The sequence below is a fragment of the Eubalaena glacialis genome, chromosome 7 (genome assembly GCF_028564815.1).
Source record: "Eubalaena glacialis isolate mEubGla1 chromosome 7, mEubGla1.1.hap2.+ XY, whole genome shotgun sequence".
Taxonomy (NCBI): domain Eukaryota; kingdom Metazoa; phylum Chordata; class Mammalia; order Artiodactyla; family Balaenidae; genus Eubalaena; species Eubalaena glacialis.
In genome coordinates, this window is record NC_083722.1 from 27,664,483 (window position 1) to 27,736,571 (window position 72,089).

At 36.7% G+C, this 72,089-nt stretch overlaps 2 protein-coding genes across 2 annotated transcripts; both read left to right on the forward strand.

Annotated features, from left to right (window-relative positions):
* Positions 1–14,661: 14,661 nt before the first annotated feature.
* Positions 14,662–28,215, forward strand: CRISP1 (cysteine rich secretory protein 1). Its single transcript, XM_061194986.1, has 7 exons — positions 14,662–14,727; positions 17,226–17,354; positions 21,605–21,695; positions 22,875–23,023; positions 24,568–24,659; positions 26,793–26,881; positions 28,085–28,215. The coding sequence occupies exons 1-7, from the start codon at positions 14,662–14,664 to the stop codon at positions 28,213–28,215; spliced, it is 747 nt and encodes a 248-aa protein (XP_061050969.1).
* Positions 28,216–66,110: 37,895 nt separating this feature from the next.
* Positions 66,111–67,364, forward strand: PGK2 (phosphoglycerate kinase 2). Its single transcript, XM_061194987.1, has one exon. It carries the CDS (start codon positions 66,111–66,113, stop codon positions 67,362–67,364), a length of 1,254 nt encoding a protein of 417 aa, XP_061050970.1.
* Positions 67,365–72,089: the final 4,725 nt, after the last annotated feature.

Here is a 72,089-nt window from a genome sequence, read left to right on the forward strand (position 1 = left end):
AACAAATCCAGAAATCCCCAAGCCTTTTGTGTTCCAAGAAAAGGCTAGCCATAAAGGACCTTCCAACTCTCACATATTTAGAAATAAGACACTTCTCCCTCCTTCCTCATGACTCTCATATATTTGTGTATGATTCTTTTGTTCAGTTGCCTCTATAAAACCCCAGACTCCTCCTTTTCTTTGAGACGTTCTTCATCTCTTTTTCCCTATCACAGTAGGCTGAACACAGTTATCTCCTTAATGGTCCTGTGCGTTTGTCTTGCACATAGCACAACTTTCTACAGCCATGTACACCCCTTCTATAATAATTTACTAATAATTTCTGGAGGTAGGACAACATTTCATACACAATGAAGGTCAAGGCTTTTCTTAATTATAGACACACCGACTCCCAGACATAAAACAAACACATGAGAGCTTATAGTTTCAGCTCTACAATCTCAGCCACAGGTCACAAGTAAAAATACACAAGAACTCGCACAGTCCTTCCCAGCAGGCACGAATTTATTTATTTATTTGAGGTGGCAAACAGACAAATCCATGAAAATAACAAACTGGATTCTCCACCATCTCTTACCTAGTGGAGAACAGGTTAATACCATTGATCAACCAAGAACACCAAACGGTCAGACGATAAAACCAAATTATCAATTATTGCTGCCACCCACCAATGGGGAATCATTTAGTGGTTGTACATGAACCAGAGACAAAAAGGAAAACACAGAATCAGAAGAGAGGAGGAAAAAAAGCAAGAGGAAAAGAGAGTCACAAGCTGTAAAATTCCATTATCATTTGGAATTCACTTTGGGAGCAAAGAAAAGCCATGCCTGGGGTTAGGCATCCCAGTCAGCACTCTCTCCGTCAGTACAGTTTACTAAACTCTGGCAGGTAAATCCACGAGTATCTCGGGGTTATCTCTAAAATGAAAGCCACATTGTTCTTTGATTCCTCTATGGTCAAGTTTACCAGTTGCTAATTCTGCCCTCACAGATTGAGCTTCCTTGTCAGCGTCTGTAGTGTTTCCTTCTCAAATATAAGCTGACAGCCATAGATCAGCAAATATTTTGAGCATAAGAATAAAAGATATCAAAGCCAACAAACAAGGAAAGTCATTATAAAGTAAAAAGAGCCCATTCAGTTTACAGGTTTTTAAAATGGGAGAAAAAATGATTTTGCATATTATACAAATATGCTCATTGTGTTATCTTATCCACCCCTACCAGAAGCAGCTATCAAATGATTTACTCAACAAACAAAAACGCAGAGATTTCCAAATGAAGTTTAAGTGGTTAAGAAGGCAAAGGAGAACAAAGAGGTAGGCAGGATCACTTTTTGAGGGAAGTGATTTGTTAATTAATACTATGAAATATATCATAAAAGCTATAAAGAACCACTGGGGAATTCTGTGTAGGATATGATAGTGTACACAGTACTTTCACAAATATTGACATTTTTCGAAACATAACACATTATAAATTCACTTCAGGATTTTCTCATGTCCATCCTAATAGAGAAACCAAATGCTTAAAATAAGTCACAAACAATTTACTTCTAGGTGACTCTTTTCTAGAAGTTAGAGCCCATATTTTCATTCCTATTCTAGATTTAAGATATAGAAGTACTGATACTATGCTATATAGCCCATATAGGATAGTCTCTCCATTTCCCAGGGTTACTGGAGATTGATAAAAGAGAGGCAACTGGGGAAGTACAAGGAGTATGTCTTACACTGCCTCCAGTTAGGTGAGTTATCTTCTCTGACTACACATCCAAAGAGAAAGATTAATCTTCCTACTGACTCTTCAGAAGCTGAGGAGCCCACTTCTGCATCCAGATGTGTTGTGCACCAAAAATGTACAAAACTCATGGGTTACTTAGTGAAGGCTTAAGGAATTTTGTTTCTTTTTTGCATTTTTTTAATTGTTTAGCATTTTCTAATTTCTCTCTCTCTCTCTTTTCCTGATTCTCTAAGTGACCTGTATCTTTCTTCTACTGTCTTGTCTTTAAGTATTTCTTATCCACTATTTCTTGAAAATAGTTATATCCCTTTGTTCTTCTTGTTCCTTTCTTACTCTGCCATTTTAAGCCTCCCCCAAATGCTGAATATAAAGGATATCGTTCTCCACCTACAGTGCTGTTGGGTCTGAAGTTGGGAGGGATAAACTCTGCTCCCATTGGAGGATGGTGACATTTGCAATTTTAATCTAACCCCGCCTGTGCTAGATGTGGAGAGGTGCATTCTTGAGTTCACCTTAATTCATTACTCTGACCGCTCCTCAAAATGAATGCTTCACAACATCTGACCTGGAGTATAAAAGATGAAGAAGAACTGATGAAGAACAATAAGGTAGTGGAAAAGAAAAATTTCACCTAACACTTGCTAAAAATAGCAAGGAAAACTGTATTCAAGACTATTGCAGGGACTTCCCTGGTGGCGCAGTGGTTAAGAATCCTTCTGCCAATGCAGGGGACACGGGTTTGAGCCCTAGTCCGGGAAGATCCCACATGCCGTGGAGCAACTAAGCCCGTGCGCCACAACTACTGAGCCTGCGAGCCACAACTACTGAAGCCCGCGTGCCTAGAGCCCGTGCTCTGCAACAAGAGAAGCCACCGCAATGAGAAGCCCGCGCACCGCAACGAAGAGTAGCCCCCGCTCGCTGCAACTAGAGAAAGCCCGTGCGCAGCAACAAAGACCCAATGCAGCCAAAAATTAACTAATTAATTAATTTGTTTAAAAAAAGACTTTTGTAATAAAGCTCAAGACTATATTGCAAGAGGGAAGAAAGATTGAACTCAACTCTGTTGAAAAAAAAAGAGGATTTTAAATGCTGGAGTGAGCTAATGGAAAATTACTACAGGGCATTAAGGGGTAGTTCGGTCCATTTGATTAGGCCTCTGTGTTTACTAATTGTTGCTTATTGAAATTAGGCTCCTAGCCTCCCACAGAGACTGGGAAGCAGTGGCTCTGCTTTTCTTGATGGTTACATTTCAAAGGATGGTTGCAAGGTCCTTGAGAAAGACATTCCTGGGTTGTAGAAGTTTCACATTTCGAAGAAGAGAAAAAGATCTTACAATTGCAATTTTCTAAAGTAAATGCTCTAATAAAAGGGAGTTCAAGGGCCCACAGTCAGGAAGAGGCCTAACATTTTGTCAAGCTGTTAAGGCTGTCTTGGTCAGCAGCATAGAGGGTATTCTAGGAAATACATGTATTTAAATTTAATTTATCAAAAATCTGGAATATGTATGTGTAACATAATCAAATTAAATTAAAATCCTGTGCCTATTTGTCTTACAATAGTGAAAGAAGTGATATCAGTTTTTCCCTTACTTTTCATTTTGTTGTTCCTTTCTTTGACAAATAATTACTGAACAAGTCTTCTTTGTTAAGTTCTTTGTTTGAGAAACACAAAGCACACACACACATAAGAGAGAGGCAGACTTTTCAACAGCAGTGGGAATTAAGTCCTTGAAGTTAAGGCTTTTACTCAGAATCATCAAATTCCAGGAGAAGTTTTTACTAACAATGTTTAATCGAAAAATTGAGCCAGGATGATGGATCCATGGGCTGGAATTCAGGTAGGATAGAAACTAGAAATGGACTAATTGCTCCTACAGCATTGTATTCGTTTCACCAAAAAATCATAGGGAAGTTAAAGAAGATGGGTCAGGTGCTAATTCTTATGCACAGGAGCTTCTTTCCAGGCTGACAGAGTCATTACCTGCCCCCGCCCAACCCCCCGTTAATACTCATTCCTTACACTGATTCTAGAAGCTCTACTACATTTTAACTGGGAGTCCCTACATCATGACTTCATCACTAGAAGAACCAAAAAAATAATAATAATAATCCAAGCTCTAGCAGCTATTAGTTTTGTCTTTTTAAAAATTTAGTTATTGAAAATTAATGAATCAGCCTATTGAATATTCTTAAATATTTGGTCAGGAACAGTAGAGTCTTCTCAGATGATCAATATTTTATTTAATAAAAACATATCAAACACATATGATTATTAGAATAACAATTTTGGGGTTTTTTCTTAATTGAAGTATAGTTGATTTACAGTATTGTGTTAGTTTCAGGTGTGCAGCAAAGTGATTGCGTTATATGTATATTTTTTTCAGATTCTTTTCCATTATAAGTTATTACAAGATATTGAATATTTGTTTGTGCAAGTTCGTGTGCCCAACACACAGTGAGGCCAAACAAACCGAAACATCAGAGTTTGGAGAAAGGTTTATTGCAGGGCCATGCAAAGAGACAGGTGGCTCATGCCCCCCAAAACCCGGAACTCCCCAAAAGTTTTCAGTAAAGCGTTTTTAAAAGCCCAGTGAGGGAGGGGTGTCGCAGGGTATGTGATCAGCTCATGCACAATTCTCTGATTGGTTAATGGTGAGGTAACAGGGTGGTGGCACAGGGGTTACCATTATCAGTCCTTAGGCTCCAGGAGGCCTGGGGCTATGTGCTCATGGTCATCAAGTTATTAATGTCTTCCAGTTGATGGGCGTGGTTCACTTCTGTAAAACAGCTCAGGAAATGTGCACCAGAAACTGTTATCTAGGTACTTCAGAGAGGAGCTAAAGCAGAGGATATCTATAGTCATTTTAGAAAGATCCATGTGATTATGGCACTTGGCGTTGCTACGGAACTCTTTTGTGTATGGGTGCATTTTATTTATCTGTCCTTCCTTTTCTTTTTAAGTTTTAGGCATGATGTTTCAGCACTCTTATTTCTGAGAAAGAAGGAACATACCATTTTTATACTTCCTGCTTCCTACAGATGTCTTCCTGAAAATTGGATAGAAATTATAAGCCTGTCTTTAAGTTGAAAATAGGAAAAACTGGACATAGAGTTAAAAAGGGGACGGGGCTAGGGAGTTTATGATTGTAACTGCCAAGATGACTCCAATAATTCTTGCCTCCTGTTATTTATGCCCTTGTGTGATATCCTTCTTAACTGAATTAGGGCTACTCTGCGTGACCAATGGAATACTGCAGTGTGTGACTTCCCAATCTACGTGGTAAAACTATCACAGCTTCTCTTTGTGCCCTTGGATCACTTACTGGGGGTCAATAAACTGCCCTACTGTGAGGACGTTTAAGCATCCCTGTGGAAAGGCCAATCAGGAGAGCTACTAAAGGTCCCACCAACAAACAGAACCAGTTTTCAAGAGGTGTGAATGAGTGAACTTGGAAACAGTTAAGCCGTCAGGAGGGATAGATGCCTGAGCCTGCAGAGGATTGCATCTGATTGCAATCAATGAGAAACTCCAAGACAAAACTGCTCAGTCAAGTCGGTCCCAAATTCCTGATCCCCAGAAACTGAGAGGTCATATTGATTGTTTGAAGCCACTAAGCTTTGAAATGAGCTGTATTACAAGAAGGGGAGCAGAATATGTCACCCTAAATGTGCCACTTTGGCACGTCGATTGTTTTGAGCTGAAGGCAAATAGGACCCAGCAGACTCAGGAAGAGCTTTTTGCCTCTCCTTTAACTGCTTAAACTAATTTAGACTAGGAAAAGAGCTATTACCAGAGATAACTTTTTATATCAGAAAGACTTATCTGTATGGCAGGGCAAACATCTGTTTACCAAACTCTTCTCATCCTCCTGGGAATTGTCTCACTCCGCTTTGAAGCCCCAGACCCCTACCCACTTCTCAGTAGCTCAGGATGGTGTATAAGCCTCAATTGTCTGACTGCCTACGAGTCTATTATATTTTTATGGGGACACCCATACGTACAAATTTTTTTTTCTCCTTTGAATCTATCTTACATCAATTTAATTATTAGGCCAGCCAAAGAACCTAAAAAAGAAAAAGGGAAAAGTTTTCCACCCCTACAGAAGCTATAAATCATAGGACAAGAGGGGGAAAAAAGTTTAAAGGGCTGTGATATCCGGGAGGTTTCTTAGAATTTATGTTCCAAAAATTCCTTTGACTTTATTCTGTGTGTGACAGATGTTTGAATTTCATAGGATCTAGAGAATTTCAGGTGCGGGGCCCAAGTTTCTGGGCAAGTCTAGAGTTGTTGAGGCATTGCGACACAGAGGACTTTGAAGCAAAAGTTTTACTGACTGATGTGAAGAAGCAATCAGCTTCAGAGGGAACTTTAGTAGGTAAGAGTTCAGCCATGGAGGAAGAGAAGGGAGAGGAGTCTGGGATGAATGGAAAGTGGGAATGAAGCCATTGAATTGGAAAAGGAAAAAAAAAAAAAAAAGAATATATATATATATATATATATATATATATATATATATATATATACATCTCAGCAGGAAGTTCTCACAGGAGATGTTATTAGGTTAACTCTTACCCTAAGGATATTATAGCTATAATGTATGTAACTTTTCTTGTACAAATATCATTTTGAAATAGCGTTTAACGCACAGATACTGGTTTCTTCTTTCTCTGTATTTATGTTTGTGTTTTCTGAAATTTTTGGTAGCCAACCTTTAAGTAAATGATTGATTTTTTTAAGTTTTTTTAATTCATATATTTTAACAAACATGATGTGCTTATAAACATATTAGTCTTCCTCTATCTCCAAAAGATTTTTGGGGATAATTCCAATTCTATTCTATTCTATCATGTTATCGTATCATATGTTAGACCAATGTGTCTTGATTTTCTGTTTTAGAAAAAAATGTCATGGCAGATCATTTCTTACTATACTAAGAAGCTTAAACAGAAAAAGAACAATGTATGAAAATAAGAGAGATGTGAACGAAGCAGCCAACTGGCATCCATGCTTCGGACTCATATGCAAATCAAGTTATTCTGTGCTTTCCAACACTTCCCAAATTCTCTTAAAACCATATTTGAAGCTGGATAGCAACTCTCTATGAAGACATCAGTGATAAAAATGCAGACAGCATTGTGTTGAGTAGAGCAATGCCAGGAGTTGACAGGACCAACAGATAAAACCAAAGCAATTAAGTTTCCATAAACACTTGACTTGGTGTTGAATCAACACTCTTCTTTCTAAACAGCAGTGTAGCAAGGCATAAATGACAAATCATACATTTCCAATCTATAAACCATGCTGGTTTGATGAAGTAACAGAATTCTTTTCCAGCTTTTCTTTTTACCATGTGGAAGAAAAAAAAAGTTACTCAGTAATTTGTGAGTTTTACTTGAGACGTGAATTTCTCTGTCCGCAAAATATTAAAAGATTTATAGATGAGATTTGGCATGCTTCCAGCTTACTATCATCCCTCTCCAGCAACAACAACAAGTTCTTATGGTTAGAGGTGAGCAATTTTTGAATGGCATTTAGTCATCCTTTCTCACAAACTGTTTTCCAGGCATTTATTACCAGCTCTTTGGCAAAGCTAGAAAATGCTGTCTCAAGAGCCTTCAATCTTTCGGTTATTTTTTATTTCCTATCCCCCATCTCAACACATAACACAAAATAACTGATGATTACACACTCTTTGCCTTATTTCATTCCCTTGTAGATAGGTATTCAATTGACCTTTCTCAGGAAAGATCCAAGGAACACATTTTTATTAAATAATAGTGTCTTCTTTCTTCCAAAGAACAAAGGCATAATCCACGATGAAAAAAAAAAAAAGAAAAAGAAAAAGATACCAGAACCTATGTAGAGACTTCAATATAAATGGTCATGCACTCATGTAAACAAGCATTTCCCAAATTTTCAGAATAATAAAATAAATCAAAAACATCTGATTTTACCTGTGATTTTCTACACTCATATATGATTTCTGTCTGTGCAGCAATGTCCTTCTTTGCTTTAAAAGTCTTATTTATTTGCCCTCATCCTGCTCAAATGGCATCTAGAGTATTTTAGTATTTAATACAATATGATTTAAAATTTCCAGATTTTTCAAGGCAGTCCGTTGCTTCCACAAGACTTTGGACAAATTTTTATTAGAATGCTCTCATATCGCAGGTAGTTTTCCTGTTAAACAAGAAGTTCCTTAGGAAAATGGACTATTTATCTTTTCATTCCCAGAATCTCAGTGTCTGGCATTTATAGTGCAGTTGCCATAAATACATTGTATGTACTATATACCAGGTGCTAGATTGCAAACTTCATGAGATTGAGCAGTTTATATATTTGATTATTTCAGGTTTCTTTAGTGTCTAGGGCAGAGCATGGTACATATTAATATCTCAATAAGTATTTATTGAATGCATCCATTCTTGCATGCAAAGAAAGCTGATAAGCTGCTTTTCTTTTCTGGGCCATGGGGTCACTTTCCATTTCACTGTCTTGCTATCTGACTGTGGCTCCAGTGAATCATGCAACTAATCTTTGCCGCTTGTTCCAAATGTGGAAGTTTAAGACTGGTGAGGTTCATAGATGACGTAGTCTGGATTACAAACTAGAAATGCATCCACAATCATGACTTGTAGGCTTCACAGGCTCTAGATTTGTTGTGATTATTATGTGTTCATGCCCCTTGTCTGCTGTAAATTCCTGAATCTCTTGTAAGCATTTTCATTGAGCTGACTTCCTCATAGAGCAAATCTTCCCTGTGGAGTATTGTGTAAAGGCAAGAGCACACTATACAGCCAAATATCTGGTTCTCATCAGAAGACTGAATATTACAAACTGTGTGAACTGGGGTAAGTTATCTATGATTTTAAGTGTCAGTTTAGTTATTTGAAAAATGAGATTAATGATAAATGACTACTTAATAGCATTGTCATAATGTTAAATAAGAGATAATGTGCAGCCTTATCTTAACACCATCCATTATAATGTAAAAGTAAATGTTAGTTAGAGAACAGACTTGTGGCTGCCAAGGGGGAGAGGGATAGGGGAGGGATAGAGTGGGAGTTTGGGGTTAGCAGATGCAAATTAGTATATAGAGAATGGAAATGACAAGGTCCTACTGTATAGCACAGGGAACTATATTCAATATCCTATGATAAACCATAATGGAAAAGAATATAAAAAAGAATGTATGTATACGTATAACTGAATCACTGCTGTACAGCAGAAATTAACACAACATTGTAAATCAGCTATACTTCAATAAAAAAGTAAATAAAACAACATAACCACTTCGGGGGAAAAAAAATGTTAGCTATTCCCATGCTTTTAATAAAGGGATTAATAAACTTAGACATACTATGCAAGTGTAATATTACTTATTCAGATCATTCTCGAGAACTTCTTGTAGCAAGGCTGAGAAGAAACTGATTTTCATGTAGGGCCAATTACCATGTAGTTATATACATCTTAAAGTGCCAAGGTAGGCATCTTTTATTTCATGAACTATGTGACACTGTTTCCAAAACAACCAGCCAGTCATAAGGCAGGGGTCCTCTGTCTCTTTTATAACTGAAGGCAGGCTAGTTTCAAATTTTACCTTGAGAGTCAACAGGCATTTCATGGATTGTCATAAACCGTGTAAGTATCTATGTGATTCTGTTTACATATTCCATTATATTACACTGGTCCATTTATCTACAGTGGTGCCACTAGTACTCTTTCTTAATTACTGTAGAATCATAGTAAATCTTGATATCTGATAGTATAAGTCCTCCAGCTTTGTTCGACTTCAGTATTTTATCAATGTTCAAATCAAGCTTAGAATAACTTCATGACCCATGACTTAAATAGGATGGACAGACACACATACACACACACAAACACAAGCACTAACCATAAAGAAAGAAAGATAAATGGAACATATTTAAATAAAGAATTTTTTAAAACAAAAGATACAATTAAAAGAGTTCAGGAAGTAAGACAGGCGAAGAAGTAAGATTTGCAATACGTACATTTGACAAATACTTTATATCAAGAACATACAGAGAATTAATACAAACCAATAAGAAAAAGGCAGTCAACCTAATTACAACAGCGAGCAAACAATTTGACAAAGACTTCACAAAAGATGGTATCAAAGTGGCTGACAAACATATAAAAATGTGTTCAATATCATTAGTAATTAGACGAATACAAATGAAAAACTCTGATGAAATTCCATTACATAAACATAATGGATAAAATTAAAACAAAAAAAAAAAGAATACCAAGTATGGGTGAGGATATGAAGCTGGTAGAAGTAAAAAGGTATATATTTCTACAACTCCATTGGAAAAATATTTGACAGTACCTACTGAAGGAAAACATATGTATACCATATAACCTAATAATCCCACTTCCGGGTATATGTTCAAAAAAAGTAAATAATAATATGTATCAAAAGGCATATGGAAAAAGTGTCCATAGAAATTTTATTTGTAATAGCTCTAAACTGAAAACAAACCAAATGTTCATTAATAATAGATTGGGTAAATAAATTATATTATCTGCATACTACCCAGCTATTAGCAAAAGTAGACTTCTTTAAAAGCAACATGGATGAATCTCACAGGCATAATATTAAGTGAAAAAGTTTAGATACTAAAATATATATATTCTGCTTATGTAAAGTTTCAAAGCTGATTAAACTAAGCCGTAATTATGGAAATCAGAATGATTTTTACTCTTCGGAGTTACTGACTGAAAGGGGAACCAGAGACCTTCTTGGGTGGTGGAACTATTATATATATATATTGCTTTGGTGGTTACACAGGTATATACATATTTACAAATTTATCAATCTGTACACTTAAAATTTACATACTTTACTAAATATAACTTATACCTTAGTAATTATTTTTAAATTTACAAATTCACTGAGGCAAAGAAGATAAAAAGGATTGATGATCTAATCCTTGTAGAGTTTATTCTTTTGAATTCTTTAATTAAGGGAAGGAAGGAACTGTTCTTCCTGTAAGTGCTTTCTGAGAAGGACATGGTCTAACAATTTAATCCATATATGAGAATGCATTCCCAAGGGCATGCCAGAGGGCAGGACTCAGTTCTCCTTAGTCTTTTCCCTCATTTTTGATCTCTCCTCCTACCAAATATTAAGTGGCAAATATCCAAGTTCTGTTTATACGTTAATAAGGCATACAATCTGAAACAGAAATGTAGGGAAAATTAATTTTAATAGTCAGTGTGTCAAGTTTCTGGTATTACTATTGGAAAATAGTTTGAGTTTGGGCTTAAAATTGCCTATTGCTTATTAGATAACTATGTTAAGTAGGGATTGATGCTCAAGTTAATGAGCATCAGTGAGCTGATATCTCAGCTGCTCTGTAATACTTCTGTTCAGAAGAGCTGCCTTTACCTGAGTACTGTGCAAGTAACTGGAACTCCTTAGTTAAAATGGCCTACTTAGTATCCAGGTTTTGAGTCCTCCAGGCAGTGGAGAATCATTCAGATCATTCTGGAGGTTTGGCCCTGGTCCTGTTCCTGAAGCTACCCCTGTCCTAATTCTCCAGTAAACAAGCCTCAGTGTGTCCCCAGAGTCTCTAACCCTGGGGCCACTTATTTTTCCACCCCCATAACCTCTACTCAACCTCGGAGTCATGCTCTCCAGTTTTCATCTCCATTTCTGCACCTTGGTCACTTCTGCTGGAGTCACTGTTTGCCAAAAGCTCTGCCTATTGCCTGTTGCTTTCTAGTCCTTTAACCTGACCCTCTGACTCTATCTCTGAAGATGATCCCAGAGCCCAGTCTGTACTTTCATAATAATTATGGGCCAACAAGGATGCCTTTATAACTACCTGGATCCAATCTCATTCTAAAATGCTTAATATACTACTGATGCCCAGGTATTAACCTTTACCTCTCTGTTTTGGCTCAGTTGCTCCAAGTGGATATTTGAACCTTAAGTAAATGTATCCTCCTATTTTCCTCGTAGCCTCTGATTTCTGAAGAGTTTTAGGTCGAATGCACACATTCTACCTATTCGTAGACCCCAAGCCAAAACTTAGGCTCAAAAATCTGAGGTCCCCTGTGGCTTAGTTGCCCTTAACTTCAACCAATCAAAGTTCTTTGGAGGAGCCAAATTTGCTAAGGTAACTGTAATCCCAGTTGACACTGATTGTCCCATGAACACTCTCAAGAGGTCATGATAAGTTTTCTTATGGTTGCTTTCAATTCTTGCACAGGATATAAATTCTGGCATTAAATCATCAATACACAGTATTTTATCTAATTCCTTATGTATCTTATATCATAAAATGATGATTTTTCACCCATTTATGACAGAAGAAAGATATTATATCTGTATGTAAAATATCCAGGTTGTTTTTATCTATTTCCAGTAATATGGGGGATACCGTGTGCTTTCAAAGGCCATCTATCAGAATTATAATCCATTTATAAAATATCATATGCTTTCAAATTTGGATTAGGAAGCCCATTGAGCAGATTGCAACATTCTAAAAAGAACAATAGTAGCCAATTCTAAAGAGTTGGTTGTGTCTTGTAGTCCTATAAATTTGAATGCCATCTTGTTGGATTTCATTCTAAGCAAAAACAAGTTGATTTTCAGAGAACTTGTGGATTTATCAGTGTCATAGATAATAGGAAAACCTAGGATAAAACATTAGTATTTTAACTCTAGGATCAGTATGATCTTTATTATACCAATATATATGTATTGGTTAGCAGAGTGTGTGTCTGAAATTATTATTCAATTATTATTTAAATTATTTAATTATTAAATTATTATTTCAATTATTTCAACTGTACAAAATTTAATTTATTTAATAAATATTTATTAAGCACTTATTATGTATCAGGTATACTTAGAAGTAAAATTAGTTTTGTATCATGTCAAAAGAAAAAAGTGCAAAGATTTCAATCAATTTCCAATTCTGAAGCACAAATCCTATGGTAATTTATGAAAAGTATCCTAAAAATGGCTGGGTGTTTGTGTTAAAATATTCATGATAACATTACTTATAGAGAAAAATATTAAAGCTTAAAATCAAACTTAGCCAAAATCTTAAGTTAGTTACAACTTATTCACATTATCAAAATGATGCTCTTAATGAACATATAATAACAATAGAAATTCTATTGAATACAATTTTGGGGTATATTATGTATTTATGTATAAATCTAAGTGCAGAATTTACACATTAGAAAAAAAGACTGGAAAGATAAAATCTAAATTGTCAATGCCAGTTGTTTGGTGTGAAACAGGTAATATTTTTGGAATTTCTTAAACATTTTATAACAGCTTTTTTGAGGTACATGCTAGTGTATATCCAGAAAACATCATAACAATTAAGATAATGAGCGTACACACCACCCCCCAAAATTTTCCCTTAGAAAATGCAACAGAAGTTATAGACAGCTTCATTAAGGGGACTAACTTGAATAATAACAGTTCACTGAATAGAGACAGAGATACAGAAAGAGATATAGAGATATAGTGTGAGGGGTATAAATATTAATATGTGTGTATATATCAACCTACTATAGTTCAGAAACTTTTTCATTCTATTTTTTCTTCAATAACTTAGGGAAAAAATTATTTGCTTTATTGGATTCTTGAGGACTAAGTAAGAGAATAGGTTGCATATTTCATCATCTGTGTTACTATATTACTGTCTATCTTAGGGTTTGAGGGTTTGTAACATTTTGGAGGAAGAAAGAGAGGAAGGGAAAGAAAAAGATGAAAAAAAAGTGCAATAAGGGACAGATTGTATGTGTATGTTCTCTGAAAAAATTGATTTACAGAATTCTTTTCATACAAACATGTTTGGCAGTGTGTGGGAGGAGCTTGAAAGCAATGGCAAATTGCATTGTGTGTATTATTCGGCACAAACCATTTAACCTGCTTTTTGAAAGTTTTCTCTAAAATACGAACCAAACTGTTAGCCTCTTCTGCTTCTCAATCAGCAGGATTGATTCAGAAATAAATTTGTCAGATCGTAAAAAGAATGTACCAAACAAATTTAATAACCTATGCTTATTAATATCCTAGCATCAGCAACCTATATCAAACGGAAATAAAAGAGAGGGTATATTAGCTCTGATTTGCTCCACTCACAATGACAATCATTTTTAGCAGAGTGATCAGACTTTACAGAATATCTCTAAATCATGTAACGTAAATCACTTGTACCAACATCACACCTCCTTGCTATAGGCAATAGAGAATTCAAATCTAATCTTGTTGTTTTATGTTAGTTTCCTGTTGCTACCGTAACAAATTCCTATAAACTCAGAATCTTCAAACAACACAAATTTACTATTTTATAGTCTGGAGGTCAGAAGTCCAAATGGGTCTCACTGAGCTAAAATCAAGATTCAGCAGGAAGACTCCAGGGGACAATCCTCTTCCTTGCCTTTGTCTACTTCCAGAGGTTGCCCATATTCTCTAGCTCATGGTCCCTTCCTCTATCTCCAAAGTTAGTCGTGGCTAGTTGAGTCTTCCTCATAATCCATCATTGACGCTGGCCCTCTCTTCCACATCTAAGTACCCTTGTGATGACATTGAGTTCACATAGATAATCCAGGACAATATCCCTACTTTAAAGTCAGCTGACTAGCAATTTGAATTTTACCTGCTACCTTAATTCTCTTTTGTCGCACAACGTAACACATTCAAAGGTTACAGGGATTAAGACATTAAGTCTATTATTCTTCCAACCACAGTTCTCTCTTCTTCTCTTGGTCCTAATGACTAACATATTAAACCTTGTTCTGATCCTGCAGGTCTCTTTTTGCAGAAACTGCAGGTATATGTAAAAGGGTTTCCAAAAAAGGCTTTATTACAAAACATTATCCCACAAGTTTGCAATAGTCTAAATTTATGTTACTTTTCTTTCCAGGGATGACAATGAAACACTTCTTGTTTTTGGCTGCTGCTGCTGTCTTCCTGCACGTTTTGATTACAAGAGTATGTGAGGATTGTATGTTTTATGATTACTTTTGAGAAGAGGATAAGAGCTAACCCTCTGCTAGAACTCAGTTTGTTACAGGCACTGTTGTGAGGACGCTATGCCCATCACTCACCTAGTTCTCACCATAGCCCTATTAGGCAAGTACTATTCATAATCCCGGATTACAGAGAAAGAAACCAAAACATAAGGAGGTTAAGTCATATGTCCAAGGTCAGATAACTGGGAAGTGACAGAGCCTGAAGGTAAATTCAAGCAGTTTGGCTCCATGCACCTGTGCCTATGTCATGATAGCCTCTCTGGATAATTCAAGAAAGCTAAAAATGTAGGGCGGGAATTACTTTCTTTACAACCGATCCATGCATTTTCCAAGACAAAATGGGAAAAAGGTATTCTTTTTTAGTCTTTACCCAGAAAAGGTAAGTATTTCATCAATATCCCAATTGAGCTCTCTGACTGATGACTATAACAAGAATTTAACACATCCAAATCAAATATAAAATGAAAGGTGCAACAGCACGGAGAGAAGTGTGTGGATCTGTTAGCAATGGGGTTAATATAGGAGGCCTGAAACTCACCGCTTATTAAAAACAAGAGTTTCAACATTCACACAGCAGAAACCAAACATTCAATGGTATCTAATAAGATATAAATTTCTAATATTTTATGATGATCAACTAACATGTACCTCCAAATAACCTCAATGATATAAAGAAAATATTACATTTTTTAATGTACCCAAAATATTTTTACGATGAGCTGAAGTTAATAGTTTTGGTAAAGAACATGAGTGGCTTTTTTATTTTCATATGCTAAATAGCAGAAGTCAAAAGTCAAAGGCGCTTAATTCAATAAATGAAAGAAAATCCATACGTATTAGATTACTGGGGTGCTGGTTTGGATCTTTTCACTCACACTATTTTCCCCAAAGAGAAACCAGGTGGAGCTCTTGCCCGATACGCAACAATCCTCCGGTAAGCTGGAGGTGTGGCATTTTGGAGTCATCATCAGGTATAGGCTGTGACCATCACGGTGGGGAACTAAAAAGCCTTGGAGGAGAGGTTTAAGAGAGGAAGAGTTCAAGTTCTGAGATATCAGATGGTTGAGTCATCCCTGTGGATGCTGAAGTCCCTCCTTTTGACTGCAGAATTTGAGGTGGACAAGATGAATTGTTTTAGGAGACCCAGTTTCTATAAATGAGAGAAATTGACAGGAAAACCATTGTAGGAGAGTAAATGTTCAGGAATGATGTAGGTAGAGCTAATTGCCATGAGTTTCACTGGAGCAGGGTTTGTTTAGAGGAGCAAGGAGAATCATAATCTGGAACTTGTAAGGGGATTCTTATGGGTTCCCAACCTTCCCACAGATCTAGCCCAGGCTACCTGCAGTATGACAGGAAAATAACACCTCGTGAGTGTGCTTTTGAGGAAATGATGTCCACAGGGGACAGTCTCTAGAGGAGTCTACTGATTTTATAGTTTTCTCCCGATATCCTTAAACTGTTGATATAAAATAAATGACAATAACTACTTCTATATTTGAGCAAGGTATGGCTGAATCCCATCCATTCAGAAACTGTATTGATAGTCTTGTGGTAGCTAAGGAATAGATAGATACCACTCAAATTATACTACATAAGCTTTGTCACTTTAAAAAAATAGTATGAAATGCATGTGATATATCACACACACACACACAAAAGAAGATGTTCTTTATAAAAATTAATGCTAATCCAAAATATTAAGGTCATGCATTGTTCTTAGTGAGTTACAGGATAAAAGGTAAACAATGAAAAGAACGGTCACAAATTCTAGACTGTAGTTGATTTGAATTCTATTTTGGTTTTTTTTAACAAATAATAAAATAAACAAAACTTTTATTGTCAATTCCATATTACAAAATTTTTTTGAATTCTATTTTGTATGTATACATACTGATACAAATATCAATGTTTTCTCATATGAATAAGACAGAGATGCAGAACCTGAGTTGAAGATATTACAGGTTTTGTACTCAATAATGAATCTTTTAGATTCTCCCAGACACATACCTTTAAATAATATTCAAGTGTAAGTGTTTATTTGGGAAGCAGAGAGAAGGCTTGTAGGAGGTGGGGTGAAGAATGAGCCAAGGAAGGGAAGTCGGTCAGTAAAAGGTGTAATATTATCAAAACATCTTCCACTGTGGTTCACGTTGCCCAATAAAATGCTTCAACATGGTCCAAAGTACCAATCATAAATCTGAAGAAAACCAGTCACAACCAGCACAGTCACTGTTCTATAGACTTGTATAATGTCAGGCTGACGTTCAGAAGTCCTCAAAACCAGCACCGGAGAAATGGAGACTAATATACTGAGATGTTGTAGATTAAAAAATGCTGTTGATCACTATTCATTCAACATCAATTATAAATTCATGTCACAAAGTCTACAAGTAATATACTATGCATTACAAATTCTACTTAAAAGAAGACTAATTAATAATTTTCTGGTAACAGGCAAAACCACCTAAAGTTCCATATGATACACTCCTTACAGAACTGGCAACTGTCCAAGAAGAAATAGTGGCTGTACATAACACCCTCAGGAGAGGAGTATTTCCACCAGCCAGCAACATGCTAAAAATGGTAAGATTAATTAAACAGCAACCACAACAATGCCAATAATAGTAACGGTGTTTACTGAGATTTTATTAAGTTCTATTTGCTTTCCATATACTAAAAGTTTGGTCTTCACAAACAAACCTATCATGCAGCAGCAGAAGAAACAGAGGCACAGAGAAGGTAAGTAGTTTTCCCAAACTCAGAGCGTTAGTAAATGACAGAGCCGCAATTCCAACGCAGAATGTCTAATTTCACTCTTAATGGACCCTAAGACAGCGCTTCTCAAACTTGAGCGTGCTTAAGAATCACCTGAAGCACTTGGTAAAGCACAGGTCCCTGGACCCCACTCTCTGAGGTCTGATTAAGGAGGTCTGGGATGGGGACCACTCCAAGCTCCTAGATGATGCTGATGCTGCCGGTCAGTATCGTCCATGTAGCAGACCTGGCTTAATAAATTACAGAGGCATTTCACAGCTGTCTTCATTGAGCAGCAGCCCAGAGGCTAAGGCACTCTCTGAGAATCAAGATGGCCGGGTTCGGGCTTCCCTGGTGGCGCAGTGGTTGAGAGTCTGCCTGCCAATTCAGGGGAAACGGGTTCGAGCCCTGGTCTGGGAAGATCCCACATGCCGCGGAGCAACTAGGCCCGTGAGCCACAACTACTGAGCCTGCGCGTCTGGAGCCTGTGCTCCGCAACAAGAGAGGCCGCGATAGTGAGAGGCCCGCGCACCGCGATGAAGAGTGGCCCCCGCTTGCCACAACTAGAGAAAGCCCTCGCACAGAACGAAGACCCAACATAGCCATAAATAAATAAATAAACAAATACTTAAAAAAAAAAATAATACTTCTTTAAAAAAAATAAAAATAAAAATAAATTTAAAAAATAAAAATAAATAATAAAAAATAATAATTAAAAAAAAAAAAAAGATGTCCAGGTTCTAAGCCAGGTGGTGCAGCCAGATGAACAAATATTGGCAAATCTATTTCCCAGTTTCCTTGCATCCCATAAGAGAAAAGAGAAATTGTCTTTCCACTATAAACCTGCTGCGTGAGCAGACTAGGTGCTGCCAAACAAAACAGATTTAGGGACTACTTGGGTGTATTAGGTGATTAGCCTCACCTATATTATATCCCGGAAGTATCACTCAGGTTTTTGGTATCGTAAGCCTGGCTCTTTAGCCCTGGACTGGCTTAGAGGAACAAGGGTCAGAAATAATGCAGGCTATGGGAAGTGATTCTAAGAGACAGCTTCCTCATGCAAATGACAAAGAGGAAGGAAGCTGGTGACGAGAAAAATGATTTTGAAATTTATCTCTTGGTCATCTTAGAATCCAAAACAATAAAAGCCAATAGTAGCATAGGCATTCTTGCATTGTGAGTGTTGTAGCTAACATGCATATTGTGCTTACTACTGATTGGCAGGCTGTCTTCTAGAAGCGTATTGCATTATTTCATTTAATTCTCTCAGTCATCTTGTGATGTAGATGATACTATCATCTCTATTTCACAGATAGTGAATCTGAACCTCAGAGAAATTCGGTAGCTCATCCAAAGTCCTAAGTACTGGATCAGTACAGATTCAAACACAAATGGCCAGCTCCAGGCACCTGCTCTTAACTCTTTACCTTCCTTAGGACAAACAGGGTTCAAAATCCTTGGTTTCCAGATGAGCAAATAAGTGTAGCTGGGATGTAGTAAAGAAGTTATGGAGTGAACAGAAAATATAGTCTCTGATTTCAGAGACTTTATTATTGTGGATTCAAGGTGAATACAGAGGAAACATTAGAACATATTGTTTGAATATATAGAATGAATATATTCAAGTGCTAAGGTTCAAAGGTATGAGAGATCAACAAGATGATAAAGTAAGTGCACCAGTAAAACTGAGTAACATTTTAAAGGGAATATGGGAGTTGAGTTTTTCCATAAGTAATGCATAGGGCACAGATAGAAAGGAACTGATAGAATTACAGTAGAGCTGAAGAGCCAATCACAACTGCCAGGCAGAGATTTTCCAAAAATGAAAAAAGTTTCTGCACATAGGATAAGAATTTTATTTGAATAGAACCATTTATTAAAGCCAGAATTCATAACTTTGCTGCAATAACCATGAATACTTACTTTTGATTTTAATCATGGATGTATCACAAAAAAATTAGTATCTTACCAACATTAATCAGAGGAAATATCCTAAAGAGCTTCCTCAAAGAGGTCTGAACTACAGACTGTTTGTAATTAATGTTGCAGGTAGTTTACACAATAAGATAACAGACTCTGAGATGGAGATTAGCATGCATGATGCTTATTGGGGAATAATCTCCAGATTTACACCGACCATGGATATAGATAGAGAAGCAACATAGGGCATACAAAGAAGTTTGGTTGTGATGTAGGCATAACAGGGCCCTCAGCTAATCCTATGGGAAGCTGTACAATTAGGACAACTCAGTACAACCTTGTCCTGAGTTGGAGGGAAGTTACATGGCACTTATAGTTACTACAGCTACTTGCTGTTAATTATGGGTTGCCACAGGGAAGTGAGTATTCTCATCAATGAGGATAATTTTTAGACAAGACAGTAGGGCAGGACTCTCAGCTTAAGAGGAAATAAGTGCTTCAGTTCAGAAAGTGATCTGGGTATGGGTAGTGCATCATGCATGGACAACTAGCAATCAGCAGTAAATTAACCAGGTAAGTTCCAGTCCTACTTATTTGGTAATCTGGTCATAATAGGCAAGATTTTATACTCGTGAGTCCAATGATGGTATCCCCACTGCCAGGAGATGCTATGCCCTAATGGGATGTGTTATGTCCTCTCTACTTTTTCAATTAGATGTATCCATCACTGAAATACATCTTTTCTTGCATGAAACATTCAAACCCTAAGAAACCACATTTTTACTTTGACCCTAGGCTAATGAGTTACTTAATTAACCTCACAGTTTAACCAATTCATCAACCTGAGGGGTAATTCTGTAAAACTCACACAGTTGGCAGCCTATGCATATAAGAGAGAAACTTCTTCGATGTCAGGAAAAATATTGAAAACCTAAGTTAGGGCATCATCCAAAAATTATTCTCAAGCGTAGCTGAATGATTTATGTGAAAGCCTGTAGTAAATAAGAAAGGCCACAACTTTTGTTGGTAATAATGTGTTGCATGCAGGTATCGGGACAGTCTTTTAAGTGGATGTGCATAATATGAGAATGAAAGAATGCCTGGGAGAACATCCGTCACATAGTCCCATAACTAGTGTGGACATAGTCCCGTGTCCTTTGATTTGTGTGTGACTCATTCAAATAAATCACAAAAATGTGCTATCCTTTTCTACACAAAAGACCTCATATTTGTAGATACAAACTTTGTCTCTTTTTAGTAGATTTTCTGCCTTTCATCTACTTTGGAGAAAAACCCAACAAAATGTTTCAGCTTAGCACAATTGACGCACATCACGAGTTAGGAGCACACACTCCAGAGCCAGAAGAACCTGGATTCCAATTCTCTTTTTGCCATTATTGTTTGTATTATCCTGAAAAATTATGCAACATCTCCGCGCCTCAGTTTCCTGATTTGCAGATGGGGATAACAATAGTGCATCCCTTGTAGAATTGCTATGAGTAAAGATGAGAGAATATACATATAGAATTGGTAAGAGGTCCTGGCATGAAGTATTAGCTATGATTTGCTATTATTATTATTCATAATTTAGATGGAGATGTGTAATACTATACATGTTTCTAATCACAGAAATATTTATTTATTGAGCATGTAGCATAAGATTTATCATGTCACAGTTGCATTGCATAAATTATCACATTAAAACTTTTGAACAAGCTATTGGGTATGAATTGTGGGGCATATTTTACAGATGAAAAAAAACTGTACAACCTTGTCTGTACAATCTCAACTGTACAACCTTGAGATTCAAAGAGATTAAATAATGTGTCAGAGGTAAAACTACTAATAAATGATGGGATGGATTTCTAACCCTGGTCTGTTTTACTGGAAGCATTTACTTAAATTCTTTAATATTTCTGAAAGAGAAGCTACAACTGAATGTTACTGCCAAATTGTGATTTTGTAAATTCAAGGGCTAAAACAATGGATTGAAAGATTTGTCTTCCTCTTCCAAACAAAATATTTAAGAGAGGTGCTGTGATTTAAATTGTTAGCTAATACAATTGAGGATATTGCTAGCCTTGGATTTTTAGAAACAATAAACTAGAATCTTACCAAAGAAATGTTAATAAGGCCATGTGCTTGTATTTCACCTGTAGAACTGGAGTGAAGAAGCTGCAAGAAATGCCAGAATGCTGTCAAAAGATTGTGAATTGGTAGAGAGCAATGCACTTAAGAGGCGAATTACAAGTAGGTATATGACACACCTTTCTGCTCAAAAGTTCTCAGGAATTGTTAAGTAACCTGGTATGGGTAAGTTAAGTCATCTAGCCTATATTTACATTTGCCCCATAAATGGTAGGAATTGTGGCCCACTGCACTGTTTCATTATTATTAATTTTTGAAATTGGAAATTCAAATTTTCAAATTCCTGATTCTGGTCACCAAAAGAAAAGAATCAAAGCTCTCACTATCACAGAAGAGTTCAGTTATGTGATGATGACTAGCTGGAAAGCTGTATAGCTAGAAGGTTTCCACTCTGTATATTTATTTCAGCTTCTCACAATATTACCATGGGGCTATCTCTAGCTTTGGAACACTAATACAGTTGAGAAGTGATTTATATCCAACTCTACTGAGCTGCCCATGAGAACAATTTTACGTGCTCAAAAATGAGTCCATCTCATGCCATGTATATTAGGTGGATCCCTGCTGGTTTCCAGAAAAACCATCAGTACCTCCTATACTAGTAGACATTAATAACATTTATAGGATACTTGTTTATTATAAGTATTTTTAAATATTAATGAAACTTCCATATTTACAGATCACTGGGCATCTTTGCCCAATGTTGTTAAGCAGTGAATTAGCAATGTGAGTCCCCCTGCTATATTTACAGATTATTGGGCATCTTTACCCAATGTTGTTGAGCTGTGAATTAGCAATGTGAGTCTTCCCTGCTCCAGAGAAGGGCAGTTTACTCCCAAATATCATATTTGATCAAGGCCCACGTCACAAGAGGATGGATGGTTAAATGAGCACATATTTATTTCAAGGTCTATGGATGATGAATACCTCTGTGTGGCTGCTTTCAAGCCATGGGCCTGGTTACAATGCATAGGTTATTCTGATTGGTTTCACCCTTCTCCATCAGCTTGGACATGGCAGAGACTGAAATGTTGGTTGATCTGATTCCCAAGCTTGCAGATCATCTCCTACTGTCAAATTCTCAGCAAACTTGAGCACCACAAGTTTATTCATCAGTGAGAAAGAAAATTGTTAGCAGAGATAGAGCTGAGTTTGCTTCCTCTTATCAAACATTGCTTGGATGCCCAGTGAAACATTTGTAGAATAAAAGTACGAAAAGTATCCTTATAAAGTATTTCCAAATTTTGTAGAGTATGACCTAGCCCTTTTTCCTCCTTTCAGATACTTTTTGTGGAGAAAATATGCATCTGACATCTTACCCTATCTCATGGTCAAACATAATCAGAATCTGGTACAGTGAGTCTAAATATTTCAAGTATGGGGAATGGACCTCAACAGATGATGACATGATGATTGAGCATTACACTCAGGTAAACTGTGTGCTGGCCAATATACCGATTGGTTAAGTGACTATAAGCATGCGTGGAAAATAGGCGAATGAGAACCATGGAAAATCATTCTATCCATTTTTTGCAAACTTACACCCTTTAAAGATTTTTGTTTACTTTTAGTGGGAAATAATATTTGGAAACCAGTATCTGGGATCTGGGTATGTGCAAGGACAGAGAAAACACTAGGGAAGGGGTTGGAAAAGGAGGCTGAAACCTGATAAATGCAAGAGTGGAAGGAGATGAACACAGAAGGGAAGTGGGACTATGTCACTGGAGCCTTATTAGCTATCATCAATTTTACATTGTATTTTAAATGCAGTAGAAGTCATTAAACAGGTCAATGATTTAACCTGATTCATGTTTTTAAAATACCATTGGGCTTCAGTGTAGATAATAAATTAATTCTACAAAAATGACTTTGAATATCTAAATCAGGTGAGTTATTTTCCAGTAAAAAATAAATTAACAAAACTCATCCAGAATGGATAGATTTGAACATTGAACATGTAAGAAATACAAAAATGGAAAACCAGCTGTTGTCCCCAAAGCAGAAGACTCAGATGTGACCGCAAAATCTATAATAAAATTTACTTAAAATAAAGCCTACTTAAGATTAATGTTAAAAGCTGACAAAGATAGTACATTTAAAACTCATAGACTTAAATCACTTATGTATAGCAATGCAGACATTTCTAAGTAAAAGATTAGCAAATAGCATTCTTCTTTTAAGATTGATATCCTTGGACAAAAGCAGTATGTGCCAGGAATCCAAGAATGTTATAGCATTAGACCATTTATTTATATAATTTACGTTATCAGGCAGAGGATAAAAACCAAAATAATTACCCAGAGAGCTAAAAATATGACAAATGTGTGACGTCAATTCCTACTTTCCATTTCTTTTAGATAAACGTAGACTAGCCCCACTATTTCCATCAAAAGAGCATGAGCTCTATTACTTTGGAATAGTAATTTAATATTTCCTCTTCCAAACACTTATAAGGTTTATTATTTAATCCCCACCATATACCTATGATGTAAAAGATAATATTATTATATTCCATTTTAGGAATAGGAAAATGAAATTTCAAGACATAAAGCAAACTGGTAAATACCATCCCACCAAGAAGTGGTAGAGACAGACTTTGAACCTGACTCAATTTTTTCTTGAAGGTCAACTCATTACTCTCCACCATGCCAGTTTTTTGATGATTAAGTAAAGTTCCTTCCATGCTTTGATTTTTATATAATCACCAAGCAGCCTTCATCAGGTTATCATATATCCCATATAGATTTGATAAAAGAAGAGAATGAGTCAGGGTCAGCGATGGCAACTGAGTATGCATATGTATGTGTGTTATCTAGACACATGGGAATCTTCCTGTTTCTAGGACTTCCTAATAAGCCATGCTCAAAGCATCCTAAAAACATGTGTGTTTATTTTCAATCAAGGATAACAATATTCAGAGAGTAATCATTTAGCAAAATAGCAAATTGTTAATAAAATAACCTTATCTTTACAGGTTGTTTGGGCCACTTCTTACCTTATTGGCTGTGGCATATCATCATGTCGTAAAGGAATTCAGTATCTCTACGTTTGTCACTATTGTCACGAGTATGTATTTTACAGCTTAGTTTCACATAGCTTTTAGAAATGTATTTCCCTTACTAGTTTCCCTAATTTAGTTTCTCAACCATTATAAAATAAAACTCAAATAAATATTTCTTTTCAGTTAAGAACTTTAGGGATACAATGTCTTTTAGCCAACACCTAAAACACTACACCCCCACACACATATTTTTATTTATATTTTTCTAAATAAATCTATATCTCAATATAATGTTCAAATTAGGCACTATTACCAGTCATCTCGCTATGTGTTATTCCTTCTTCAAGTAGCATTAGTTAAGAGAAACAAATTTCATCTAGCTTAAGCAAAAAAAAAAAAAGGATATTTATTTTAACAGTGCAAGAGTATTTTTAGAATGGAAGGGCAGAAATGCAGTAGAGTATCAAGAATGAACAAATGAAAAAGCCAAGTGTTTCTGTATTTAGCATTTTAGTCTTGGCATATGTATTTCCTTTAGAAATTAAATTTACATTTTACCAAAGGTGTGAGCAACAATTCCAAGAAGAGATCATCTGATTGCTCTGGTTAGGGACAGCTGTACTCCTTTGTCTTGTCACCTCTGGTTATGAAGCAAGGTCAACTTCAGAAAAGGGTAATTGCAAGAACCCACAGGGACCCACTTGGGTGGCTTGAGTGGTGATTATCAGAATGCAGGGATTGTTCTGAGCTGGATATAGACCTCCATTAGTTTGCTACAAATGCCAGTTTAAATGTTATTCTGCTAAGGAAAGTTGTTGGTCTGCATATGTCTCCTTCAGCTACCTGTGTTTACTTGTTCAATACACAAGTCTTTCCTCCATAAGATGAGCTCCAAGTATGGTATTTATTGAACTCCCATCTCCCATGTGTGTAGCACAATAAAAGATACACAATATGAATCAATGAAACTGATTTCTCTCATAGTAAGTTACCATATTTACACTTTAAATGAGATCTCCACTATCCCTGTAGATTCAGTAGATGTAGCATATTCATACACTAGCTCTATGTGAGCTCTTTTCTGGTTTTATCATGTCTTGATTTCAGTACTTGATATTTGTTGTGATTTTATCTGTGTGATTAGTACTAAAGACAGTAAGGTCTCCTTGCATATACAATGCATCAATTGTACTAAATCCTTGTGGGAGCTCATGGTCTGCAGCAAACTTCTGACAACACAAAAAAGAAAAGTAGAATACATGGGGCTGAGATACGAGAATTTTCTCAGCCAAAGATGAGGCCAAGAGTCTGACAAAACCCCTTGCTGAATTAAGTAATGTTTCTTTTATAAATTCAAATTTTAACAATTCATTCAAGGAGAAATATATCAGATAGAATGTTGTTTCCACTAGAATATTTACTTTATTTTTTATGTAATATTAAGTGAAAATCAGGAGTTTGGGGTTTCTTGAGCACGCACAAGCCACTCGTTCTCTTTGCTTGGCCCTGCAATAAACCTTCTTCTACTCCAAAAGAAAAAAAATTTAAGTGAAAATCAGCCATAATCCCCATTGTTTTCTTAGATATCTAAGGGAAGACCGTCTTCTCTGAAATTTTAAATTGGCTCAAAACAGGAAATTCTCATCTATTCTCTCTCCCCAAACTCCAACACTTTGGCTTTATCCATGTTTTCATGTTTCCATGTTTTATAATAGTGCATGTGTTTCTACAAATGACACTGACATGTATCAAAATTCTCATGACATAGGGCAAGATGAAGTTAGAACATCTCCAATTTGACTCACTTAAAAATTTTCTTACATTATTAAGAACGATGCCCTTTTACATAAATGTTTATCAAGTCCTTATGGGTATAAATAAGGCTAAGAGTCCTATCATAAATGTTTCTAAAGCCCCCTGCTTGTTAGAACTTGACTGTCCAAAGAGATGCAAATTGTCTAAATATTCTTAGCACCTCAGAGTTGCCTGCCGTATATTCAAAAAGATAAATTATTCTCATTCTAAGGCTAGAAATCTTACATGTCTTAGAGATTACATACCAGTGGTTACAAGTGGTTTTCAAAAATTGTTTCATTGTTTTAAATTATTTTAATTGATTTTCAATAGTGAGTAAAATTTTATATGCATTTTTCAAACATCAATTTTATTAGGCCCTTTTTTCTTTATTCTTTTTTAAGGGGCAATGATCCTGACAAAAAGAATGTACCTTATAATAAGGGAACTCCATGCAGAGACTGTCCAAATAACTGTGAAGATAAACTTTGTAGTAAGTTTTACATCTCAGTGTGCTTACTCTTGACTGTTGATCTGGGAGCCTTGTGTCCTTAAAATCAAGCATGTAACAATATTGTACTTTTCTATTACTTTTTCCTCAATCATCCCAAAGGAAAAATCAACATTATCTGATTTCCCTTCCCCCACCCCCAGAGTGACCCAGAAGACCACTGATTAAATCTATTGGATTGGAAATTAGAATGTCCAAGTCTAAACTCAAGTTTCCACCCTAAAGCTTAAAGTTCCCACCCTAATATGGGCACTTCGGATAACATGTTAATATAAGTATAAATTTTTCTCTGCTCTATAAAAAGTTTCTTGGCTGTCTTATTGCAGCCCTGAAGTTAGACATCTTGCTTTCAGGTTACCAGTGTTCTCAGATTACTTGCGGGTCATAACCTCCCTAACCTGCCTGACCACTTATCAGGGCCGGTAATTTCTTACTGAGTGATCCTTATTCGTTGAAGTTTCCGCTGACACATTGGAGGATATTAGCTGATGATCACACTGTCCGTGTATCGCACTTCCTTTTATTTCCTAAGTAAATCTTACCTAAAATGCAGTATTAACCAAATGAGTTCCAATTACATGTTCATTTCCTTAGATAGCAAAAGTTTCTTTTTATAGAGCTTCCTGCAGGCATAATTCCTTACTCCACAGGGATATGTTTACATCATAATTTTCAATAAGTTTGTGGAGAAATAACAAACCTCCCCCGCCCAAAAAAAATATCCTTTACCTTCAGATTTGTAAGACCAAAAAACTTATTTTCCTTCACCTGACCAGTTCATTCTGTTTGCTTTTAAAGCAAGGAAAATGTAATCTCTTTCCCTTTACCAATTTCTCTCACTCTTGCTCTCTCTCTCTCTGTCTCCCTCCTCCTTCCTCCTCCTATCACTTTCAGTAATTCATTTCTGAAAATAAATGTACTTGGAGAAAGATCAAATATCTACTAATTATCTTTGCTACAGGGAATGGGGTAGGTTTTTTTTAATCCAAGAGACAAAAGCAATGTCTACAATGGAATTGAAAAATGCAATGGAAGTAAAATGAGAGTAGAAAAGAAAAAAAGTATTACTTGATAATATTGACACAGAATATACATCTCTTAAGCCCTTTACTCACCTATAAATGCATGAGAAGATGAGAGATGAGCTTTTGAGTCAATATTGGGTAATCCTGCTTTTCCTTTCAGCGAACCCTTGCATCTACTACGATGAATACAGTAATTGTAAGACACAGACACGAGGAGGTCCTGCCTGCAGCCGCCTGTCAGTTCAACGACTCTGCAAAGCTAGTTGTCTGTGTCCCACTGAGATAAAATAGCCTTTGTTATTTGCAGCTGTAATGTGCTGTTGAATCATACCTTTGACCTTACTTTGCTTCAGCAGTTTCCCCTGCATTTCATGTGGTTTTAATTACACCTGAGATCTTAATTTTCACTAATCAAATATGGGCATCAGTATGTTTACGACAGTGCCCCTCACTCCTGTTCTGATACATCGTGAAGTAACATTGTTTTAAACTTTCTTAAAGCTGGGGTGAATATGATTGATGAAATATGACTGAACTATGAAATATGGGATGAAATATGATTTAAATATGAGGCAGTTCAACACCTGCCTCATATTTAAATCATGTGATGTCTCGTTCTCAGGCTGACATGATTCAGTGGATTGGATAACTGATTCAGCAACCTGTGCTAAAGGAGGGTCTTTCCCTGTTTGACTCCTTCCCCTGCTTTCCCAGGTCTCCAACCGCGCTGATGTTTGTCTTTCCTGTACAATTTACATGCACAAATAATTCTTCACTTCTTAACTTTACTTCTACCTTAAATCAATCATTAAAACAATCCACAAAGCAAACAAAGAGTCCAGTCTCATTACTTGAAAGGTAAACATTGGTTAATTGGAAATGATTTAAATGTCTCATTGTTTCATTGCCATGTCTATACACATTTGTAAAGCAGGGCAAGAAAACCGTGTGAGTGCTTAATTTAACAAAAGATGTATTCATCATTGATTACATGCAAGGGGTAATCCATATACGGAGGATATTGTCTCCCTCATTTCAAACCGAATTGGAACATTAAAGAAACCTAGTGAGGAGGGCTGTAGTAAACAAAGAGCCCATGGCTCTTCATTGGATGAGTCCTTGCCAAGAAAGAAGAGTCTTTCATCTTCCTGTTGGTCTCTGCTCTCCTCACAGGGCATGAGAGCTTCCCCTTCTGGTCTCCTGACTCTACTTCATTGAGGTTTCTGTTTATTAATCTTTCACGAGGGCAACTTTTTGAATACTTCCCAACCTCACTCCAATGACCACAGCTTATCAGGAGTGTTTGTGGACACAGCAGCATTCTTACTCCTAGACTTGAAATCTCATGGTATGTTCCAGGGTCACCATCAGGGGGAGTGTCAAGACTGGACTCAGGAACCCAAATACATTGTTCTATTAAAAACAGACGTGTGGGGCTTCCCTGGTGGCGCAGTGGTTGAGAGTCTGCCTGCCAGTGCAGGGAACACGGGTTCGAGCCCTGGTCTGGGAGGATCCCACATGCCGCGGAGCAACTGGGCCCGTGAGCCACAATTGCTGAGCCTGCGCGTCTGGAGCCTGTGCTCCGCAACAAGAGAGACCGCGGTGGTGAGAGGCCCGCGCACCGCGATGAGGAGTGGCCCCCACTTGCCGCAACTAGAGAGGGCCCTCGCACAGAAGCGAAGACCCAACACAGTCATAAATAAATAAATAAATAAAAATTAAAAAAAAAAAAGACGTGTGTGGAGACAGCCCACACTCTGTCTATGGAATGTGTATCTCTCTAAATAAACCTGCTTTCAGTTTTTAAAAAAAACACAGATGTGTGTGTGTGTGTGTGTGTGTGTGTGTGTGTGTATGTGTGTGTGTGTACATATACTAATGGATGTCCAGAAAACCTGTAAAACAAAGGTAGTAAACAGCATCATTGAGGGCAAAAACCTGATTAGATTGTTGGGTTTGTAGTGGAGAGCAAATGGGCACAAAAATGGATCCAGATTACAGGGAAACTTGAAGGAAAGACAAACTGGATGACTTGGATTTGATGCCATAAGAAAAGGTAATACACCCTGATTCTCAATTTAAAAAGCTCTACAATAAAAACTCATTTCTCTGCAGATGTAAATGGAGGCATGTGTAATAATATGATCCAAGATATGCAGATGGACAACTGCCTATATTAGGGGTCATTGTTCTAAGCATTTGGTAACCTGGTCATAACAGCTAGATTTCTTTACTAGTGAGGGCATTAGTATTCCCTTTGCCAGAAGATATTATGCCCTGATTGGGTATTTTCTGTCAGTTCTACTCCTTCAGGTACATATAGTTTGATAGAAATATGTCTTTTGGTGTGAAATAATTAAAAGCTGTAGAAAGATGGTTTTTTCTCTGTGCCAGGCTGAGTTACTTCATTCATCTCAGGGTTTAGAAAATTCATTCACATGAGGGGTAATTCTAGAAAATGACCACAAGATGGCAGCATATACATATTATCGTTAAACTTGTTTTGAAGCCAAGGAAAATTAACTGTTAGATTGATATCCTAAACTTATTCTAAAGAGTAGCTAAACGATTTGCATAAAAAGATTATAGTAAAAACAAAACAAAACAACCTCCACACTTTGTTGGCAACAGGTCACAGTCCTTTAAGTGGATGTACACAATGAAAGGATAATAGTGTTAGGGAGGTTATTCATCCCACACCTACTGATTACTTGTAGAATAGCTGTTGCTGACAACGACCTGATAACATATCTGAGCCTCAGTTTCCTCATTTGCAAATGGGGATAATAATAGTCCCTCCCTTGTAGAGTTGCTGTGAGGGTAAAGTAAGGGGAAAATATACACAGAATTCCTAACAGATCCCGGCATGTTGTGTTAGCTATTAATTTTTATTATTTTTATAATTCACAATTTTCCATTGAGATGCCTGACACTATAGTTGCTTCTAATCAAAGTTGTCATTTATTAATTGCGCTCATAGTACAAAATTTAGTATATCACAATTGTATTGCATGGAGTATCTCATGGTAATAAAGGTAATACATGGCCTTCATTAAGTTGAGGTAGTTTCTTTCTATTCTAGTTGTTGAGTATATCACAAAAGGGTGTCGAATTTGTTCAAACACTTTTGAAACAACAATTGAGAAGATCATGTTTTTCCCCCCTTCCTTCTCTTAATGTGGTCTATTAAGTTGATTTATTTTTGTAGGTTAATCCATCCTTGATTCCAGGAATAAATCCCACTTGGTCGTGGCATACAATCTTTTTAATATACTCCTGAATTCAGTTTGCTAGTATTTTTGAGGATGTTTTCAAAAATAATCCTAAATTTTATTGTAGTTCCCTTTTCTTCTAATGTCTGTTTATGGCTCTGATGTTAGCATAACACTGGCTTTCCAGAATAAATTAGAAAGTTATCCCTCCTCTTCAATTTACTGAATGAGTTTGAGAAGGATTCACGTTAATTCTTCTGTAAATATTTAGTAGAATTCACCAGAGAAACGTCTGGTTCTGGGCTATTCTTTGTTGGGAGATCTTGCTTACTAATTCATTCTCTTTATTATGTATAGGCCTACAGAGCTTTTTTATTTCTTCGTGACTTAATCTTGACAGGTTGTGTGTTTCTATGAATTTGCCTATTTCTTTTAGGTAATTCAATTTTTGGCATACTATTGTTCATAGCACTCTCATAATCCTTTTTCTTTCTGTGATTTTACTTATTTGTCATCTTTTTTCTTAGTCAAATCTAGCTAAATGTTTGTCAATTTTGTAGATGTTTTTGAAGAACCAACTTGATTTTCTCTACCGTTTTTCCATTCTCAAATTTATTTATCTCTGCTCTAATCTTTATTATTTCCTTTTTTCTACTACCTTTGGATTTAGTTTATTATTTTTCTAGTTCCATCAAGTGTAAAGTTAACTAGTTGACTTGAGGTGTTTCTTTTTATAACATAAACATTTACAAATATAAATTTTCATCTCTGTTTTTCTTTCTCTGCAAACCATAAGTTTTTGGATATTGTGTTTCATTTTCTATAATTTGAAGACATATTCTGATTTCCCTTGTGATTTCTTCTTGTCCCATTGGTTGTTCAAAGTTTTGTGTTTAATTTCCACATATTTGTGATTTTTTCACTTTTCTTTCTGCTGTTGATTTCTAGTTTTATTCCGTGTAATCAGAAAAGATACTTTTAATTATTTCATTTTTTTAACATATTAAGATTCATTTTGTAGCCTAATGTGCGTTTTCTCCTGGGAAATATGCTGTGTGCACTGGAGTAAAATGTGTATTCTGCTATTGTTGGCTGGTGTGTTCTTTGTATTTCCCCATTGATCTTATGTCTGTCTGTTCTATCCAATATTGAAAGTGGGGTGTTGAACTCGTATTATTACTGTAGGGCTGTGTTTCTCTCCCTTGATTTCTTTCAGTGTTTGCTTCAGGTATTTGAGAACTCTGATGTTTGGTGAATACATGTTTATAATTGTTATATCTTCCTGGTGAAGTGACCCTTTTGTCATTCTTTGTCTCTAGTAACAGTTTTTGATTTAGAGTCTATTTTGTATGATATTAATTTAGCCATTCCTAATTTAGCCCTCTTGTTGTTACTATTTGCATGGGTATCTTTTTCCACCCTTTCACTTTAACTTTTGTGTGTCTGGAGGTGTGAAATGAATGTCTTGTAGATGGCATATAATCAGATCCTATTTTTAATCCATTCTGCCAACTATATCTTTTTGAGAGGAGTTAAATCCATCTACTTGTATTTAATATACTTAGTGACAAATAAGGACTAACCTTAGGTATTTTGTTATTTGTTTTCTGAATGTCTTTGTATCCTTTTTGTTCCTCATTTCTCCATTAATGCCTTCTTTATTGTTCAGCTGATTTTTTGACAAGTTTTGATTCCTTTTTTATTTCCTTTTGTGTATATTTTATTATTTTTTGTGATTACCATGGGGATTATGTAAAACACCCTAAAGTTATTAAAATATATTTTAAACTGAGTCCAACTTTGCTTCAGTTGCATAAAATACTCCATTGCAACTCTGCCCCTCCTCTGTTGTTGATGTCACAAGTTACTTCTTTAAATATTGTGCACCCATTAACAGAGATTTATAATTATTGTTATGCATTTGTATTTTAAATTCTGTAGAAAATAAAAAATCAGCTACTTTTAGGGGTGTGAGTCTCAGCCTATCAATAGTGATGCTATGGGCTAGAATGTCTGTGGGGGACTCACCTGGGCTCATACTATACGTGGTGGTTCTCACAAACGTTTCCCTGGCCGGAGCCAGTGTTGTGGCTGGACTGGCCCCTGGGGTTCATATTATGATTGCAAATGCACCTCAGCAACAACCAGCAGGGAACTTTGAAAAGACAAATTTTATTACTCACAAGTTGTGGAGAATACACAGCAAGCCTGGGGCCACAGAGTAAGCCCACAGCTAGAAAGAGAGAAAAGGAGTAGACTCAGGATTATGCTTTTATTGGGGTCAAGGATGGATGCCTAGGGTTTTGTGCGTTCACTTTTTATTGGTGAATGTAAAATGGGAATTAAAGCATGGGAAGGGAAAAGCGAGCGTTCATCAGAGGGTCCGTTATCTAGGTCAACCAGAGTTTTCCAAAAAGGGAACCTCATGGCTGGGACAGCCTGGTCCTCTCTCTGGTTGTATTGCTGGCAATGTGCTTCTTCTAGATAAAGGTTCCTGAAGTGGATGCTTCAGCAATCCAAATGTTAATGTCAGGCACTTACATTACAATCAAAAAAGTTAACTGCCAGGCATTTACACTACAGTTACAAATCAAAAATTACAATGATATATAAAAAATCGTATTAACCATAATAAGTGTGCAGTTCAGTGGCATTAGGTACATTCACATTTTTTTGTGTAATCATCATCACTATCTATGTCCAAAATATTCATCTTTAAAACCTAAAACTCAGTAACTCAATTAATGGTCTAGCTCTCAGTCCCTGGCAACTACCACTCTACTCTCGTCTCTATGAATTTGACTACTCTAGGTACTTCAAATAAAAAAAATCATACAATAGTTGTCCTTTTTGTGACTGGCTTATTTCACTCAGCCAAATATCTTCAAAACTCATCCATGTTGTAGCATGTGTCTGAATTGCCTTCCTTTTTAAAGTTGAATAATATTCACTTGTATGGATATACTATATTTTCTATATTCATTCACCTGTCAATGAGCACTTTGTTTGCTTACACCTTTTGGCTTGTGTATAATGCTGCTAATAAACATGGGTGTAGAAATGTCTCTTTAAGTCCTTGTTTCAATTCTTTTTGGAATATACCCAAAAATGGAACTGTTAGATCATAAGGTAGTTCTATTTTATATTTTTGAGGAACTGCCATACTGTTTTCCCCATGGGCTGCATCATTTTACATTTCCACCAACAGTGCACAAGGGATCTAATTTATCGACATCCTCAACATTGTCAAGGTGTCAATTCTATCTAACTAGATCAAGAGAGCCAATGCAAGGTATAGATTTAAATCAAAATCTCAGCAAGTTATTTTGTGAATTTAGACAAACTGATTATAAAGGCTATATGGAGAAGCAAATACCCAAAATAGTCAACACAATATTGAAGAGAAGACCAAAATCAGAGGGCTGACGTTCTCTAACTTCAAAACTTACTGTAAAGCTACAGCAATCAAGAGCATGTGGTATTAGTGAAATAATAGACAAATAGATCATTGGAACAGAAAAGAAAGCCCAGAAATAGACCCACATAAATAGTCAACTAATCTTTGAAAAAGGAGCAAAGACACTACAAGGAAGCAAAGAGAGTCTTTTCAACAAATGGTGTTGGAACAATTGGACATACACATGCAAAATGCAAAATTCTATAAACAGGCTTTACACTTTTTACAAAAATTAAATCAGAATGAATCACAGACCTGAATGCAAAATGCAAAACTATGAAATTCTTAGAAGACAACATAGGAGAACACCTAGATGACCTTTGATGTGGCAATGCCTTTCGAGGTACAACACCAAAGGCATGATCCATGAAAGAAAGAATTGATAAGCTGATCTTTATTAAAAGTAAAAACCTCTGCTCTGCACAAGATAATGTCAAGAGAATAAAATGGCCAGCCACAGACTGGGAGAAAATGTTTGCCAAAGATACACCCAATAAAGGACTATTATCCAAAATATACAAAGATCTCTTAAATAAGAAAACCCAATGAAAAAATGAACCGAAGACCTTAACAGACAACCCCACCAAAGAAAATAGAAGACAAAAAAGCATATGAAAAGACGTTCCACATGATATATCATCAGGGAAATACAAATTAAAACAACAATGGGATACCACTACACACCTGTTAGAACGGCCAAAATCTGGAACTCTGACAACAGCAAATACTGGCAAATATGTGGTTCAACAGGAACTCTCATTCATTGCTGGGGGGAAGTAAAATGATACAGCCACTTTAGAAGACCGTTTGGCAGTTTCTTATAAAACTAAACATTCTCTTATTATATGATATAGCAATCTCACTTCTTGGTATTTACCCACAGGATATGAAAACTTATATCCACACAAATATCTGCACATTGATGTTTACAGAAGGCTTTTTCATAATTGCCCAAACTGGGAAACGACCAACATGCACTTCGGTAAGTGAATGGACAAACATACTGTGATACATCCAAACAACTAATATTATGTAGTGCAAAAAAATGAAAACACATAGAGGACACTTAAATGTAGTGTCCAATGTAGTAGCCAATCTGAAAAGGCTACTTATTGGACGATTGCAACTATATGACATTCTGGAAAAGGCAACACTATGGAGATAGTAAAATCATCGGTGGTTGCCAGGGGTTTGGAGGTACGAGAGGGATGAATAGGCAGAACACAGAGGACTTTTAGGGCAGTGAAAATACTCTGCATGATTCCATAATGATAGATCCCTGTCGTTATATAGCTGTCCAAACCCAGAGGATGTAAAACACCAAGAGTGAATCCTAATGTAAATGTGGGCTTTGGATTATTATATTAAGATGGGTTAATGTAGGTTCATCAGTTGTAACAAATGTATCACTCTGGTGGGGCGTGTTGATAGTATGAGGGGATATGCATGTTTGGGGGCAAGGAATATATGAGAAATTATACCTTCCCCTCAGTTTTGCTGTGAACATAAAATTGCCCTAAAAATATAAACTCTTAGTTTATTCACTCACATACACACGGGTATTTTTCTTTACATTACATTTTTGTAAATAAATAAATATGACACTTATAGAATGCAAAAATTCAGAACTATTGCCAGTAGTGTTGCTATGTGCTATTGAATTTTTTTTTTTTTTTTTTTTTGCCTTGCCGTGTGGCTTCAGGGATCACAGTTTCCCAACCAGGCATTGAACCCAGGCCACGGCAGTAAAAGCCTGGAATCCTAACCACTAGGCCACCAGGGAACTCCCTGCTATTGATTCTTGAAGTTAGTATTATTTAAGACAAAAAAATTTGAGCTAGCTTAAGCATAGAAGCAATGAAATTTATTTCAAGAATACAGGATTATTTTTAGAACTCAATAATAGCAATGTGGTAGAGTATCAAAAAGGGAAAAATCCAAGGGCTCTTGTACTTTAGTTCGAAGATCGGTTTATGTCTTTAATTAAAAATTAAATTTCCGTGCTGCAGATTTCATCAGAGGTATAAGTCCTAATTCCCAGAAAAGATAATCCAATTTTTTTTTTTTTTTTGGCCACGCCATGTGGCCTGTGGGATCTTAGTTCCGTGGAGTCTTAACCACTGGACCACCAGGGAATTCCCAAAGATAATCTAATTCTTTCAGTAGGGGCAGGGATACTCCCTTGACTCTTCAACAGTGGTTATAGAGGGAGATCAAGTTAAGACAAAGATGGTACAGGGACTCATCTCTGTTGCTCAGGTGGTGATTATCAGAAAGGAGGGATTGTTCTGAGCTGGATATAGCCCCCACCATAGCTGACTACAAACACCAGCTTAAATATCACTTCTGTTAATGACAGCTGATGACTGATCTACATGTCTCATTCTGCTATTTGTATTTACTTGGTCAACACATAAGTCTCCTCCCTAAGATGAACTTCAAGCATAATGTTTAACCACTGTCTTCTGGGCGTGTGGCACAGTAAAAGATGTTCAATATAAATCGATGAAATTGATTGATCATCATTTAGATTTTTCATTTGCTTATTTCCCCTAAAGATATTTGTTGTGTTCATTTTAAGTTTGTATTGACTTTTCAATAGTTCAGCTTCCTTTGGTATGTTTTGTCCCATTTTTGGCTTTCTCACATAAATTTTGAATATACTGAATTTTTCCCTATGAATACCACTTTATTTTTTCCTTTGTGTGTTTGGTGAAGTTGGAGAATTTCATCAGTTCTGAGAGGCTTTACGTTGCTGTCGATGGTCCCGGGCTCTCTATCCTCCATCCCCCTAAATGGACATTTCTTGTCCTCAAGATAACATCTCTGTTGCTCGGTTTCATAACTGCTCTTCTTCTTAATGGCTGTGTCCATTTAACTGCTATTGGCTAAAGGCTGCCAAAACTAAGTATATTTATTGTTCTAGGTTCTTGGCTCCCCTCTCTAACTGCTTCCAGCATTGTCCCAGCATTTCTCTATAACTGGCAAAGGAAGAGCAGTAGATATTTGGAATCTACTGCCAGGACTTATTTTCAAGGTGAAGATACCATTTTCCCATTCCTTCTTTAATTTCATGTAGTTTCCTTATTTTGCTGAGTTCTTTGATCTAATTTCCAGGCTTAGCCGATACTCATCAAAGTTCACACCTCGTCCAACTGCAACCGCAATTAAGCCTTTCCTGATCTCAGTTACTGACTTGATCTAAAGGGCATGAAAAAGAGAGATAATGCCACAATTCTATCCAGCAACCTATCTCCTCTCCTTGGACTTTGGACACTTCCCACTGAGCCCATGTCTTTGCGTCCATCAAGAAAACATAAAGTTCCAACCATCTTAGGATCCATCAACATTAAATCAGTTTTATAATTGCGGAAGTCTCTCTTAGAATTCCCGTCTCATTTCTGTCATCTCTGGGGCTAGATGAGGGGTGAAGAATAAGTATTTATAGCTTATGTCTCCAGCTTATAAGAAACTTAGTGTTGTCTGGCCATATTTTGGAACGTATATATTCTTAAGTAATATTTCTATTAAGGTTGTGAGAATCATTTATCTTTCTCCCTTTAGTGAGTCTATCTAATAACTTCTTTCAATCCTACTTAATGCTGGAGACACAAAGACACACATTCTCATTCTTTGTCTTCTGATTAGCTAGATGTTACATTTAGAGAACTTTAAAAGATATAACATAACTGTACTGAAGGATGGAAGTTTTTTATATGAAAACTGAGTGATTAACTGCCCTAGCCACATTCTTCTATTTCCTATTGGAAATTGTAAACTCTGCAGTAATAAAATTTGTGTTAAGTGCATGAGACCGCTGGATGCGTTTTTTAGAGGACAATTATGAAGGCATACAGAAGGTGTTTTCAAGTTTTGATTAACCAGTATATTACTTTATCTCATGATGAAAAAAACCTTAAAATTAAATTTTTAAAAAATCATAGCAGTTTAAGTATCATTAGAAAAATAACTCTGTTACCATGAATTTGAATACTCTAGCTCCTAATCACTGTTTTGTTAAAATTTGAATTGAAGGGATCACTTTTGAAACACTTTCAAATCAAAAAGTTTTAGAACACAATTTCCTTATTATTTGTGGGGGACTAAGCTACATTTTGGACTCTAGTGAATATGAAACACAACCTAATTTCAGCAGCACACTAATCCTTTCCTAGGATTAGTTTGAGCTGAAGATGATTGGTCTTGTTTATTTTTAAATGATTCTTATTTACATTAGTTTAATAAAATTAAAATTCCCATCTTAATCCTCACAGCTTGGGTTCAGCCTATGCTGTGCTTATCTGAGTTAATAACAGAGTTCCACAGGAAGTCAATATGCAAAGACATTTCAGAATATATATATTTGTCATCTGGGTGGCTTAGTCATTTCATTTTGTCTGTATATTTATCGGATGCTTTTTGCATTTAGTAAAAAACCAAAAACAGTCCATACTTAACAAAATTTAAACAATACTAAATTGTGTTCATATTTAATAATTGGTCTTCTTATTTATGTAGTAGTACTATATTAGTGAAAAGGATAGGTAAATAGACAAATCAACAATGAAATAGCTAGATAAAACAGGTACTATAAATTTTTAGCCATTTACTAGTAGAAGAAATAATAAATTGTTTTCATTTCTTGTATAATATGTCAAGGCTGATTTTTTTATGCCATGCTCTGAATTTAACAACCTTTGCTAGTATCTTCCCCTCTTGAGTTCATTCATCACTATGGGGAAATAGACCTAGACTAGAAGCTATTAAAGGACTTGCTAGAGAAGCAGTTAGGGGACATAGCCATTAAAACAAACAAACAAACAAAAAACCCCGGAAAACCTGCCCAAGAACAACTGCAAAATATAGCAGAATATAACATTTTCTATACATGAAACGTAGGTGAAAACTTGCTTCAAAAAAACGCACATTTCAAGTTGATCTTTTATGTGTGGCATCAGAATTCATACTTGTCAGGAATGAATGAGGTAAATGTGGAGAAATGTCAAGGAGGTCTCTCCAACCTACACATGCTGATTAAATTTTGTCCCATACACATAGTTCTGAGTCATGACACTTGCCCCTAAAAAAATGTACACTTCCTAGAATGTACTGTCAACTTGTTCTTCTCATATTATGTGAAATCAAGTTTTCAGTGTATTGGCTGATGAAGCATAGTAACCCAGGAGTGAATATTAATATTTCAAGGTATTTAATCTAATGAAGATGCCATTAATTGGAACATACACAATTATGTTGTGAACCACGTAGAAAGGAAACTGATCTTCGCTGTAAATAAATCGGCCTCAGAAATCCCAGCAGGAGGATAGCAGAGTAGGAAGATCCAGAGCTCACCTCCTCCCACAGACACACAGAAACTACAACTCCATAGAGAACAACTCTCTCTGAGAAGAACCTGAAAACTAGCAAAAAAAAAACCTAGCAGCTCTTCTACAACTAAGGATATAAAAAGTAAAACCACACTGAGACAGGTAAGAGGGGGAGAGACTGAGTCTAGTTACTCCCGGTGTGGTGACCTACAAACAGGAGGGGACATCACAAGTACAGAGGTCCTCCCTAAGGAGCAAGGGTTTGCACCCCACATTAGGCACCCCAGCCCTGAGGACCTGCCCTGGGAAGATGAACCCCTGTAACACTGGCTTTGAAAACTAACAGGGCTAAATTTAGATTTTTTCACTTTGGTCCTTTAAAAAGCTCTTCAAATCTTTAGCAATCATGGATAGAGCATATCAAATTAACAGAGAAATATGATACAATACTATTTATTGTTTAATTATTTTCATTCCATTAATCCTGATATTTCCTTTGAGTTTTCCTTTTAAGAGAACTTGTGACTTCAAAAAATGTTTTGCTTCTCTTGAATATGATAACTCTCCTTGTGATATTATTTACTTAAGTTGCTTAAAAAATGAGTGTGTGTGTATAAAATTTGAGAATTTCTAAACATCTTATAATTATTTTCATTTTTACTTTATAAATGAAAAAATAAACCATTTGAAGTAAAAAAAAAAAAAAAAAGAAAACTAACAGGGCTTAACAAGGACCTACTGTATAACACAGGGAACTCTGCTCAGTATTATGTAACAACCTAAATGGGAAAAGAATTTGAAAAAGAATAGATACATGTATATGTATAACTGAATCACTCTGCTGTACACCTGAAACTAACACAACATTGTTAATCAACTGTACTCCAATATAAAATAAAAAGTTTAAAAAAAAAAAACTAACCACCCCCTATTTCAGGGCCTCTAGCCTTCTGAGATAGCCCACGCTCTGTCTCTGGAGTGTGCGTCTCCCTGAATAAACCTTCTTTCAGTTTAAAAAAGAAAAGAAAAAAAAAAAAAAACTAACAGGGCTTATGTCCAGAAGGGCCCGAGAGGGATCTAGGCAACTGAGACTCTGCTCTTAAAGGGCTCAGGCATAAACTCACTCTCTCCAAGTCCCTGCACAGAGGCAGCAGTTTGAAAAGCATCTTGGCCATACATGAAGGAAATTCATTGACTAATTTTAGGGCAAGTGCCAAGCGATGTGAATCTGCTGGAGCTTTCTTCAGGGACTGAAGTGTTGGGCAGGCACCATTTATTTTTACTCTCCCTCTACCTAGCCAGCTGGGCTCTGGGGGGTACCTTTCTAACATTTGTCATCTACCTTGCTAGTGTCGCTTGCCTTGCCCCGGTGTTTCCCTGCAGATATGCCCCACCCAACCCACCCTCCCTGGCCAGCCCTCTTCCAAAGCAGCTATTGCCCTGCCACACCCAGTGGGCAACCTTGACTGGGACTGACTTTCCAGTGGGTGGCCTCAGCCTGAACCAGCATGCCCCCCAAAGCATCTCTGACCCCAGGGGGGGCGAGTCCTGCCCACCAGGGCACCCACAGCAGTTATGGTTGGGCCTGGAAGCCAGCTACACCAGGGGCCAACCCTGGCCACCAGACTTGCAGAACTCATGACCTGGCCTCACAGCCAGCCTTCCTGGGGACTCACCCTTCCTACCAACACATGTGCAGCAGAAACAACCAGGCCGAGGAGATGCTACTGAGACAGGCTGGGATCTGGGACCTGGGACCCTTTGCTGCAGTGCTTGCACCTGAACAAACGTCTCCTTGAGCAACAAAATACAAAGAAACTATGAGGGACTAAAAATAACTTTGTGCATGGGCAGTTAGGGCAAATTACAGACAACGAGATACAAAAAGACCAAAAAAAAACCCAACTGGCACTCCTGAAGAGCCAGGAGGAAAAACAGGTTGTCGGGAGCAAAGGCAGGGTGCTGAGCATGCCCCCCACACTCAACACCACCAAACGGATGGGCAGACCACCTAAGTCACCCCTCCGACCCGACCCCTGGACACAACCCTACCCTCACCGCATATAAGGAACTAGCTTGCCCCCCTCTGGGAGAGAGCGAGGGAAACTGTTACTTGTTTCTGCTCCCCCCTGCTTTAACAGGGGCCCCAATGAAGCCTTGCTTGAATTTCTTGTCTAGCTTCTTATCAATTTCTATTGATTGGGGAAGGCCGAGAACCCTGACCGGTATCATTACTGCTATGACTCACTGAAGGCTCAGATGATGGTTAGCATTTTTTAGCAATAAAGTGTTTTTTAATTCAGGTATGTACCTTTTTTAGAAATAAGGCTATTATTGCATACTTAATAGACTATAGCATAGTGTAAACATAACTTTTATATGCACTGGGAAACCAAAAAATTTGTGTGACTAACTTTATTGCTATATTTGGTCTATTGTGATGGTCTGGAACCAAACCTGTAATATTTCCAAGGTATGCCTGTACTAAAGTCTGGTCCTCTCAGAGAAGTCTATGATATTGCAGAAGAAGAAATAGGCCCAGAGGAGGTAAATAACCTTTCCCCACTTCATACGGTTAGTAAGTAAGTAACAGAGCAATAATTCTAACAGAGACAGTCTAATTTCATTCTTAGTGAACCCTCAGACAGTGCTGATCAAATCTGAATGTGCTTAAGAATCAGCTGAAGAACTTGGTAAAGCACACGTTCCTGGGCCCCATTCTCTGGGATCCCAATTTTAGAGATCTAGGGTGGAGACCACACCACACTCCCAGTTAATGCTGATGCAGTCAGTATCATCAGTATTGCAAACTTTGTTTAACAAGTTACTTTTGTTTAACAAGAAGCATTTTATAGCTGTCTTCATTGGGCAGTAGCCCAGAGGCTAAGACACTCTGAGAATTAAGATGTCCAGATTCTAAGACAGTTGGTACAGCCAGACAAACACTGGGAAATCTACTTCCCAGTTGCCTTGCATCCCATTTTTTCTCCAAAGAGAGAACTTGTCTTTCCACTCTAAACCTGCTGTGTGAGCAGACTAGGTATATAAAACAAAGTGCTAAGTTGCGAAGGTATGAGAGATCAACAAGATGATAGATTAAATACGCTCTTATAACTAAGTAACATGTCAAAGGGAATATAGGAGCTGAGCTGTCCTATAAAAGTGCATAAGACATGTATGGGAAGGAACTGATAGAATTAGCAGCAACAAATTTACGGAACAAGAATGGAAGTGAAGAGACACACACAACTACCAGGCAAAGAAGTACCCCCAGAAAAGAAAAAAAAAAAATCAATATAGAGGGTTAGCACCTGATTAAATAGAATTATTTGTTCAAGCCAGAATTCATAGCTTTGTTACAAAAATAGCAAATACGCTTTGGTGATTTTAATCAGGGATGTACCACAAAAAAAGGAATATCTTACCAACATTAATCAGAGGTAATGTCCTGGAGAGCTCCCTCAAAGAGGTCTGAACTGCAAACTGTATATATTGAGTGTTGCAGGTAGATAGGCAGTGTGAGATGGAGATTCCTAGGCAGGATGTTTATTGGGGAAAATCTCCAGATTTACACCTACCTGTGGACATAGGGAGAGAAACAGGATTGTACACATGGAGAAGTTGGGTTGTAAGGTAGTCACAACAGAGGACTCAGCTAATACCAAGGAAGCTATAAAATTGGGATGGCCCTTCTGAGTTGTCCCAACATGGAGAGAGGTGGCTGGTAGTTACAATTCCCACAGCTATCAGTTCTTATATGTGGGCTGCCCCAGAGAAGAGAGTTTGCTCATGGGTGTAAGCGATTGTTAGAGAGGGTAGGCAGTAGGACTGCCTGTTGGGAGGGACTCCCAGCTGCTGGGGGAATACATCCTGCATCGCACAAAAGGATCAGGTAGTGCATCACAGCATCCACTCAAGCAATCATCTGCAAGTTAGGCAGTTAAGTTCCAGTCCTATTGATGTGGTCACCTGCTCACAATAAGCAAGACTTCTTTACTAATGATTATAATGATATTCCCACAGCTGGGAGCTCCTACACCCTAATGCAATGTGTTCTGTAACATCCATTCATTCAGTTAGATGAAGCCATGCCAAAATTGTGTATTTTCGTGTATGAAGAAATTAAAACCCATAAACCATGTTCTTACTCTGGGCCAGGCTGATGAGTTACTTAATTCATCACTTAGCTCAGTTAACTCATTAACATGAAGGGTAATTCTAGGAAAAAACCAAATGATGGCAGCGTATACACATGATCGTTAAATTTCTTTGGCAGCCAAGGAGAGTACTGAAAATCTAAGCTAGTTTGCCTTCCAGAAGTTGTTCTAAGGAGTAGCTAAATGATTTACATAAAAGTCTATCCAAGTCCCTCCCATCAGGAAGCTTGCACAAGCCTCTTAGATAGCCTCCTCCACCAGAGGGCAGACAGCAGAAGCAAGAAGAACTATAATTCTGCAGCCTGTGGAATGAAAACCATGTTCACAGAAAGACAGACAAAATGAAAAGGCAGAGGACTTTGTACCAGATGAAGGAACAAAATAAAACCCAAGAAAAACAACTAAATGAAGTGGAGATAGGCAACCTTCCAGAAAAATAATTCAGAATAATGATAGTGAAGGTGATCCAGGACCTTGGAAAAAGAATGGAGGCAAAGATCAAGAAGATGCAAGAAATGTTTAACAAAGACCTAGAAGAATTAAAGAACAAACACATAGAAGAATTAAAGAACAAACAAACAGAGATGAATAATACAATAAGTGAAATGAAAAATACACTAGAAGGAATCAGTAGCAGAATAACTGAGGCAGAAGAACGGATAAGTGACCTGGAAGACAGAATGGTGGAATTCACTGCCACAGAAGAGAATAAAGAAAAAAGAATGAAAAGAAATGAAGACAGCCTAAGAGACCTCTGGGACAACATTACACACAACAACATTCGTGTTATAGAGGTTCCAGAAGGAGAAGAGAAAGAAAGAACCCAAGAAAACATTTGAAGAGATTATAGTGGAAAACTTCCCTAACATGGGAAAGGAAATAGCCATCCAGGAAGCGCAGAGAGTCCCAGGCAGGATAAACTCAAGGAGAAACACACCGAGACACATAGTAATCAAACTGGCAAAAATTAAAGACAGAAAAATTATTGAAAGCAACAAGGGAAAAACGACAAATAACATACAAGGGAACTCCCATAAGGTTAACAGCTGATTTCTCATCAGAAACTCTACAAGCCAGAAAAGAGTGGCACAATATATTTAAAGTAATGAAACGGAAGAACCTACAGCCAAGATTACTCTACCCGGCAAGGATCTCATTCAGATTTGATGGAGAAATCAAAAGTTTTACAGACAAGCAAAACTAAAAGAATTCAGCACCACCAAACCAGCTCTACAACAAATGCTAAAGGAACTTCTCTAAATGGGAAACACAAGAGAAGAAAAGGACCTACAAAAACAAACCCATAACAATTAAGAATATGGTAATAGGAACATACATATCGATAATTACCTTAAACGTGAGTGGATTAAATGCTCCAACCAAAAGACACAGGCTCACTGAATGGATACAAAAACAAGATCCATATATATGATGTCTACAAGAGATGCACTTCAGACCTAGGGACACATACAGACTGAAAGTGATGGGATGGAAAAAGATATTCCATGCAAATGGAAATCAAAAGAAAGCTGGAGTAGCAATACTCATATCAGATAAAATAGACTTTAAAATAAAGAATGTTACAAGAGACAAGAGAAGACACTACATAATGATCAAGGGATCAATCCAAGAAGAAGATATAACAATTATAAATATATATGCATCCAACATAGGAGCACCTCAATACGTAAGGCAACTGCTAACAGCTATAAAAGAGGAAATCGACAGTAACACAATAATAGTGGGGGACTGTAACACCTCACTTACACCAATGGACAGATCATCCAGACAGAAAATTAATAAGGAAACACAAGCTTTAAATGACACAATAGACCAGGTAGATTTAATTGATATTTATAGGACATTCCATCCAAAAACAGCAGATTACACTTTCTTCTCAAGTGCACACAGAACATTCTCCAGGATAGATCACATCTTGGGTCACAAATCAAGCCTCGGTAAATTTAAGAAACTTGAAATCATATCAAGCATCTTTTCCTACCACAACACTATGAGATTGGAAATCAATTACAGGGAAAAAACTTAAAAAACACAAACACATGGAGGCTAAACAATACGTTACTAAATAACCAAGAGATCACTGAAGAAATTAAAGAGGAAATCAAAAGATACTAGAGACAAATTACAATGAAAACATGATGATCCAAAACCTATGGGATGCAGCAAAAGCAGTTCTAAGAGGGATGTTTATAGCAATACAAGCCTACCTCAAGAAACAAGAAAAACCTCAAATAAACAATCTAACCTTACACCTAAAGGAACTAGAGAAAGAAGAACAAACAAAACCCAAAGTTAGTAGAAGGAAAGAAATCATAAAGATCAGAGCAGAAATAAATGGAAGAGAAACAAAGAAAACAATAGCAAAGATCAATAAAACTAAAAGCTGGTTCTTTGAGAAGATAAACAAAATTGATAAACCATTAGCCAGACTCATCAAGAAAAAGAGGGAGATGACTCAAATCAATAAAATTAGAAATGAAAAAGGAGAAGTTACAACAGACACCGCAGAAATACAAAGCATCCTAAGAGACTACTACAAGCAACTCTATGCCAATAAACTGGACAACCTGGAAGAAATGGACAAATTCTTAGAAAGGTATAAACTTCCAAGGCTGAACCAGGAAGAAATAGAAAATATGAACAGACCAATCACAAGTAATGAAATTGAAAGTATGATTAAAAATCTTCCAACAAACAAAAGTCCAGGACCAGATGGCTTCACAGGTGAATTCTATCAAACATTTAGAGAAGAGCTCACACCCATCGTTCTCAAACTCTTCCAAAAACTTGCAGAGGAAGGAACACTCCCAAACTCATTCTATGAGGCCACCGTCACCCTGATACCAAAACCAGACAAAGATACTACAAAAAAAGAAAATTACAGACCAATATCACTGATGAACATAGATGCAAAAATCCTCAACAAAATAGTAGCAAACAGAATCCAACAACACATTAAAAGGATCATACACCATGATCAAGTGGGATTTATCCCAGGGATGCAAGGATTCTTCATTATACGCAAATCAATCAATATGATACAGCATATTAACAAACTGAAGAAGAAAAACCATATGATCATCTCAATAGATGCAGAAAAAGCTTTTGACAAAATTCAACACCAATTTGTGATAAAGAGTCTCCAGAAAGTTGGCATAGAGGAAACCTACCTCAACATAATAAAGGCCATATATGAAAACCCACAGCAAACATCATTCTCAATAGTGAAAAACTGAAAACATTCCCTCTAAGGTCAGGAACAAGACAAGGATGTCCACTATCGCCTCTATTATTCAACATGGTTTTGGAAGTCCTAGCCACAGCAATAAGAGAAGAAAAAGAAATAAAAGGAATACAAATTGGAAAAAAAGTAAAACTGTCACTGTTTGCAGATGACATGATCTTATACATAGAGAATCCTAAAAATGCCACCAGAAAACTACTAGAGCTAATCAATGAATTTGGTAACATTGCAGGATACAAAATTAATGCACAGAAATCTCTTGCATTCCTATACACTAACAATGAAAGATCCGAAAGAGAAATTAAGGAAACAATCCCATTCACCATTGCAACAAAAAGAATAAAATACCTAGGAATAAACCTACCGAAGGAGACAAAAGACCTGTACTCAGAAAACTATAAGACACTGATGAAAGAAATCAAAGATGACACAAACAATTGGAGGGATATACCATGTTCTTGGATTGGAAGAATCAATATTGTGAAAATGACTATACTACCCAAAGCAATCTACAGATTCAATGCAATCCCTATCAAATTACCAGTGGCATTTTTTACAGAACCAGAACAAAAAAGTCTTAAATTTTGTATGGAGACACAAAAGACCCTGAATAGCCAAAGCAGTCTTGAGGGAAAAAGATGGAGCTGGAGGATTCAGACCCCCTGACTTCAGACTATACTACAAAGCTACAGTCATCAAGACAATATGATACTGGCACAAAAACAGAAATATAGCTCAGTGGAACAGGATTGAAATCCCAGAGATAAACCCACACACCTATGGTCAACTAATCTATGACAAAGGAATCAAGGATATACAACGGAGAAAAGACAGTCTCTTCAATAAGTGGTGCTGGGAAAACTGGACAGCTACATGTAAAAGAATGAAATTAAAACATTCCTTAACACCATACACAAAAATAAACTCAAAATGGATTAGAGACCTAAATGTAAGACCGGACACTATAAAACTCTTAGAGGAAAACATAGGAAGAACACTCTTTGACATCAATCACAGCAAGATCTTTTTTGATCCACCTCCTAGAGTAATGGAAATAAAAACAAAAATAAACAAATGGGACCTAATGAAACTTAAAAGCTTTTGCAAAGCAAAGGAAAGTACAATCAAGACGAGAAGACAACCCTCAGAATGGGAGAAAATATTTGCAAATGAATCAACGGACAAAGGATTAATCTCCAAAATATACAAACAGCTCATGCAGCTCAATATTAAAAAAAAAAAAAAAACCCAATCAAAAAATGGGCAGAAGACCTAAATAGACATTTCTCCAAAGAAGACAAACAGATGGCCAAGAAGGACATGAAAAGTTGCTCAACAGCACTAATTATTAGAGAAATGCAAATCAAAACTACAATGAGTTATCACCTCACACCAGTTAGAATGGGCATCATCAGAAAATCTACAAACAACAAATGCTGGAGAGGGTGTGGAGAAAAGGGAACCCTCTTGCACTGTTGGAGGGAATGTAAATTGATACAGCCACTATGGAGAACAGTATGGAGGTTCCTTAAAAAACTAAAAATAGAATTACCATATGACCCAGCAATCCCACTACTGGACATATACCCAGAGAAAACCATAATTCAAAAAGACACATGCACCACAACGTTCATTGCAGCACTATTTACAATAGCCAGGTCATGGAAGCAACCTAAATGCCCATCAACAGACGAATGGATAAAGAAGATATGGTACATGTATACAATGGAATATTACTCAGCCATAAAAAGGAACGAAATTGGGTCATTTGTTGAGATGTGGATGGATCTAGAGACTGTCATACAGAGTGAAGTAAGTCAAAAAGAGAAAAACAAATATTGTATATTAACACATATATGTGGAACCTATAAAAATGGTACAGATGAACCGGTTTGCAGGGCAGGAATAGAGACACAGATGTAGAGAACAAACATATGGACACCAATGGGGGAAAGTGGCAGGGGGTTGGTGCGGTGGGATGAATTGGGAGATTGGGATTGACATATATACACTAATATGTATAAAATAGATAACTAATAAGAACCTGCTGTATAAAAAATAAATAAAATTAAATTCAAAAAAAAAAAAAGTCTATCCAAAAACTTCCACTTTGTGTTGGCAATGCACTGCACACAGATATAGTGACAGTCCTTCAAGTGGATGTACACAAATGAGAGGATGAGAGTGTTAGGGAGAAAATTTGTCCCACACCTGCTGATAAAGAGGTTGTAACTTTGTATAATAGTTGTTGCTGACATCTGCCTGATAACATATCTGAGCCTCAGTTTCCTCATTTGAAATGGAGATAATAATAGTACTTCCCTTGTAGGGTTGCTGCAAAGAAAAATTAAGGGGACATATACACAGAATTCATAACAGATCTCAGTGTATTGTATTGACTATTAAAGTTTACTATTCATATGTCAACTGACATATATAAAACTACACTTGTTTCTTATTCAAGTTGTCATTTATTAGTTGTGGGTGTAGTATAATATTTAGCATTTCACAATTGTGTTGCATGGGGTATCATTAAATCTTTGGAGCAAACTATGGGTATGAATAATGGGTCACATTTACAGACACAGAAACTGAAATAACAAAGAGATTAAAAAACATGTCCACAGTAAAACTGCTTATAAATGACAGGAATGGGTTCCTAATCCTATTTGGATTTATGGGAGGCATTTCCTTTAACTCCTTACTACCTTTGAAAAAGAAGCTACATCTGAATGTTATTACAAAATTTTGATTTTGTGAATTTAATGGCTGATACATTATATTGAAATGTTTGTCTTTCTCTTCCAATTAGAAAATTAAGAATAAACTCATTATTTAATTTTTTATCTTACATGATTAAATATATTGCTAGACTTGGATTTTCAGAAAACAAACTAGAATCTTGTCATGGAAATTTTAATAAGACCTCGGGCTTTGTTTTTATTCTTCCACTGTAGAGTTGGAGAGTGAAGACACTGCAAAAAATGCCAGAATGTTGTCAAAGCAATGTGAATTGACAGTGGACAGTGCAAAGAGTGGCAAATTACAAGTAGGTATATGTCTCCATGACCCACCTTTGTGCTCAAAAATCCTCAGGAATTGTTAAGTGATCTGACAAGGGCACGTTGTCATCCAGTCTGCATTTGCATTTGTAACCGTACTGACGATGAATGTGAAAATACACAGTTTTATCTTCTATTTTTTGATATTTGATATTCAGATTCCAGATTCTGATTATTAGGAAAAAATAATTAAAGTTCTCCTAATTACAGATTTGTGGAGTAATTCAAAGATGAAGGGATGGGCTGCAAGATAGCTCAAAGCTTTCCACTCTATGTAGTTATCTTGGCTACTGACAATATCACCATGGGGATTTCTTTATTTTTTTTTTTTTAATTTTACTGGAGTATAGTTGATTTACAAAGTTGTGTTGGTTTCAAGTGTACAGCAAAGTGATTCAGTTATACATATACATATATCCATTCTTTTTCAGATTCTTTTCCCATATATATTATTACAGAATAATGAGTAGAGTCCCCTGTGCTATATGTATATGGCAGGTCCTTGTTGGTTATCTATTTTATATATAGTAGTGTGTATATGTTAATTCCAAACTCCTAATTTATCCCTCCTTCCCATGTTTCTCCTTTGGAAACCGTAAGTTTTTTTCAAAATCTGTGAGTCTGCTTCTCTTTTGTAAATAAGTTCATTTATATCATTTTTTTAAAATTAGATTCCACATGTGTGATATCATATGATATTTGTCTTTGTTTGACTTACTTCATGTAGTATGATAATCTCTAGGTCCATCCATGTTGCTACCAATAGCATTATTTCATTCTTTTTTATGGCTGAGTAATAGTCCATTGTATATATGTACCACATCTTCGTTGTGGGGATTTCTTTAGCTTTGGAACACTAATGCGGTTGAGAAATGAGATATATGAAACTTTACCGTGTAGTCCATAAGAGCAATTTTAGGTGCTCAAAATGATCTCATCTATAGCAATATGTTGACCATATAAATTAGGTGTTCACTGCTATAGTTCCCAGAAAAGCCATTAGTATTCCCTACACACACACACACAAAAACACTAAAAATATTTGCAAGACTATTTAACATAATCAAAACTACTAATGTAATTTCCACATCTTCAGATTTGTAGGTATCTTAGCTCAATGTTATTAAAGATTAATTTTCAGCAGCCAAATTAAATAAAATTAAGATGTTTTAAGTATTCACTAAAACTCTTTTCACGAAAGAATTTCCCCATATTGCATGTTTTATCGTATGTCCTCTGTCAAGTTTTTTTTTTTAATTTCCCAAAAGTCCTATATGTATAAGCACATATAGGACTTTCCCACTTCCCCATTTACCTGCCTTAAAAATACATAGCAGGAAAAAGTAACTATTAATGGACTTTCAAAAGCAACTTTTGGTGCTGGAGCCAAGAAGACTGGGTGGTGGTTTTATAAGCAGCAGGTGGTGAAGCTTTCCTTTGTGGGCAACAGCAAAACATTGAATTATCAACATGACAAACCTCTCTAGGTCACAAAATTGCAAAGTGTACACTGAAAAGTGAAGGGCAAATATTGACTCATTAATTTTCTATGAATTTATCTAAACTTCCTCACTACTCTTATTGCTAAGTAGTAGAACAAACAAAATTTTGAAAAAACAAACAAGTAAAATAACAAAAATAAATTTGAGTTCAATCCAGTAATGTGGTCTAATGAAATACAGTATTTTTGAAAGACCCTTTTTGCAAATACACTCTTCAGATAAAATGCTGTTCTCTTGGATTTCCCCTCCCTCTTGTTCACCTGGAGCAATCTTAGTACATTTGTGTGCCATTCCTAGAGCATCTGGAAACTTCAATGATCCCAGCAACATACTAACAACATACAACATACTAACTAATCTGTGTCACATATTCCAGCAGTTTGATCTCTTTATGAAGGTGACATTGCAAGACCACTAACTCAAGGCATCCCTCAAAGTATGATAGCTCCCAAGTGTCCTCCCAGAAAAGCCTACAAGTGGTCCCAATTTTCTGGTCACTGCATACCTTTCCCGACATTTCTAAAGCTCACTGCTTCACTGAGGATGGGTATAGTCAGGGACAGAGGATGAACAATTAAAGCAGGAAACAATACCTCTGACTTTTAACTTTCTTGCTCTTTCTCATCTTCTCTCCACAATCCCTTGTGACACAATGTGTTCACCTCAGGCTTTTGAATTATTCAAATGTATATTCTCCTGATGTGGGGCAGAAAATGACATGGCCTGGATTACTGAAGACTTATATTGTCTGACATGGAGAAGCAAGTCTATGACCTGAGTTGGCCGCTGCTGATGTTTAATGTATTAAAGGCAAGAGATGGATACACTTTCCTGTGTTTTTCTTAGCTGTATTTATTTCCTTGGTGTGGAGAGTTCAGATTAAGAGTTGGAGTATTTTTGAGAGAAAGGACACAGACACTGTGCAGAGGAAGGCGGGGACAATTGCTGGGTGGACTCCCCAGATTTGATTGCACATACCTTGGGCCACTCTGAACCGGAAGTCATGACCACTTTATTGTGAGAACCTGAGATGCAGGAGTGGGGTGGGGTTGAAGTGGTGGGAGGGGAATGGAACTACACAAGTGTAGGCCAGAGAGACAGTGTGGAACTCGGAGCAGTGAATGAGCAATGCAGGTCTTCCCGTCCCAGGGAAAGGCAGACCACCCTGGAATAGCATGCTGGCTCAGGAGCCCACACCACAAGTGGATGGCTAAATGAACAAATGTTCCTATCAAGGTCATGCATGATGAACACCTCCGTGTGGTTGCTTTCAAGGCACAGGTCCTGTTACAACTCATAGGCTTCTCTGGTTTGCTTTCAACCTTCTCCATCAGCTCAGCCTGCAGTTGGCAGAGACTAAAGCGTTGATTGATCTGATTGCAAAGTTTGCATACCAACTCCTCACCAAACATGAGTTCCACAAATTCATTCATGATGGGAGAGAATATTGCCAGCAGAGATACAACTGAATTTACCTCCTCTTATAGGATGTCACTTATAGGATCAATGATGCATCTTAAAAAATGAAAACAAGGAAATATCCTTGAATGATATTTCCAACTTTTGTAGGGTATGATCAGCCCTATTTCCCCTCTTCAGAGAATATTTTTGGAAGTATGAAATTGACATCCAATTTCATGGTCAGATGTAATTGAAGGCTGTTACTATGAGTCTACATATTTTCCGAATGAGGAATGGACATCATCAGATGAGAACATAGTGACTAACTATTATAAACAGGTAACCTGTGTGCTGGAAAATGTACACATTGCTTAAACGACTATAAGCATATGTGACAAAAAGGTGAGAACAACTGAGAGTTATTCTACCGTCTTATTGTAAATTACACTTGCTGAGTTACCTATAACTATAATTACATATAATTTGGGATCCAGTGTAATGAGATTCCCTCAATATATGGCTTAGGGAAGATGCTTAACTTCTTAGTTCCTCTCTTTACACATTTGATTTTACAGGAAGTCAGAAAATCATAAAATATCAATCTCATTTGTGATACTTATAAACAGTGAAAATAATAGCTTCTACCCCTTTTATAGTACAGAGATTCCATAAAACATACCATTTTTACCATTATATGGCATTAATGTTCAGTGGCATAAAGTGAATTCCCATCATTGTACAACCATCAACACCATTCATCTCCAAAACATTTTAATCTTCCTAAACTCAAACTCTGTACCCATGAAACAATAACTCTTCATTTCCCCCTTTCCCTAGCTCCCAGAAACTACACTCTACTTTCTGTATTTATCAGTTTGATTATGCTAAGTTCCTTATACAAGTGGAAACATACAGTGTTGGTCCTTTTGTGACTAGCTTATTTCACATAGCAAATATATTCAAATCTGTGTTCATTCATTTTGTAGCATATGTCAGAATATCATTCCTTTTTAATGCAGAATTATACTCCATTGTATGTATATACCACCTTTTGTTTATCCATTCACTGCCAATGGCCATTTGGCTTGTATACACCTTTCAACCTTTGCCATTATGCTGCTATGAACACGTGTGAGCAAATATTTCTGAGTTTCTGTTTTCAATACTTTTGGGTATATATGCAAAAGTATAATTGCTGGATCATTGGTAATTCTTTTTTTAATTTTTTGAGAAGCCACCATACTGTTTCCACAGCAGCTGCATGATTTACATTTTCACCCACAGTGCACAAAAAAATTTTGAATTTCAACACATTCTCACCAACATCTGTCATTTTTTTTTATAGTAAGTGTTCTAATGGATATGAGCTGGCATCATATTAAGGTTCTTTTTAATAATGATTTTTATTTTTTCTTTTTTTAAATTAATTTCTATTGGAGTATAGTTGCTTTACAATGTTGTATTAGTTTCTGCTGTACAGCAAAGTTAATTAGCTATATGTATACATATATCCCCTCTTTTTTGGATTTCCTTCCCATTTAGGTCACCACAGAGCATTGAGTAGATTTCCCTGTGCTATACAGTGGGTTCTCATGAGTTATCTATTTTATATCATACAGAGTGAAGTAAGTCAGAAAGAGAAAAACAAATATCGTATAATATTGCTTATATGCTGAATCTAGAAAAATGATACAGATGAACTTATTTGCAAAGCAGAAATAGAGACACAAATGTAGAGAACAGATGTATGGATACCAGCGGGGGAGGGAGGGTGGGATGAACTGGGAAATTGGGATTGACATATATACATATTAAGGTTTTGATTTGCATCTCCCTAATGATTAGTGATAGTGAATATCTTTTCATGGGCCTATTGGCCAGTTTTATAAATTCTTGAAATAATGTCTCTTCAAGTCCTTGGCCCATTTTTTAATCAGGTTGTTTGGTTTTTGTTGTTGCTGTGTTGTAGTAGTTCTTTATATGCTCTGAATATTAACACCTTATCAGATATACGACTTGCAAATAATGTTTCCCATTCCATGAGCAGCATTTTCACTCTGTTTATTGTGTCCTTTTTGCACAGAAATTTTTGATTTGATGTCATCAAATTTATGTATTTTTCTTTTGTTGCCTGTACTCCAGGTCTCATAGAAGAAATCACTGCCGAATCCAATGTCATGAAACTTTTCCCCTATGTTTTCTTCTAAGAGTTTTACAGTTTTAGCGCTTATATTTAATCTTTGATCCATTTTGAGTTTATTTTTAATATGGTATAAGGTGAGGGTATAGTTTTATTCTTTGGCATATGGCGATTCAGTTTGTCCAGCACCACTTGTTGAAAAGACTGCCTTTCCCCATTGAATGGTTTTAGGACCCTTTTTGAAAATCATTTTACCATATATGTGAAGGTTTATTTCTGGGGTCTCTATGCTTTCCATTGTACTATGTGTCTGTCTTTATGCTAATACTACATTGGTTTTATTTTTTTTAATTTTTATTTTTTGACCCATCCTGGTTCCTCCACTTTTAAATTTTTTATTAACTTTTATTTTTTTATTGAGATATAGTTGATTTACAATATTATATTAGTTTCAGGTGTACAATATAGTGATTCATAATTTTTAAAGGTTTTACTTCATTTATAGTTATTATAAAATATTGGCAATATTCCCTGAGCTGTACAATATGTCCTTGCAGTTTATTTTTTACATAGTAGTTTGTACCTCTTACTCCCCTACTCTATCTTGTCCCTCTGCCTTTCCCTCTCCTGACTGGTAAACACTAGTTTGTTCTCTATATCTGTGAGTCTGTTTCTTTTCTGCTATATTCATCAGTTTGTTGTATTTTTTAGATTCCACATATAAGTGATATCATACAGCATTTATCTTTCTCTGTCTGACTTATTTCATTAAGCATAATACACTCCAGGTCCACCCATGTTGCTGCAAATGGTGAAATTTCATTCTCTTTATGGTTGACTATTATTCCATTGTATATATGTACCACATCTTCTTTACCCATTCATCTGTTGATGGACCCTTAGTTTGCTTCCATATCTTGGCTATTGTAAATAATGCTGCTATGAATATTGGGGTGCATGTATCTTTTCAAATTAGTGTTTTTGTTTCCTTCAGATATATACGTAGGAGTGGAATTACTGGATCAGATGGCATTTCTATTTTTAGAGGAAACTACGTACTGTTTTCCACAGTGGCTGCACCAATTTACATCCTGACAACTAAAAAATGTCACTTGTCATCTGGTTCTACAAGAATTGTGTCACTAGCCACTACAGTCGCTGACCTTCAACACACCCTGAAAGGAGTTCAGGGTGGAGATCAGGAATGAGGCACTCTGTGCTCCAGAAAACTGGCAGAACAAGCCTTCAGATAGTGAGATATTTTCAGGAGAAAATTTTCTGAACCCAATTTCTTGCATCTTCTCATACCTAGAAAAGCATTAGAATCATTAACGGAGACATCCGCTCCTTGTGACTAGCAGCAACCTTCCACCGAGATCTGTGCCAAAGTTATATATATACACTGACCTCCCGCACCACCCCTTTGGAGCAGTTCCTCAGAGCTACCTGAGAGGCTGTCTCCCGGGCTAAAGTCCTCAATAAGCCCCAAATAAAACTGAACTCATAGCTCTTATGTTGTGCATTCTTTATTCAGCTGACAGTTCCCACCAGCAGTGTACAAGGGGTCCCTTTTCTCCATATCCTCGCCAACATTTGTTATCATAGTCTTTTTGGTGATAACCATTCTGACAGGTGTGAGGTGATATCTTGTTGTGGTTTTGATTTCTCTGATGATTAGTGATGTTGAGCATCTTTTCCTGTGCCTGTTGGCCATGTGTACATCTTCTTTGTCAAAATGTCTTTTCAGGTCTTCTGCCCATTTTTTAATCAGGTTGTTTGGTTTTTTTCTATATTGAGTTGAATGAGCTGTTTGTATATTTTGGATATTAACCTCTAATTGGTCATTTGCAAATATCCATAGGTTGTCTTTTAGTTTTGTTGATTGTTTCCTTCGCTGTGCAAAAGTTTTTAAGTCTAGTTAGATCCCGTTTGTTTATTTTTGCTTTTGTTTCCTTTGCTTTAGGTGACAGATCCAAAAAAATATTGTTATGATTTATGCCATAGAGTGTTCTGCCCATGTTTTCTCCTAGGAGTTTTATGGTTTCCAGTCTTACATTTAGCTCTTTAATCAATTTGAGTTTATTTTTGTATATGGTGTGAGAAAAGGTTCTAATTTCATTCTTTTACATGTAGCTGTCCAGTTTTCCCAGCACTACTTATTGAAGAGACTATCTTTTCTTCACTGTATATATTCTTACCACTTTTGTCATAGTTTAATTGACTGTAATTATTTTTGGACTCTCTATTCTGTTCCACTCATCTATGTGTCTGTTTTGGTGCCAGTACTATACTGTTTCAATTAATATAGCTTTGTATACATTGTATTTATATATCATACATATTTTAAATTACCATTTGTTTATAGTCAACTCTGGGTAAATATTTATAAATTAATTCCTGCTTCTCATACGTGTATAGAAATTACAATTAATATATGGAATCACTCCCAATTAAGTAATATTTACCTTGCAATTAATGAGACTGAACTCTGTGTTTGCTTTGTCGTGATGCATGAAACCACATGGTATATTACAGTGCAAAATTTTTGAAGACATTGAATATAATTATTAACTATAAAACATTATAAAATATTTTTATATATAAACACATTATAAAAATTATATTACATGATTTTTATTATGGAGACTTGTTGACTATATCACAACTGTGATTAAACATCAGCCCTGGGATGATGAAAAATTTCATTTTAGGAACACTTATTGATTGGTTGCCCATGTCACATTCTCTTATTTCCTACTGAAAGTTGTGAACTCTGCAAAAATAAAAAGTCACACAAGAAAACGAGGCTCCTGTGTATTGTAAGACAATTATGCAGGCTTATGGAGTTGTTTTCCACTTTTGATTAACAAATTCCTTACTTTATCTCACAATAAAAATACTCTTAAAGCACATTTTTAAAATATTGTAAATGGATCTTTAGAAAAATAAATCCGTTAATGAGTTTGAACCCTCTGGCTTCTACACAGTAATCTAGTTAATATTTTAATTGTAGGGATCACTTCTGAAATATTATTTTGAAACAAATATTTTTTATAACACAATTTTCTTGTTTTAGAAGTTAACTACAATTTGGTCCCAATGGGGAAAATAAAACACAATTTAACTTCAGCAAGACACCAATCCTCTCCTAGGATTTGTTTAAGATGGAAATGTTTTATACTGTTTATTTATAATGTTTCTTATTTACCTCATTTTAATAAAATTAAAGTTCCCATCTAAGACTTTACATCATAGGTTTGCTGTATGCAGGGCTTAATTCAATCAATAACTGATAACCGAGATTGGTATTTTGTATGCAAAAGTCCTGTAAGAATATCTATTTGTGACATAGGCAATTTAGCCATTTAATTTTGGCCACATGTTTATCTGTTTTCCGTTGCATTTGCTAACAAAACAACAGTCTATACTTTAAAAACAAAAATTAAGCAATGCTAAATTGTACCTAATATTTAGATAACAGCAGTAAGTTATAGAAAAGGATAGATAAATAAGGAAGTCAATAAAATAGCAGGCAAATAAAGTACATACTTTAAAAGGTATGCATTGCTCATTGCAGGTATAACTGCAATGTATTGCATAATTGTTTAGCTTTTTGAAACTAGTTCTACAATGACTAACATGTTACAAGCATATTACAACTTCCCCTTCTTTGTCTTTAAGAACAATCCCAAGTGCTCATTAATAATGTTTAGAATGCAAAACAAATTTTTAAACTTGCAATCTCTTTTGAAAGAGAGATTACTTGCTTCCTAAAAAGTAATCCTAATATTTACTGAGAGATTAGTCTATTTTGCTCATAAAACAAGTGATTCAGTTAGCTTATATTCAAACAGGTTATCTGTCACCTCAGCACCCAGAACTCTGTACATTTCATAATGAAATGTATATTTCACATATATTGCCAACAGAAAAGTTAAATGAAACTAAACTGAGCAAAAAAAAATTTGATGACTTCTTAATGGAAAAAGATAATAGGTTATATCCATATCTTGTGACTTACTTCAAAGGCTTTTCAACGTCTCCAAAATTTAATAAACTCTATTGAGACTTCCCTTCATAGAGTAATTACTACAATAGGAAATAAACTCAGTTGAGCAGTTATTAAAAGACTTTCTAGATTTATGAGCAGATGGTGGTTGCCAGGGGCTGGGTGAGGAGGGTAATGGGGAGGTACTAGTTAACAAGTACAAAATTTCAGTTATACAAAATAAATAAGTCCTAGCGACCTACTGTACACCTTTGTACCTATAGTTAGCAATACTGTGTTGTATATTCAAAAATTTGCTAAGAGGGTAGATCTTATGTTAAGTGTTCTAATCACACACAAAATAATAAATGAAGAGGGTGGAAGGAAACTTTGAAGATAATGGGTATGCTTAGGGCATAAGTTGTGGTTATGGTTACAAGGGTGTATACTTATCTCCCAGCTCATCAAGTTGTATACGTCAAACATATACAGCTTTCTGTATGTCAATCATACCTCAATAAAGTGGTTTAAAAAGAAGAGAAAAGAGGGACTTCCCTGGTGGTCCAGTGGTTAAGACTCTGCCCTTCCACTGCAGGGGGCACAGGTTCAATCCCTGGTAGGGGAACTAAGATCTTGCGTGCCATAAATAAATGAAATTTTTATTTAAAAAGAGAAAAGAAACTATTAAAAAAAATAAAAAGACTTGCTGGAGAAGCAGTTATTGGATATCTGCACAAACAAAACCCGAAAAATCTTCTGGGCAGGAGCAACAGCAGGATATAGCATTGTCTACGCACCTATGTAACCATAGGTAAATATTTGCTACAATAAAACACACATTTGGGGGCTTCCCTGGTGGCGCAGTGGTTGGGAGTCCACCTGCCAATGCAGGGGACACGGGTTCGTGTCCCGGTCCGGGAGGATCCCACATGCCGCGGAGCGGCTAGGCCCGTGAGCCACAACTACTGAGCCTGCGTGTCTGGAGACTGTGCTCCGCAACGGGAGAGGCCGCGATAGTGAGAGGCCCGCGCACCGCGATGAAGAGTGGCCCCCGCTCGCCGCAACTAGAGAAAGCCCTCGCACAGAAACGAAGACCCAACACACAGCCAAAAATAAATAAATAAATAAATTTATTTAAAAAAAAAACACATTTGGGGTTGACCTAGCCGTGGGGTAACATGAGTAAAAGTGGTGAAAGTGGCAGGGAGGCCTCCCCTGTTTAGACTTTTCACCCATAACAGCAGCTACTAAGCATCATGCTCGCCCCTAAAAAATCTACACTTCTTGCTATGCAGTGTCAACCTCTTCTGCTAATATTATAATGAGAAATCAAGTTTTTCAATATATTGGCTGATAAAGCATGGCAACTTGGGAGTGAATGTTAGTGTTTTAGTATATTTCGTTTAGGAGGAGATGTCGTCAATTGTATGATACATAATTACTGTATAAGCCACTAAAAATGAAAAAGGAAAAAAATAAATACTATGAAACGTCTTCAATGCCAGGAGTATCCTGATTTCAAAGAAGTTAAATTGTGAAAAAAGCAAAGAGTATCTGAAATATGCCTGATATTATAACAATTGTGCAAAATATTACTGGAAACCCTTGTCAAAGCAATTCAATTAAGACATGTGATGCGTATAAGGGTAAGAAGGAAAGAGAAACTGATTTAATTATTTGGAGATTAAATAATCACTTAAGTCAATCATTTGTTGCTTCTTTTGAGTTTTCCGCTTAAACTAAGAAGCTTCAGTACAGAAGTCCAATATAAGGGACTTCCCTGGTGGTGCAGTGGATAAGACTCCTCGCTTCCAATGCAGGGGGCTCAAGTTCGATCCCTGGTCAGGGTACTAGATTCCAAATGTATGCCGCAACTAAGGTTTCACATGCCGCAACTAAGGAGCCCACGTGCTGCAACTAAGGAGCCCAAGAGCCACAACTAAGGAGCCTGCCTGCTGCAACTAAGACCCGGTGCAACCAAATAAATAAATTAAAAAAATTTTTTTTAAAAGTCCAATATAAGATCAACCTACCAACATAAACAGTGTTTTACTATATTGGCAGTAACTACGGAATAATATAAAAATCAAGTTACCATTTACAACAACATTAAAAACTCTAGAAATTGTGATCATTACTTATTTAGACAATAAGTGTCACTAAGATTTTAAATCATATTTCGTTCCCCAAACTCATTGCTTTATTCTGGATTTAAATTTAAATATTCTGGTAGAATAAACCTACCCAGAGTTGTTTTACTTTTTTTACAAAAAGACAGCCTCAGTGAAATTAACATTCTGATTTATTTAGAACCTAAAATACCTTTATTTAACGCTCCTATTTAAATTATATGTTAGCTAGATACAAAGATTTTGGTAAAAACTTGTCTTTTGCTCATTTTGATAAGTGGACTCTCAATCTGAAACTTTTTCCTCGCATGTGATCTGCTTTTCCATTCTGGAAAGTTCAAAAAAAATGTTGTCTTTCTCTGTCTGACTTAATTCCCTTAGCATAATGTCGTCAAGTTTCATCCATGTTGTAGCAAACGGCAGAATCTCCTTCTTTTTTGCGTATGAATAATATTCCATTGTACATATGTACCACCTCTTCTTTATCCATTCTGTATTTGGAAGTTGCTAAGAGAGTAGATCTTAAAAGGTCTCATCACAAGTGAACAACACTTGTAACTATGTGTGGTGATGGGTGTTAACTAGACATTATGGTGATCACTTTGCAATATACACGTATATTGAATCATTATGTTGTCCCACGAAACTAACATAATGTTATATGCCAATTATGTCTTAATATAAACAAATAAATAAAACTATGAAAAAAATTTTTTTATATAAATGTTCCTAAAACTCATTGTATTGTTTCCAGAGTGTGTGTTTTTGTTTCAAGTCTTGGCTCTTCCGTGTATTATGTTATGGACTCTTTTAACCTGAGATCTTATGTCTTTATTCACTTATAGGATACCATTTTTTTCAAATGTTTTATCACCTTCATGTTTTTCTCTCGCTTTGTGACATCTCTGTGATGGAGAAACTATAGTTAGTTCCCGCACACCTTGGCTTTGTCTTTACTCTCTTCCTCTTGGTCCTTTTCTAATGCATTATGTAAAGGTTCCTCCACAAATTAGCTGATCACTAATTCATCCTTTAGTTACTTTTATATCTATTTTACTATGCAACATATCCCTTTGAGTTATTCATTTCAACTTCTTTTATGTCCAGTGTGTTCCAGTGGTTATGCTTCCAACTGCTTCATCATCCCTGCTATTTCCATGATCTTTATCTCTCTAGGATTATTTTCCCATTTATTTTAATTTTGTGTTGAATTCCCATGAATTTGGCTTCTTTGGTATATTGTGCTATATGTTGCCTTTCTCCTATAATGTGGGAGCGCTCAGATATATTGAAATTTTTCCCCTGTAAATATTTTTTTGCCTTGGTTACTAACATTGGCAAGGTGAGCCAAACTCAGGCGCTAATTTTGTGTGTGTGTGTGTGTGTGTGTTTTGTGCTTGTTTGTATGTGTTGAAATTGGAAGAAAATATCAAACAAGAAAGCCTCTTACGCTGAAGTGGATGATTCCCTTTTCCTTATTCCTATTTCCACCATGGGTGTCATTTGTCCTCCAGGAAATATTACAGTTCATCCACTGCCATAGCTTCTATCCCCAGATCATCAGTTGAGAGGAAAGTCTGCCAGACCTAAGCATAACTGTTCTTGGGTTCCCACTTCAGTCTAACCCTAGCATGGTCCTCACACTACTCTACAACTGGCACAGTAAGAGAGATAATTAGAACCAGTCCCAAGGCACTGGTTTATTGTTTCTTGTGTGGGTTTCCTTTTCCCTCTTTTTTCTTGTCTTTCATTTTTTCTTTTCGTTTTTTTGTTTCTTTCTCACTTGACACTCTATTTTGCTGAGTTGTGAGCCCAGAACTTACGCGTCAAAGTTCACAAGTCGTACCCCTTTAGTTCTGCTCCAATTAAGTCCCTCCTGGCCACACTGGCCAACTTGATCTCAACAGGACACAAGGGAGAGAGAAAGAGTGCAACAAAAATCCTTGACAGCAGTCCAAGTGCTCTCCTTGGGCTTTGGACTTCCACTGAAGGCTACTGCTTTCTGCCCCCCACCCCACCCCAGGAAATGCAAAAGCTCAATAACCTTAGGCTCCTACAGGCCTCCCATAGGTTTCGTAGTTGCTAAAGGAAATCTATTTAATCACACTGGCATCTCCAAGACTAGATAAAAGACAGAGAACTAGCATCTGTTGCAAAGGTCTCCATCTTGTACAGAAATTACAGATGTCTGGCCATATGTTGAATATATATATATATTCTTCAACAATACTTTTCTTATGCTAAGTTCTCAAAATCAGTCATCCTTGTCCCCTGCAATAGGTCTCTCTAATAACTCTCCCAATTTCCCTAGTTCATGCTAGAGACACAAAGATACATTCCCATTATTGGTCTTTCCTTTGGCTAGAGCTTACACAGACTACAGTTCTCCTTCCCACCTGCACCCCTTCTCTATGGCAGTGTATCTTCAACATATTATAATGGATAAAGCCTCAAGAAGTATTATCAATACAAGGCAAACGTTTTGACAACATCAAAGCTAATCAACTGGATACAATTGTTTAAAATTAGTCAATATTTTTTGTATTATGCAGACCACTATCAGAGATATTACAACTATGATAAAGTAATTGCCCTAAGAAATAAAATGATTTGTTTTATGAAAATTCAGTGGATGGTTGCTCAAGAGATGTCATATATTTTTATTTTCTATTGAAATTTTTGAGCTCTGTAGTCATAAAAATTCATCTAATAAACTGAATATTCTGTGTTAGATGGACAAATAAGCCTAGAATTATTTTTTCATTTTGACAAAATAATTCATTATTTTATTGTAGAATAACAAAATATACTTAAAGCTATATGCTTAAAAGTTACTGAAATATCTTTATAAATATGACTCCAAAGTTATTAATAAGTTAAAAGTAACATGTTACTGTGAATTTAAACTCTTTAACTTCAAATGTCTTTTATGAAATTTTTAATTAATGTGTTCCCTTTTGCAACACCTTTTTAAAACATAACTTTCAGAACACATTTCCTTGTTACTCAGGTGACAGCATCTGCAGTTTGGACTCCTCAGGGAAAACCAATCAAAACCTAACTTTAACAATACATCCATCCTCTCCTAGCATTAGTTTGAACTGGCAATGATTTGTCTTATTTTATAATATAATATTTATAATGTCTTATTAATCTCATTGTAGTGAAATTAAAATTCCCATCTTAGCTCTCACATCAAGGGTTTGTCCTATTAAGTGTTTACCTCAATTAATAATCAGTAACAAAGATCTATAAGAATCCATTGTGTCCTAAAGAAATTACCTATTTGTGATTTGGACAACTTAAGCCATTTATTCTGGGCCATATTTGTGTATGCCCTTTGTATGTTCTATTAAAAAAAATAAGATTATAAAAACAAAATATGAAATAGTAAATTTTACCTAATAGTCATGTAACAGAACTATGTTAAAAGGATTGATGAATAGATGGAGGGACAAATAGGATAATATGCAAAAAAACAGGGATATACATTAAAATGTGTTCATTGGCTAATCTGTACATAAAGTTACTGCACGAGTTAATTTCTAACTAATTCTGCACTGTGTAAAAAGTTACACAGTTTTCATTCCTAAGCCAATCAGCCATATATAATTTCTCCAAAAATAAAAACTCTCACTCATTTTCAGTTCAAGTAGATGTTTTCATCCTCATGAAACCATGCCTCTTTTCAGATAAAATTTAAAGTTATGCAGGTAGTGAAACAGAGAAAGAGGAGAGAATAAGGTAAGCAGCCTCATCATAATTTCGTAGCCTGAAAGAAATGTCACCATTACCTTGAGTGCTTTACTCATACTCTCTTTGCTATGATGTTATGGGATTCTCCTGAAGAAGCCACCAAGCATTCTCTCACAGTAGACTGAGAATGGAAGAAGCAAGGTAATTAAAATATGCTATTCCCACCCCACCCTAGAATGTATCTAAAGCCAAAGGCTAACACCACGCTATGCTCTTAACAGAAATATTCGTCAAGACAAGGAAAAAAACCAGAAGCATATTATGTTGCCTTGAATAAACAAGGTTTCATAGACCCATTATTTCAAATCTTTCCTTTAACGTGGCATTGCACGAGTTTTTACACCTCAATATAATCAGGATTTGACATGGGTGAGGGGGTATGTGTTTTGTTTTAAAAGAATAAAAGCAATCGTTAAAAGGGATCTGGAAAAGAACCAGCAGTAGGCTTAGACCTCAGGACCGTTCTAATTCCAGGGTTTCTTGACCTCTCCAACTGTCACCCCAAGCCGCCAGTTACCACCACTCCGGGTTCCCCTTCAGCCCTGGCAGTTAAAATCTGCACCCTACCACACACTCCAAATTCAGACTGACAGGACCATTGACCAATCGCAGAGCCAGGTTTCCTTTCCCCAGTCCAATCATGGCTGCCATGTGGGAGACAGCGCAGGGAAGAAAGGGGCGGGCCAAAGCGAAGGGCGTTAGAAAACACCACCTGCCCACTATCTCAGCAGCAACAAAGGGGTTCTCTTCAACATCGGGATCTGTGTTAGCCTGTCTTGGTACTGTCAAGATGTCTCTTTCTAAGAAGTTAACTTTGGACACACTGGATGTGAAAGGGAAACGAGTCATCATGAGAGCAGACTTCAATGTCCCCATGAAGAAGAACCAGATTACAAACAACCAAAGAATCAAGGCCTCCCTCCCAAGCATCAAATACTGCCTGGATAACGGAGCCAGGTCGGTGGTTCTCATGAGTCATTTAGGTAGACCTGATGGTGTTCCGATGCCTGATAAATACTCCTTAGAGCCTGTTGCTGCTGAACTCAAATCCTTGCTGGGCAAGGACGTTCTGTTCCTAAAGGACTGTGTGGGCCCAGAAGTGGAGACAGCTTGTGCTAGCCCAGCTACCGGTACAGTCATCTTGCTGGAGAACCTGCGCTTTCATGTGGAAGAAGAAGGGAAGGGCCAAGATCCTTCTGGAAATAAGCTTAAAGCTGAGCCAGATAAAATAGAAACCTTCCGAGCATCCCTCTCCAAGCTAGGGGATGTGTATGTCAATGATGCTTTTGGCACGGCTCACCGGGCCCACAGTTCCATGGTGGGAGTGAATCTGCCCCAGAAGGCATCTGGATTCCTGATGAAAAAGGAGCTGGATTACTTTGCCAAAGCCTTGGAAAACCCAGAGAGACCCTTTCTGGCTATACTTGGTGGAGCCAAAGTGACAGACAAGATCCAACTCATCAAAAATATGCTGGACAAGGTCAATGAGATGATTATTGGTGGTGGAATGGCTTATACCTTCCTTAAGGTACTCAACAACATGGAGATTGGTGCTTCCCTGTTCGATGAAGAGGGAGCGAAGATTGTCAAAGAGATTATGGCCAAAGCTGAAAAGAATGGTGTGAACATTACCTTTCCTGTTGACTTTGTCACTGCTGACATGTTTGAAGAGAATGCTAAGGTTGGCCAAGCCACTATAGAATCAGGGATACCTCCTGGCTGGATGGCTTTGGACTGTGGTCCTGAGACCAACAAGAAGTATGCGCAAGTGGTGGCCCGGGCCAAGCTAATTGTGTGGAACGGACCTTTAGGGGTATTTGAATGGGATGCTTTTGCTAAAGGGACCAAAGCCCTCATGGATGAAATTGTGAAAGCCACTTCCAAGGGCTGCATCACCATTATAGGAGGTGGAGATACTGCTACTTGCTGTGCCAAATGGAACACTGAAGATAAAGTCAGTCACGTGAGCACTGGAGGAGGTGCCAGTCTAGAGCTTCTGGAAGGTAAAGTCCTTCCTGGAGTGGATGCCCTCAGCAACCTGTAGTTGCCAAAGTGTCCCTTCCTACTGTTTTCTGTCCACAGCCTTTAAGCCAATTTAGTGCTTTTACATCTCAACTTGACTTTTGCTAAAATTGACCCCTAAATCAAGACTAAGGCAGTCACCAAGGGATGGGCCATCAGGACCTCTTAACATCAGCACAGCAACACAACTCATTTTAGTTCTGTCATGCATTTGCCTCCTCTCTTCAAGATCTCATCTGAACTTCACTGTTGTGATTCATAGAAAGTGAGTTGCCTATTAAAGTGAGTTGAATAAGCTGAATCTCTCTCTCTTTTAATTTTAGACCAGCTTTATTATTGTTTCACTGTTTGAAACTTGGAAACAAGACAAAACAAAAGTTGCTGAGGAAGGGTGGGGTAGAAGCTGACAAATTATTAAACAATGAAAGTGCCCAAATAAATTGAGAACAATAACTAAATTTAAGAACTCGTGGGTACCATTAAAGCTCTGCTAAGAGGAAATTTTTACTAAATAAGAAAGAAGAGAAATAAAAGATACATATTAAACCTGAGAAGTTAAAAAGGGAAAGAAATTAAACCCAAGGAAGGAATTATATCTGTGGCTGTGGATGTACAAGAGTACACATATATGCCTGTTAGAATGGGGGCTACAAATTAAATCCAGGTTTCAAATAAAGAAATAATTGTTTTATTTTTAAAGCAGATATTATTTAATAAATAGATAATATAACTGCTAAATCTTAAAACTGACGTTTTGAGATAAAAATACGTATATATATATATATAGTTTAGTTATGGGAAAAGTAAAGATAGGAAAACTCTTCCATATTAGAAAACAGAATAATAAAATACTGAGAAATGTAGAAGAAATGAAAATACTTATTGGAGTATATTTCACCAAATTCTGTAGACAAAGAGCTGGTCCAAAATGCTGTTAACAAATTAAGAGTGAAAGTGAAGAGTAATTTATTCCAGCTGTAATGGCCTATGTCCCAAAGCCTCTGATCAAGTCTATATATTCAACATCCTGAATAATTAAGCTTAAAATTTAATCTTAATATACCTGAAATTTTGGCATATTTCTAAGGACAATATTAATGCCATGGTAACTCTAGGGAAGATGAAGGAGTTAAGATATAGACTTAAAATCAATATAGAAGAAACCGAAAATTAGAGTAGTTGAAACAAGCAGATAGCATATTACTCTTTTGCATAAAAGTCTGGGGCAAATAGGTGGTCTCTTCTCCATGAGGTCATCTAGGCAACCAAACTTGAGAAACAAACTTGCTAATCCCAATAAGGGGGTTCCACATGCCTGAGCTGTCTGTCGGAGTTTTTATTACTTGGTAGCCAGTCCAAAGGGGAAGTTAGTGCAGAGCAATGTATTTCTTTTAAATACAGGATCCCAAAATTTCAGGAACTTTTTTGCTTATTCTATTGGCTGTTAGTTGTGTGATACATCCTTTTCTGCAAGGGAGGCTTGGGAATGTATTCTCTCCAGATGAATAACTCATATTCAACTACAAATCAATAGATTCCATTACTAAAAGAAAGTAGGGGGTGGGAATAAATACCGGGGGGAAAGTAATGGCTCCTGATAGACTGGGACTCTGGCCACCCAAGTATCCAAGTACAAGTATCCGTGTAGCCTTCTTCCTACATGTAGAAAACATGCCTTCTCCAAGAGGTACAATCAAATGTCCTGTTCAGTTACTGCATTCCACTCAAAACTGGGTATCTCTGGGTGATACACAGTCTTTTCTATGTGATCCAGTAGGGAGTCCAACAGTCTGGTGAGCCAAAAAACTACAGTCACTTGTTTTTCTTATACCTCCAAAACTCCTCTCCACACACACCCAATATACAAAAGTGGAAAAGAAGTAGAAAAACTGCAACATTCCCCACCTAAAAAAATCATCAGTTCATTATGATCATGAAATAAATCATGCTGGATGGAAGTTTTAAGAACTCCTTGACCTGACAGTAGAAGAATTTCCTTGGTTAGACTCTGGTTTTCTTCTTTGGGAGGAAGTTTCTTATTCATTGTCCTTTTTTGGCCCCAAGTTTGGTCATCTGGGAAATTTTCTTATTTCCTAATCTTCCATGCCATCTTCTGAGATATTGGAGAGTTGGGCCACATTAGACCACTGTACGGCTTTCCTGGCTTCCTCCTTGCTGGTGCAGTTTAAGAAACCAAGGATTTCTTCATGTATCACACAATTAAAAAGCCTTTGAAGTCCAGACTAGTGATTTTTCAACTTTCTCCAGAATCAAGATTTCTGGTCTACTTAATTCCCTGTGAAAGAACCTCACCCAAAAATCTCTTCTCTCCACAGCTCTTAATCCTTTGACTCTTGCTTTCAATTAATTGGCTTCTTTGCTGGGTCCACTTTCCTCTTCCTCATTTTAAGAGTGGTTAACTTGTGGCCCCCTGAAAATGTAGGCAGGGATTGTGGGGAGCGGGGGAGGGCAACACCTATAATCACATCTTTGCCTGTGGCTTCTTCATATTTTTGTCTGAAAAGTCCAAATGCGAGACCCTCGAGAAAACACTACGAGTGACAGTCTTTCTCTTGCTGTTTGTGGTATTGAGACAGTTTGCTTTTTCAACTCTGCTCTTAGACTTTCCTGGCCTTCCTCACTTTTCCTGGTCTATTGGCCAATTTAGATTGCAGGCAACAGGGAGATTGTCCAATATATCCTGACTGTGCTCATTGTTTGCTTAAAACCACATGTAACAGCCAAAACACACTGACATTCTGCCTCTTTCTAAACACTTTTCCTATCCTTTTAGGCTCTGTAAGAAAGTGTTCTGTCTACTCCATAACACAGGCAATGGTTTTATCAAATGCCACGGCAGAAAAATGATCACTGCCTTCCAGCCCTCCATGTTGCTTTACTCACTTTCCTTTACCTGACCCCTAAGTGAATGCCATATTTCATGGGTTTTATTAAGGCAGTGTCCCACTTACCGGTGGCAATTTCTATACTAGTCAGTCTATAGACGAGTGGTTCTCAACCGGGGACAGTTTTTCCCCATAGGAGACATTTGCCAAAGAATGGAGACATTTTTGTTTGTCACGACCGGGACAGGTAGTAATGCTGTGGGCATCTTGAAGTTGCAACCAAGGATGCTACAAAACATCCTGCAGAACACAGGACATCCCTCACAACAAAGAACTATCCAGCCCAAAATGTCAACGTAGAAATTTCTTTCTTCCTCCTGTGACATTCCAGGGTGGTTATGGGTAAGTAGACACTTCTTGAGCTCATCCCAGGACCCAGGCTAGCGACATGGCTCTGCCATCACCTGCACTTGGCCTCCATCTCTAGGAGCAGGAATCATACAGAAGCCCTCCTAAAGGTTCTCTGAAGAATTAAAGCTCATAAGCACAAGGAACTCTACTCAGTACTCAGTAATAACGTATATGGGAAAAGAACCTGAAAAAGAATGAATATATGTATATGTATAACTGAATCACCATGCCATACACCTGAAACTAACACAACATTGTAAATCAACTACACTCCAATAAAATTTTTAAAAAAGAATTAATAAGGCTCATAAAATGCTTCAGAAGATGCAACCTCCCATCATCTGAAAATAAATCTCATTTGAAAACAAATCTCTACCCAAATATGGCCTCTGAATGTGTAAGTGTTTAAATGCACACACACAAAAAAATAAACTTTAGCTTCCGTAATGGCTCCACTCTTGCATTAAAATATGTTCCTGTGGTTCTTTGCATTCTCTACCAAAAAAAGGAAGAAAAGAGAGATTAAAGAGAACATGATGCCCTTCAGTGTCCCCAAGATGGGGCACTATCCTGTCTCACGATCATTCTTCATTTTCTCTGAGGATCTTCACGTCTGCCCAGAGGTGAGCAGAACAGGTAGTTGATTGAGAATATTTCCGTCAATAATCCCAGTTAAATTCTGTAAATGTTAGTTTTTTTCCTCTGAAAACATACATAATTTTTTTCATAGAAAGCAACTGGCATAAGTTAAATGTGTTATTTATAGTGGTTGATTAAAAAAATCACATTTTTAGAAAAGCAAAAAAGACCTTAAAATGTTAAAAACTATATATTTTTTAAATAAGGCAGTTACATTTGCTTGAAGCATTTAATATTTGTTTTCTTATATATTCCAAAAAAACCCTTGGAATTCTTTTAGACATTATGAGTTCTTTAGAAGAAGCATGATTTTTGTTGGTTTGTGTCTGTGAAACAAGAGAAAAGAAAAAGTATAATTATCGCAGGTTGATGGCCTACCTCTGGTATGGCCATCTGGACACAGGTACTGAAGCAGGGAGGGGAGGGAAGATGGAAGCAGTGGGAAGAGGTCAGGAGGAGATTAGAAATTGGACAGAATAATTCACAAACCTTGCTGCAAGGTTAGACCAGTTAGACAGACATGAATAGTGATGGAGAATAATTTTGATCAATTAAATTGAGGGTTATATGATAAAAAAGTATTTTAGTGTTCAGTATTTTCAGAAGCATGCATACATTAACTGGCTTTAAATTAGATAAATAAGTAATTGCTCAGAAAACCTTCAGGTCTTAGAATAAGCCATTACCAAATAAAGCCTTTAAGTGCACTGCAGAGAGATGATATCTTACTGGAGGGAAAAGATGACATAGACTTGCCCAGTGAGAAATGCTTAGTAGTAAATTCTCAGTGGCTTGGGATTGAGAATACTTACCCCAAACAGACTAAAGGACTCAAAATGCAAGGTGTAGAA

Bases quoted from the DNA above. Each gene is read 5' to 3' on its own strand.
- PGK2 (XM_061194987.1), top strand. From the start codon at position 66,111: ATGTCTCTTTCTAAGAAGTTAACTTTGGACACACTGGATGTGAAAGGG.
- CRISP1 (XM_061194986.1), top strand. From the start codon at position 14,662: ATGACAATGAAACACTTCTTGTTTTTGGCTGCTGCTGCTGTCTTCCTG. The intron at 17,355-21,604 runs GTAAGATTAATT...TTTCACCTGTAG, and splicing joins CCAGCAACATGCTAAAAATG to AACTGGAGTGAAGAAGCTGC. The intron at 26,882-28,084 runs GTAAGTTTTACA...TTTTCCTTTCAG, and splicing joins CTGTGAAGATAAACTTTGTA to CGAACCCTTGCATCTACTAC.